Genomic DNA, 72,089 nt, shown 5'->3' on the forward strand with positions numbered 1-72,089 from the left:
TGAGTACTCTAGATGTATGTATAGATTATTCTCATAAAAATTTTGTAGAGATGAGAAAATAGGCATTTTGTTATGGGCGGGAAGGATACCTTTGGGGTTTGGGAAGGATACCTTTTGCAAGCATGCAAGACTCCAAAACTTGGCTTAAAAACAAAAAGAGAAATGTACTAATTTAGAAAGTAATGTTGAGAGTGGCCAGGAGGATAGCAAGGTGGGACAGCAAGATGGGGAGCAGTTCCTTGGGAGGACAGCATGAAGGGAAAGGCTGTTCCTCCATGGGGGCAGCATGAATGGAAAGGCTGTCCCCCAGAGGACATCAGTTCTGGGGTTTATATACTTTTTAGATGCTATGTCCTGGTGCCCTAGAGTATTAGTCCCTCAGGCATTTGGTGGGGTGAGGTGGTTATCTGACTGGGGTCTGCATGGAGGCATAAAGATTCATCTCTTTGTCCATCTTAAATCTAGAGGACAATTAAGGAGGATAAACATCTCAGGACCTTAGGTGGGGTCATTGGGTGTTTCTAGGTTAAGAGTTAGGAGGAGGCAAAGCAAGGGAGTTTCCCTGATAATAGTTTGCTGAGTTCCTGGGGGTACAGTGCCCATGTCAATTTGAGTTATTAGTAATTAATATTATTTTTTCTTTTGGTAGCAAAAGGCTTGAAATTCTTTTCTAAGCCAAATCTAAAAAGATGAAATTTGAGGACAAATGTAAATGTCTTACATAGGTTCAAAAAATTAACTTTATATGTGTGTGAGGAAAAATAGCTCCACCCCCTTCATGGCATCCACAATGGCCTAGCATTCCCTGACTAAAACCTATAGACCTTAAGTGTCTGGCATCAGCTTAAGCATCCCCTGTAAGTTCCCTAGTGTCAGTTTGAACATCAATGTACCTTGCTACAGAGGGAGGAGCTAGTTGACTTTAAAAAGGGGAAAGCAGGAAAGAAGGCTACCTCTGGCTTCCAGAAGGAAGATAGATGAGATGCACTAGGGTGCATATGCTGGTGAAGGTGTGGCATGCATACCCCAGCAGAACAGAGGGGGCTGCTTGTTCCCCCCTCCACTGTGCCTAAGGACATTTTTTGCTTGTCCCACCCCTCTACCCACAATGTGAGCACTTCTTTGCTCTCTGGGGTAATGCAGAACACACAGGCAGCTTGAGGGGGCAGTTTGGGCACATGATCTCTAAAAGGTTTGCCAAGGCTGCTCTAGGGGGTTACTGCAGTAGGAAGGTTTAGGCCTTAGTCAGCTAAATGAAGTCTCTTTATTAATCTTTACTTTGGAGCAATCTACCTCTAGCCTCTCTCTCTTTCATCTTTCTCACTTTCTCCTTTCTAATTAATAAAGCATTAAATCTATGGCCATACTCCCCATTTTTTAATCTTTACATAAGGTATAATAAAGGATAATTATGGCTAGGCAGAAATTTATGTGAAAAAGATCCAGGGCATGGTAAATCCAGAAAACATGACCCTGGGCTTTGTTAAGACAGGCCTAGAGTCTAGAAATAGTCCTGAACCCTAAGGTCAGCCCACACTTGAGATATAGTTCACTTCAGGGCGCCACATTTCAGAAAGGATACTGATAAATCAGAATGTTACAAGTATAGAATAATCAGTATGGCAGAGGGCCCAGAGATTGTCTTGTATAATAGGTTCAAGGAGCTGGAGATATGTAGCCTAGATAGTGAAAGATTTCTCACAGATATAACATCTTTCTTTAGAGAAATTATTCTAGTTCCACTTATCCCCTAGGGCAAAGCTTGGAGAGGTAGATTTTAACTTGATAGAAGACCTTTTTTCTTTTAAAAAAAAAAAGAGCTCTTTAAGGATAAATTAAGTTAACTTGGGTGGTATAGAGTTCCCCATCACTAGATAGCCACTTGGATATGTTCTAGAGGAAATTATTGTTTATTCAAGTATAGCTCTCTGCCAACTGTGAGATTCAGTGAATTCTAGGAATAAAGACTAGAAAGGCAGATTAGAATTACATTGCCAATGCCAGGCTCTGAAGTCTGAACTTTATGCTTTAGGCAGTAAGATGAAGATTTTAAAAATTTTAAGCAGGAAAGTAACAGTCAGACCTATGCAAAGGTGATTTTGGTAATGATGTGTAATATATATTGAAGATGAGCGAAACCTAGGGTAGAGACATTGTGTAGAAGGTTATTGTAATGTTTTAAAGTAAAAATATTTAGGTCCTGAATAGGAACTGTAATTAGATAGCAAAAACTGGATGTGAAAGATGTTTTAGAGGTTAACAAATGCTTGAATATAGGGGGTGAGGGATAGGAAAGAATCATGTATGGCTTGAAAGTTTTCTAGTCTTCTCACTCTCCTAGTCAACTTCTGGAAACATTCTATCTCTGTCCTAGGATCTCACAGGGTGAAATGCTTCAGGGGAAGTCAGCCCAGGTAGGATAGGAGATGGTCAAGAAAGAAATTCTGATACCAGGAAAACAATGCCAATGAGTAGAAAGAATGGAATGTGTCTAAAGCAATCAACACAGATAGAGAGGGAATTCACCAAACAACTTAGATTTTTAAAAGAAATTTACAAAAGATGGAAGAAAGTCCAATTAACAGAAGATGAGAAAAAAGCATGAAATAATCCTGTAAAATTAGTATCAGAAATAGAAAAGAACAGAATGAATTGAAACTGGTAAGGGAAACTTAAGACAACAAAAAGGGGGTTTTATTGTTTGCTTTAGCTATATTGGGAGAAAGTGGGGGGAGATGGTATTAGGGTGGATGGTATGTAATAACTGAGAACAGAGAGGAGCTGCATTTTAAAGTGTGCTCTTACAGGTGTCAACATGGAAATCTAGAAATCCCAGGTTTATTTAGTTTGAGTGTAGAAACCCCAGGTTTTGAGCTTGTCACAGGTGAGGTTTCCCCCTGAGGGAAGGTCCCTCTTCACCAGACAATGAACATCCTGGTAGTTTGGGTGGGAACAGTTAATTTCATCCAATATTAAGCATCCCTTTTGTCCCTACGGCTTCTCCCCCTAGATTAAGGTCCATTACCAAGGTGGCCCAGCCCTGGGCTGAGTCTTTCCCTTTTGTGTCCATTGTAGGGCATCAGCCCCTCACTGTTATTCCTGTCTGGAACTCCTCATTTTCCTTTCTTACCATTGTAAAGTCAATCAAACTGTCCCTCTAATCCTAAAGCCCCCATGTCATCGAGAGTGGTATATAGGTTCTCCAAGTTCTTTTGTTCCTCGGAGTCCATCCTGATTCAGTGGCACTCCCAGGGGTCAGTGACCAGGGCGTCCAGACTCTGTGCAGTCACGAGGAGCAGCTCTGTTGGCGTAGCGCTAACCCCTTTTCCCTTGATTAAAGAGTGATTTTGACTATTTAATAGTTCTGCGTTTTTTTTTTCTAGTTGATGTTATGGGCAGGAAGGATACCTTTGGGATTTGGGAAGGATACCTTTTGCAAGCGTGCAAGACTCCAAAACTTAGCTTAAAAACAAAAAAGAGATTTATTAATTTAGAAAGTAATGTTGAGAGTGGCCAGGAGGATAGCAAGGTGGGACAGCAAGATGGGGAGCAGTTCCTTGGGAGGACAGCATGAAGGGAAAGGCTGTTCCTCCATGGGGACAGCATTCTGGGGATTTTATACATTTTTTTCAAGAGAGTTAGTCACTCAGGCATGAGGTGGGGTGGTCATATTGGGGTCTGCCTGGGGACATAAAGATTCCTTAGTTTTAGGGGACAAACAGATGTCTGATAGGATTGAGGTGTGGCTTGAAGGTGCATCTTTCTGTCCATCTAGAGGATGATCAAAGGAAGATAGTCATCTCAGGACCCAAGAGGGGTCACTGGGTGTTTTAGGCTCAGAGTCAGGAAAAACAAGGGAGTTCCCCTGATAATAGTTCACCTGGGTTTCTGGGGTACAGTGCCCATGTCAGTTGATACAGGACTGATGAAACATAGGAAACAGCATGAACAAAGGCATAGAAGTGCAGGATTTGTTCAGAGGACAGACAGTAAATAATTCAATTTATTTCTCAAAATATGGAAGAGATCCTGGGCATGCCATTTAACTGCAATTGCCTAGCCCTTATTGCTATTCTGCCTTGGAACTGATACACAGTATTGATTCTAAAACAGAAGGGATGGGTTTAAAAATAAAAAAAAGAGCTGGTTCTGTGTTATAGGGGTCCTTGAATGCCAGGCAAAGGAGTTTGAGTTTTGCTTTGTAGTTAATAGGAAGTTACTGAAGACTTTTGAGTTAAAGAGTGACATGACCATATCTCTCCCAGTGGTCTGAATCCTAGTTTGGAATGGCTAAGCTTGCAGTATTTCAGGGGGGTAGAAATTAGACCCTGAGTTCCAGTACAGATAGTGAAATTAGAGGAGGCGATTCATATGAGACATCTTACAAAGGTGGAATGACCAAGATTTGTAAGTGATTGGAATATAAGATGAGGGTAATGTGGGGGCACGGGCTTCCTTAAGATGCCCCCAAACTCTAGAAATGTTCTAGGTCAAAGAGGACTTACGAAACTCCTTTCTACTTCCAAAAGAAGCACCCCACCCGCTTTGGACTTCCCCCTAGATCTTCAATTAACATAGATATACAGTTCCTGGGCTCTACTGGGATAAAACACTGGGTGATACCTAATCAATCATCCTTTGAAGTCGGTAGACCACCCCCTACACTCCTAACCTCAAAGAAATGACCTCATTCCTAACTTACCCCAGCCCCTTCTTCTTATCGTGTAACCCTTGCTGTGAAGGGAGCATAAAATCCCCTTACCCCATCTCCTCCGGGAGGTAGTGTCAACCTCTGCATGCTGTCTCCCAGCCAATTCAACCTAACTTTTAAATGAGTAAATTTCTCTTTTATTTTTTTTAAACCCTTACCTTCCGTCTTTGGCTCCAAGGCAGAAGAGTGGTAAGGGCTAGGCAATGGGGGTTAAGTGACTTGCCCAGGGTCACACAGCTGGGAAGTGTCTGAGGTCAAATTTGAACCTAGGGCCTCACGTCTCTAGGCCTGGCTCTCAATCCACTGAGCTACCCAGCTGCCCCCTCTTTTTAATTTGTAAGCTAAGTTTTGGAGTCTTGCATTCTTGCAAAGGGTACCTGTCCTGAACCCCAGGGGTTCACCTTGAGCCCCCCACAAGGGAGGGAAGCAACAAGTAGAAGAAGAATAGCTAGCATTCATAGAGCATTTTAAAGTTTGCAAAGTGCTCTACAGAGAGTATCTCTTTGACCCTGACTGAAATCCTGGGAGGGAGACGCTGTTATTTTTCTTATTTTACAGATGAGGAAACTGACACAGGCAGAAGTTAAGTGACTTGCCCAGGGTCACACAATTAGTGTCTGAGGCAGGATCTAAACTCATGTCTGCCTGACTCAAAGTTCAATGTTCTATCCACTGACCACCTAGCTTTCACAGAAAGTGAAAATAAGCAAAACCTTATTGCCTTTTTTTTAACCCTTACCTTATGTTTTAATATCAATTTTGAGTGGCAAAGGCTAGGCACTCAGGGTTAAATGACTTGCCCAAGGCCACTACAAATCTGAAAAGCAAAACAAAACCCAGAACCACCAACACAATCCAAAGAATATGCCTTTAATCAGGACAAGGAAGACAATACTCTTATGGCCGGCCACTCCACAGAGTCATACACACAACACAGAGCCAAGATCCGGGACTTTGGCAACACTGTGTCCTGAAAAAATACCAAGAATTTCCTTGGAACTAAAGAATTTGGGGTTATATTTATACCCTATGGAGCACAACCAAAGAGAAACAATTGACTGATTATATAGGGGCTTGGGAAAGAGGTTGTAGCCTGAGAATCTGGGAAGCAGCCTAAAAACAGTAAGAGAAACTACATGACAAAAAGGGTACCTAAGACTTGACTCCATCTACTACTCCATTAGTGTTCCAGGCTGGGAAAAGGAGCTCTCTGGGTGTTTCTTGAAGGCAAATTCCTATGATATAAGGATAAATTTGGGGTTTCATAAATCCAGATTGCCAATCCCACAGCTAGGCAGTGTCTAAGGCCAGATTTGAACCCTGGGCCTCTTGATTCCAGGCCTGACTCTCTAGCCACTGTGTGTCTTAACTGCCGGGGGGGTGGTGGTGGGGGGGTGGTGGTGGGGGTGGGGAGAGGGGGGCAGAAGTTAAGTGACTTGCCCAGGGTCACACAATTAGTGTCTGAGGCAGGATCTGAACTCATATCCCCCTTATCTTTAATAACATTTCATTTGAAGTGCAATGAAATGACCAGAGGAGGTCTGGAGTTCCTCAGAGAGGTTGGAGCTGGAGAGAGATTGCTGGCCAGCCACTTCAGTTCTGGGTCCTGTGATCCTCTTTACATGCTGCCAAATGTCATCAGACATCTTGAGTTTATTTCCATGCTGATAGCGAAGTTCACTGTGTAGTGGAAAGAGCATTGGATTTAAAGCCAGGAAGCCTAGGTTTTGCCCTGCTCCTCACTACCAGTGTGTCCCTGAGCACCCCATGGGATGGCTTTGAGTTTTAGTTTCCTTTTTATAAATTGTGAGGGTGAATCTGGCCTCAGACACTGCCTAGCTGAGTGACCCTGAGCAAGTCACTTCACCCCCATTGCCCAGCCCTTACCATTCTTCCCCCTTGGAACCAGTCCTTATTCTAAGACTGAAGGTAAGGGTTTAAAAAATGTGAGGGTGAGACTAGATTGTCATGGGCATTGTACCCCCCAAACTACAGAAGTGTTTCAGGCAAACTATAAGCAGGGGAATTCCTTTGCTCCCTTCTATTCCAACCCAAAACATCTGATAGCTCCTATAAGACCCTGAGCGGATTGTCCTCCTTGGATTGTCCTTTGGATGGACAGAGAGATACACCTGTCATGTCTCCTAAACTATGAGGGTCACCCCCTATGTGTTCAGGCAGACCCCCACCCCCAAGCCCGCCCATGCCTCAGGGCACACACTCTAAAGTCATGTCTCCACTGTTGTAAAGAGTATAAAGACCCCAGAAATTATGTCATCTGGGAGAACCGCTCTCCATCCGTGCTCTTCCCTCTAGGAGGCAGGCTTCCACCTAGGCTGTCCTCCTGGCCAGATTCAACAAGCCTCGGAGTCTTGTATCCTTGCAAAAGGTACCCTTCCCGAACCCCGGGGGTTCACCTCAAGCCCCCCACAACGTAAATGAATCTCTCAGGTCACTTCCAGTTCCCAGTTCTAGAATCCCGAATTGGCACTGGACAGGACGCTGGATTCCCACTTCTTGATGTTCAGGGAATGAATCAACAGATGGCGCTAATACATCATGTGCGATCTGACCTCCAGTCCACCTGACCCTCGTCCTGGGGAAAAGGGATCCTTAGAGGTGGTGATTATGTTTTCTAAACAAAAAAAATGGGACTCATGGTGTGAGCGTTTAAAAAATGCCCCTTATAAAATGTGCTTTCTCTTATGAAAAGCAGGACAGGGAATATGATCTTCATACTGAAGCCAGTTCATTTGAGCTTGTTGAAAACTCAATATGAGAGTCCCACCAGAGTTTATGTGTAATGTTGCAAAGGATGTCTTCACAAATGCCATTGAAGTCTTTTCTCATTGGATTGCTCCCTTTAATAGTTCAGATTTACCATCTCACTGAAACTTCTTTTTCGTGCCCCCCTCTCCGTTTCTCTTATCTCTTTACCGCTTTAGTGCAGGAAACCTTTTAGGTTGGAATAGAGAGCTTCCTCAGGAACAGGAAGGGGGTAGAGATGAAAAAGGCCCTTGTTTCAGAAGCATTTTTACCTTTATTTGATCACGGGGGGGGCACTGCGCTTCAGTTTCCTGACCCATTTTTTGATGAAAGCCAAGGATTAGCAATTCCAGACTCACCCCAACAGTTATGTATTCCATTCAACCCAACTTGCTCATCCGGGAAGCCAAATTCTTTGGTTCTCACATAGCTGACAAACTCTATTCCCTATCCCTACACTTTCTGTGGGGACTGGTAATCCTCTCTTTGGTCTAGGGGTGGGGTCCCAGCCGATTTATCCAGTTAGTCTCTTGGCTCAGCCCTCACCCACTAGGAGATGCTGACCTCATCCCTTCTGTGATCTATGTAAAGTTGATTCTAATCACGTGTGCATGGCATGATAGAATAAATCACACACAAGATTTGATCAGTGAAGAGAAAGGAATAAATCAAATATTTTGGGAGCCATGTGAGTCACCTTCCTGTGTCTCCTTCCAAATCTAGGTAGCCTAAGTTTAAGAAAATACACAGTTCAATGGGCAGCTGAGTGGCTCAGTGGATTGAGAGCCAGGCTTAGAGGCAGGAAGCCCTGAGTTCAAATGTAACCTCAGATACTTCCTAGCTGTGTGACCCTGGGCAAGTCACCTGACCCCTGCTTACCACTCTTCTGCCTTAGAACCAAAACACAGAAAGTAAAGGTTGAATAGAAAAGAAAAGAAAATACACAGTTTAGTTACTTAGACTGAAATCCCCATCTCCCACTGCTTCAGCAAGGATAAAACATTAACTATTGAATGGGGGAATGGATTATTTAGGTTCTAATCAATTCTCCAAGCCTTCTTGGTTAACAGTTAGAAGAAAACATTCACCTGGAACCATTAAATCATATTTATTTCTTTTTTGTTTTTAATCACTTTATCTCTTTTAAAGCTCAACTACTGGCCAAATCCCATCTCATTTCTATCCCAGAGTCATCTACTATTTATCATCCTCCATTAGTAGCGAAGTCTAGGAGCCCAAGACACAAATAATTTTCTTTTTCTTCTCATGATCTCATTGGAGATGAGTGAGGAGGGAGTGATAGTTGTATTAACTTGATCAATTTGATTATGATATTAAATTAAGAAAAACCTCTTTTTGTTTTTATTATTATTGCCAATTATTTACTGGGTAGTAGAAGTAACAAGCATTTATTAAACACTTAATATATACCAGGTACTGTATGAAGCAGTTTATAAATATTCTCATTATTTAATTGGTATCTATTGAGTTTGATTGTAAAATGATATTTTATTTATCCAAATATCACTTATCCAACAACACAAATGATCAGGAATATAGCCTAAAACTAGGAAGTGTCAACATGGAATCTAGGAACCCCAAACTTGTGGCCGTTAACCCCAGGTTTCAGGATTAGCTTGTAGGTTGGAGACCCCAAAGTTTGTACTTATTCCCTGTTCCTATGAGAATCCACCCTAAGGGGAATCTCAGACTTTTACAATCCACTTCAGATGAGAAATAAGCCCAGGCCAAAGCTGAGTGAGTGACTCTTCTAGTCTCCAGAAGCCTCTCCCAGTATATCACACCCTCCTTCTGAGGATCAAATTCAGGACCTTCAACTTTCAAGACTGACACGCTGCCTACTGTACCAAAGAGTCACTGGGCTTTGGCCTGGGCTTATTTCCCATCTGAAGTGGATTTTAAAAGTCTGAGATTCCCCTTAGGGTGGATTCTCATAGGAACAGGGAATAAGTACAAACTTTGGGGTCTCCAACCTACAAGCTAATCCTGAACCTGGGGTTCACCAGATCCCACTAAGTTACAAGTTTGGGGTTCTTAGATTCCATGTTGACAAAAGTAAGTTTTAAAAAATATCCTCTGAGCAGCCAAAATCAGTGGCAAGTAGTCTATGCACTAAAGTCCTTGCACTTTTACAATAGGAGACTTTCATAGTTTTTACTTAATGCCTATATATATGTAAATATTAGTTGTTGATGGTGATTCATAGGATCATAAATTGGTGCTGAAAGGGCCCTCAGAGGCTGTTTAGTCCATAAACTTCATTTTACAGATGAGAAAACCGAGATCTTTGGAGGTTAAATGATTTATCCAAGGTTCACACAGATAATAAGCATCTAAATGGAAGTTCCTTTTTTATCTTCTTTTTTTAAAATGTATTATTCATTTATTTTAACATCCTTTTTTTAAAAATTGAGATCCAAATTTTCTGTCTCTATCCCTGCCACCTATTGAAAAGACAAGCAAAATAATATCAATTATATATGCAAAATCATTCAAAAATTTTATGCAAAATATCACAAAAAAGGAAGAAAAATAAAGTGAGAAAATTATATTTCTGTTTGTATTCAGAATTCATGAGATCTCTTTCTGGAGGCAGATAGTATTTTTTTTTTCATCATGACTCCTTAAAAATTGTCTTAGATCACTGTATTCATCAGAATAGTCCAGCCTTTCACTGTTGATCATCATTACAACATTGCTAGTAATGAGCCCAATGGTCTTTTGGTTCTTCTCACTTCACTTCAAATCAGTTTATATAGATGTTGCCATGCTTTTTTATGAAACCATTCTGTCATTTCTTGTAGCACAATAGCATTTCATCAAAATGATATGCCACAATTTGTTCAGCCATTCCCCAATTGATAAGTATTCTCTCAATTTTTAATTCTTTGCCACCACAAAGAGAGTTGCTATAAATATTTTTGTACATATAGGTCCTTTTCTTTGATCACTTTAGGGTTTAGATCTTGTAGTGGATTTCTGGATCAAAGTTTTATGGCCCTTTGGGCATAGATCCAAATGGCTCTCCATAATGGTTGGATTAGTTCACAACTCTACCAACAATGTATTGGTTTCCCTATTTTATGACATCCCCTCCAGCATTTGTCATTTCTAATAGGCATAAGGTGGTACCTCAGAGTTGTTTTAATTTGAATTTTTCTAATATGTACTGATTTAAGAGCATTTTTATATGACTAAGGATAGTAAGGATAGTTTTTGTTTCTTCTGAATACAGCCTATTCATACCTTCTAACCATTTATCAATTCAGAAATGACTCTTATTTTTATAAAATTTATTCAGTTTCCAATATATTTGAGAAATGAGGTCTTTATTAGATAAATTTCTACTTGAAAAATTTTTTATTCGTTGTTTATGGCATCTCTTAGCAAAATGTAATTTCCTTGATTATGTCTTTTAATTAGGTCTATTTTTACTACTGCTTTGTCTAAGATCATGATTGCTACCCCTGCCTTCTTTTCTTCAGCTAAAGCCTAATAGGTTCTGCTCCAGCCTTTTATTTTAATTCTGTGTGTGTCTTTCTGTTTCATGTCTCTTGTAAACAACTTATCAATGAATCCTGGTTTTTAATCCATACTACTATCCCCTTCTATTTTATAGGTGAGCACATTCCAGTCACACTTAGTTTTGATTATTGTATATTTCCCTCTATTCTATTTTCTTCTATTTATTCTTCTTTCTTAATTTCTTTTCATGCCATCCCTTCTTAAAAATATGCTTTTCCTCTGACCCCTGTCTCTCTTTATCTGCCTTCCTCTTTGTAATTTCCTCTTTCCCATAACTCCTCCTCTTCTTCTATTTTTCCACTGAATAGGATAGATTTTTATACCCAACTGAGCTTGTATCTATATTCTCTTTGAACCATTTCTGATGAGAGTGAAATTTAAACATTGCCCAACCCGCCTTTTCCTCTTCACTATAAAAAGTCCTTCTTTTCACACCTCTTTTAGGTGGGAAAAATTTTCCCATTCCATCTTCTTTCTTCTCATGCATCCCTCTTTCTCACTCCTTCCTTTTTGTTAGAGAACATTCCAACATAAACAACTCAAAAGGTAATGGTTTTTTAAAAAGAAAGAAAATTCACTTACAAGAAGTAGGTTATTCCCAACATTTTAGGATAAATAAGGGTTTGCTCAACTGAAAACGATAAAATTCTTGGTCAAAATATCTGATAACTCTCAACACACACACACACACACACACACACTTCTGCCCTAAGTTATTTATTCTGCTGAAATGCTCTTCTTTCTTCTTCTCATCCATCATTCAGGGCTCAGCTCAGATCCCACCTCTGTGATAGATTTCCCTAACCTAGTCACTCTGTAGCTACTGTTCTGTTGAGAATGTCAATTCCTTGAGGGCACCTTGGTTTTTGTTTTTGTTTTTGTTTTTGTTTTGCCTTTTTATCTTTGTCACCTAGCACATTACATAGGCTGCACACATCAAACGCTTAATAATTGCTTTGCATTCAACTGAAGCATTTATTTTCTAGAGCACTCTTTTGACACTTCCTGTAACCTTGGGCATTACTTATCTTTTTAGGTTTACCATATACCCCTGTTTCCTCAGTAACTCTGTAAGTTCTCTGAGGTGTTCAGTCATTTTTTTCCCCACTTAAGTCCAACTCTTTGTGAACCTGTTTGGGGTTTTCTTGGCAAAGATACTGGATATTAGTTTGTCATTTCCTTCTCCAGCTCATTTTACAGATGAGTAAACTTGAGACAAATAGGGTTAAGTGACTTGACCAGGGTCACATAGTTAGTAAGTGTCTGAGGCCAGATTTGAACTCAGTTAGATGAGTCTTTCTGATGTCCAGGCCTGGCACTCTATCCATTGCATCACCTAGGTACCTTGATAGCAGGCATTATTTGTTTTTTCTTTGAATCTCCAGAACCTTGCACAGTACCTTGTAAATAGTAGTTAGTAAATACTTGTTGTTCATAGAATCATCAATTTAGAGCGGGAAGGGAGGCCATCTAGTCAAACTCCCTTGATTTACAGATAAGAAAAACAGATCCAGAGACATTACTTGTCTACACAGAAAGTAAGTAGCACAGCTGAGATTTGAACCCTGTTCCAAATTCCGTTCTCCTTCCACTAGACCATGTGGATAATGATGATGACAATTCAACCTACATTTCTGTTCTGTTAGCATCTCAGAGCCTCTTCTGAAACACTCAGTGTTAACATTAGAAAACCTTTTGCCTTCCTCGTACCTTCTGTTCTATATAATGAATGTGGACATTTGACTAATAATCACAGGTTTGGTAAAATGAAGGTTATCGGAGACCTTGAGAAGTTCAGTCTTCATCCTTCAGGCCTTTTGTTTCATTGAAAAGGCATACCACTTGGGAATGAGGAGTCATTGTCAGTTGGCTTAAGAAGGGTTTGCCAGCTTCCAACATTTCTGAAGATGTGTTAATGCCTTCAAGTCAGCCAGGTCAGTAAGTAGTGTGAACTGGTAGGGAGAGGGAGGGTAATCGTAGTACCCTTTATGCTAACTATCCCTTTCAAAGGGATACACAGGGCATTTTGGGCCCAGCTGCAGTGAATTCTGGCTAGGGAAGCTTGCTGAAAGAATGTGGCTGCCTCCCTTTGTTTTCAGTGTGTGCTCCAGATGGCTGCAAAGAAGCCAGCACTGGCTCCTCAAGCCCAATGGACCTGGCAGGACTAAGAGGCTGGGCTGCAAAATGGTCCTTCTGGGAACTGGTGGACAGAAGCACACTCTGGAAATGGGTCAAGGAGTGATCAGAGCCACACCAGACTTCAGCATCAGCTAATGCTCTGTGACTTCAGGGATATGATTAAATGACTTGAGAAATTTGTAATTGGCCAAGAAGCCTTCGCTAGGCCAAAGGAGCCCAAGCCAGGAACTCAAACCCAGATCAGGATGGCAGTAGCCAAGAAAACTATCACATGGCGTTCAGGAAAGGAGTGGATGTTCTTTTGCTCCGTTTCTCATGGAATAGTTTTCTTAATCAAAAACGCCTCCCACCTCCCACCTTGGCTCTTTCCCTTGGCAGTCATAGGAGAAGGTCAGGGAACACTGTAGCTTGCCCTGGAGAATGAGCCACAGGGTGCAGTATCTCTCTAGCACCATGCGCTAGCCTCTGATTTACTATTTTAAACTAAGCCCCTTTCCAAAATAAAAATCACTTGGACTGTTTGGCTGGAAGGGACATAGGCTGAAGTTATACCTAATTGTGATTGGGTGTCTGCAAAAGCTGTCCATCTTTAGAACAGCCTGGAAAAAAAAAACACACTGCTTGGTGAGGTCAGCCAAACCAGCTGGAGGGAGAACCAGGCTTGAGGAAGCCAAAGGTCCACTTGGCACTGATCAGTGGATCTTCAGACTGAGCTGTTGTATACATTTCCTAATACTGGGGGAAAAACATTTGATTCCTATTCTTAACGTTACTTGAAGGACCTAGAACATGCTCAATGGCCCGAGGATTTCAGCTTATCTTTCCTAATGGAAAATGTGATCCACAAGAACAACATTGATGGTTGTACTTTAAGTGTTGTTACACAGTAGAGGATCCTCTTCCAAATAAACTCTGGAAGAGCTCTGGGCCTTACAACCCACCCTGAACTTTACATGCTTTGGAAGGAAATCAATCAGGCCACTCTGGCCATCTGGCTTACATGATCCTACATGGGAATGCTTTTATGGCCAAACAGAAGAGAAGGAGCCAAATCAAAGTGAAAAATACTTCTTTATTCAAATCTGTCTTCTACTACACTGGCGTTTTAGCTTGAATAAAAGCAGAGTAGTGACTAAAGTTATCCCTCTTAACAAAAATGCATTCATGAAATCAAGATAGTCATCTTCCACAACTGCAGTAAAGGACCTATGATTATAGCTCACCACTCAATAGCTCAGCCTCGAATACATACAAATCACTCTAAATCTAGCAAAGAAATAAATAAGTTATTTACACTTCAAGTACAAAATCTTGTGGTTTATTCTTCTACCTTGTTACCATTTGTATGAACTTTGCTTGATCTCAGTCCCACTGATTAAGGGCGCAGTAGTATATTTTATGTCTATCATTTATTTAATCTGCCATTATCTTAGTGATGGCTATACCATGTTCGTGTCAATCATACTTGATGAAGGAGGCTCCATGTTTTTTCTTTCTAACCCTAGAGTTTTATCAAAGAGTTAATTTTTGTGGATTTTTTTTCTTATAGAGGCCTACAAAGGGACTTTACTTGAAATAGGCTTTCTGAACAAATTGCAGTTAGCACCGGGGCAAAAAGACAGCAACATTTGGAATACACAGCAAATTGTACAAGAGCATGTGTACTTAAATTAACTTGGTAACAGCTTGTGCTAAGTTTCCACAAGATATTTCATGCAAAGAGGAGCACCATAGGGTCTAGTTGTTGAGTGGTCGTTGTGGAGCCCTTCCAGGAAGTCTCAGGGAAATGCGACGCCTCTGTCCAGGCTGACTCTCCCTCTCCTGCCTCCTCCCAACCACTCTTCCTCTGAGGGAGCCTGCAGTGGCTCGAGCTGGGGGGCTTTGAAGATACTGGAAGGCACTCTGCCGCCCTACCTGCCTCTCTGCACAGTTGAATGTGAGAGCGACTCCCACATTGCTCTTCATGACTCTGGAGGAGCCATCAGATGTGCCATCGAAACACCTGCCTAGGGCTATCTCCTTGGCTGTCCGAGGGTCCTGGTCTGTGACAGTGTAGATGCCGTAGTTGTGCCCAAGTGGGTCTAGTGGTGCCAGCATGGTGTACTCACTGGTGTCATTGTTAACTGCCAAGGGGAGGTGGTTGACCAGGTATTCATGGAGCATGCTGTTCACACTGGCCCGGTGACAGCTGCCTTGGGGGATAATCTTGACCAACGTGCGATCTACCCGGTCCTGGTCATAAAGCATCCCGCTACATTTGAATTCTACACAGGCACTTGAGACATTGGGTTGGTCCCTGTCCCGGGTGCTCTTCACATCTCGAATGCCGTAGAGCTTCCCCACTGTCTGCCGATGTGTGCCACCCATGTTTCGTGACCTCACATTTACCTCCAGAGGCCCTACAATCTTAACTTTGATATAGCAGGCCCGGAACTCCATAGGCTTAGGCCACCATGTCAGGTAGTCTTCTGTCCAACTCATAGGGTCATCTTCATTGAAGGGGACAGTGTTGTAGTCATACCTATCTCCCTCTACCCTATAGAACCTGAAATGGGGTGCACTGTATGGGGCTTCTTCACACTCCCGGAGATTGTCAAAGGTATAGATGGGGCCATTGCTCTCCTCAGCTGTATTTGGTCTTGGTTTGGCCATGTTGATCTGGAAGGCAGTTTTCTTGACTTTGGGATCATCATGGTCTGTCCTTCTGTACTTGAGCTTGTTGAGATAGGGCTGAGGGACTCCAATGGCATTGGGGTTGAATTTGGGTGAAGACTCTACAGCTTCTAGCTCTTCTCCACCCAGGCTTGCCAATACATAAGCAGAATAGGCATCTGGGGACTGATCATCACAGAATGCAGGCAAACAGGCACCATTGGGACCTGTGATGACACTGTCAAAGCGGCCCCACGCTCTGGGATTGGAAGAGAAGCCACTTTTGGGCTCTAAATTAATTACAGAGACCACTACACCTTGGACCTGCTCACTGGGTAAGAACCTTTCACTCCGGTAAGCCCTCACTTTGATGTAGCACCTCCTACTCTCGGGAACATCAAGATTAAAAAGTCTCCTTTCACGGATCTCCATGTTTCCCACCAAGAAGGTCCTTTCCTCCCTTTTGTTTCTCTTCTTGTTTTCAAACTTGAAATCTCCTTCCTCCTCCCACAGTCCTGTGTCAGGGTTCAGGGACCATAATTTCATTGTAGGCACATGCTCCGGCATCTTGACTTGAGCGGAGTCAAGATGTACCTTCACTTTGCCTGCATTGAGCGATTCAGTGGCAGCTTCATCTGTGAAGTCTACAGAGAACATACCATATGTCCGGAGGGGGAACATGTCTCCTTCATTGTTGATGAAGTTCAAGTCACTTTGGGTGGCTGTGGCTGTGGAAATGTTCCGTGGGTCCAGGAACGTCACACTGGCCTTGACTTTGCCCCTGTAGGGTTCTCCATTCTGTCTGTAGAAACTGTTGGAAGGGAATTCTAGTTCTGCCATGGGATCCTCTCCATCTACCTCTCCTAGAGGGATGATGTTGGTCTCTGTGGACTCCAAAGTCACTGGTGCCTTCTTCCTTAGCATCTTAATCTCATGGAATACTGCACTGCCCTTCTTGTTGAATGGAAGGACTTTGGTGGTGTTCACAAACTTCTGTAGCCGGTCTACAAAAGTGAGTACTAGCCTCTCAGTGTCCTGGGGCACATGGAGGGTGAAGGTCCCCTTGTAGCCAGTCATGCTTACTCTGTTGTTCCCCATGTAAACGTGACCAAACCTCATAGGCTCTCCATTATCCGCTGCGCTGACCCGGCCCCTGATGATGCTCTTTGTCTCTGTGCATTTCTGGCAGCTGCATTCTGTGGCCACCTTGGTAGGAAGTGTATATCCACTACACTCAATCTCTCTCTCTTCCATCTTGGAAGTTCCACAACAGCTTTCTGTAGCATCTTTGCATCTGAGCCCATTGTCATGCTGCCCTGCACATGTCTTGATTGGGCACCTGCCCACATCATAGTAGAATGAGTTGGTGGCATTCTGGAAACAGTCATGAGGAAGCTGGATAAAATAGCTCTCAGGTGTTGGGTTGCAAGGAGACTCATTTGGTGCTATTAAGATAAATATTGTAAATGCCAGAAAAGGTTATTTCATATTCATACATCTATACAGTTCTGGGGCAGAAATTTCCATTGGCCATATCCCAACACCCAGGACAGAAACAGTGCCCAGCTGAAACACAGACTGGGAGTTGGGGTACGGGACCTCATCCTATTCTGCAGACAGAGTTGTAATCTGCAGGTTTAAGAGGAGGGTAGCTTGACAATGTCTCAGGAAAGTTTCTTTTTGATGCCCATAGTCAGAGTGAATATGACTTCAGTAAAAAAAAAACAACACCACAGACAGCCTTAATTTGACTATATTAGACAGGCATCATTAGAGAATCTTGGCACTTGAAAGAAAGGAGACTGATAATTATCAATTTGAGGTCAACACTGTTTTGTTTTATGAACTTGACAATGGGGAGCTTGAGTGACTCGCATTTAAAACTCACTCCCCCCAAAATAATAGGATGAATGACAGAATTGTTAAGAGGGAGGGATAAATTATACTATTGTAATTTTCCAGGGTGCAAAGGAACTGATAATGATCACAAATCCTGGAATCCCACAAATCCCTGGAAACCTACTCATCTGACAATGGAGATTTTCTGCTTTGGGGAGGTTATTCCATTTTTCTATATTCTTCATGTCCAGGAGGACTCAGTAGTGTCTTAAATGGTGTTTGTGGCAGCTGTTTCCTCTCTGCCTGTCTCCTGATACCCAGACTAGGAGAAGAGATCCCCATGATTTGGGGACAATATTGACTCTTTCAAGGACCTTAAGCTTATTTGATAAATAATAAATAAATAAATAAATAAGTCTTCCCTTAAACCATTGAAAGCTGCCATGTAAACCAAGTGAGTAACAAACTCATGATCCACTATTCTCTGATTTTATTATTGTTGTTATTATTGTTTTATTTAAACCCTCACTTTCTATCTTAGTAACAACTCTAAGACAGAATGGCAAGGGCTAGGCAAACAGAGTTAAGTGACTTGCCCAGGGTCATACAGCTAAGAAATGTTTAAGGCCACATTTGAACTCAGGGCCTGGTGCTCTATTCAGTGGGTCACCTAGGTTCCCCCTATTCTCTTATTTTAATATCTATTAAAACATCTGTTCTGTGAGAATGGGCACCAAATGCAATCCCTTCAAAATATCCTTGGAATTTGTTATATCCATTGCATTTCTTTCTGGATATATATGTATGTATATTTGTTAGATTACATATATTATGTTATATATATGTACACACACACACACACACACACACACACATATATATATATATATATATATATTCCCATCCTTTATCTTAGAATGTGCCACTACTGGTAATATTTGCTCTTTCTGTAAGTACTGCTACACTAGGTTATAATCACTGCTCTATCCAATCTTCACATTCTGTCTCTTACAATGGCATTGAATGATGCATTGTGAGAGAGCTTGGTTGTCCATCATTTTGTTGACTTCAAGGAACCAGGGATATGCTCCCAGCTTCTAGGTAGTGTTATAATAATATATATTCTTGTATATAATGGTTTTTTTTGGCAAGGTTTTATATATAGTAACTGTAAGGTAACTTTGAATTGTTAGCTTTAGGTTGTTTCTATAATGTATAGTTAGAATTGTGTTATATATGTAATTGTAAATATCTGTATGTAATGTATAACTTGCATTTTGCAAGATTGTTTGCTTGCTTTATTCTTTCTTTTTACTTCTCCCTGACCCTAGTAGAGAATATAGAATAATTAGATTAAAATATCCATTTGGGGAGAATATTTCTCCCAAAGGGATCTCAGGGGGAAATGTTGTAATAAGGAGTTATTTTAGTTTATTCTGTCTCATTAGGAGCAGAAGTGTTATGTTAAAGGAAAGTTTAGAAATATCACACTGTCTCCTTGAAGAAACTAGAGAAGATAGCTCTCGCCCTCTGTCACTTTAAGAAGCCAAGGTTAAAAGAAAGAGTCAGTTGGAGTTCTGAGGCCAGTCTCTCTCTGACTTCCTTGGAAGCTGGTTGCTGGGTCATTCATTCTCTCAAAGAAAGGAAGATCTTTTAGTGACTTTTAGACTGTTACTTTGAGACTTTGAGATAAACAGACTAAGTTGAGAAAGAGTGTGTTTTACGGAGAGCTTTTCTCCTAGAACCTGAGGGGGAGCTAGAGAGCCATTTGTGTCACCAGAGACAGGCAGTTGGGATTTGAGTTGAGGGAAAAGGAGTCAGAGGCCTTGACTTCTCTGACTACAGAAAGAGAAAAGCTGTGTCAGTTTTGCTGTGAACATTTTATATGTTACTTTAGGAGTTCATAGCATAATTTTAGTTAGCTAGAAATATTATTAAAGTTAGCTAAGAGTAGTTTAAGGAGGTCTATCTTGGCAGACAAGAAGAGGCTACAAAGATAGCAACTAGTTTTGGGGGGGTTTATTTAGACATTTAAAAATAAGGTTAAGAGATTCCTATCCTAATCCTAACTCCTAGTTTCTTACTTCCTATATTCCTCTCCCAACCTCTACTAGAAATAAATAAGTGTTGTATTAAGCTGTTTCCTGCCTTCTATTCACCACCTTCAAATAGGTTAATCCTGACAGCTCCAATTATACTTATAAGAGCTTGGCAAGGAAAAAAGGATTTGAATTAACCTACTAACCTGCTAATTTTAGAAGTCAGAAAAAGGAACCATGGTATTTGAGACTATGGCTCTAGTACTATAAGAGGTGGTGCCATCTTATTTTATCTCCAGCAACTGCCTGTGCCAAAAACTGTTGGTGAGATTACATTTCACCGTTTTAGACATACTCAAACTATTGTCAACATTTAATTACTATAGGGGTATCAATTGTGCCTCATACTTAGCCAAATTATAAAAAGAAAGAAGAAACAAATGATAGATAAACAGAAACTAGACTTATGATTTTGAAGATTTCATTACAAAACTCAATGAAGCCATCGCTAGGCAAAATGACATAATAGCTCAACTTGGCAAATCCACTGCTAATGTCAATAATACTGATTCTAATAACACTGCTAAAACAAAGAACAACAATGATATCCTTTTCCCTCCCCATGAAGTGCCAACATTTACTCTGGAGCATGAATTAATTAATATTAGGCAACATTGACCTTTCATACCCTCTGATATGGAAGGATTCAAGCATGATACTCTCTCTTTTGAGGAGGAACTGATTGCAGTTATTAAAAAGATGGAATCAATCTACAGGCAGTGCAATCCCACATGACTTCATTTTGGATATTTAATGAATGAACTTTTAACAAAAAGGAAGAAAGACAAGATAATTAAGTTAACTACCAAAGAGTGGGGGATGGTTCAGTGGCCTTAGTCGGATCCTAGATGGGACATGAATGATTCTTTGCAGTTTGATGGACTGGTCCAAGCTAGAAAATCAGTGTTAACAGCAATGAGACAGTGTTCCAACAGACCGGGAACATGGAACAAGTTTGAAAAGCTAAGACAGGAGATAGGAGAGAACCCGTCTAAGTTTATGAATAAATTGATTGAATTGGAGGAATGTTACATTGACTTTGATATAGTTTGCCAAGCTGTTATAACTAAATAATAGCTATTATGTTGAAACCCAAGCTGTTATAAGTATAATTGGAGCTGTCAGGATTAACCTATTTGAAGGTGGTGAATGGAAGGCAGGAAACAGCTCAATACAACACTTATTTATTTCTAGTGGAGGTTGGGAGAGGAATATAGGAAGTAGGAAACTAGGAGTTAGGAATAGGATAGGAATCTCTTAACCTTATTTTAAAATGTCTAAATAAAACCCCCCAAAACTAGTTGCTATCTTTGTAGCCTCTTCTTGTCTGCCAAGACAGACCTCCTTAAACTATTCTAAGCTAACTTTAATAATATTTCTAACTAAAACTATGCTGTGAACTCCTAAAGTAATATATAAAATCTTCACAGAGAAACTGTCCAGCTTCTCTCTCTCTGAAGTCAGAGAAGTCAAGACCTCTGACTCCTTCTTTTCCCTCAACTCAAATCCCAACTGCCTGTCTCTGGTGACACAAATGGCTCTCTAGCTCCCCCTCAGGTTCTGAGGAGAAAAGCTCTCCGTAAAACACTTTCTCAATTTAGTCTGTTTATCTCAAAGTCTCAAAGTAACAGTCTAAAAGTCACTAAAAGATCTTCCTTTCTTTGAGAGAATGACCCAGCAACCAGCTTCCAAGGAAGTCAGAGAGACTGGCCTCAGAACTCCAACTGACTCTTTCTTTTAACCTTGGCTTCTTAAAGTGACAGAGGGCGAGAGCTATCTTCTCTAGTTTCTTCAAGGAGACAGTGTGATATTTCTAAACTTTCCTTTAACATAACACTTCTGCTCCTAATGAGACAGAATAAACTAAAATAAAACTCCTTATAACAACAGTAGTCTGGTATAGTGGGCTCAGAATCTTTAGACCTGGGCTCAAGGTTCAAGTCTGCTTCTCATTAGCTGTATAACTTGGACAAGTCACTTAACCTCTCTGAACCTCCATTTTCCCAACCACAGAAATTCAGGCAGTATTAATTGCATTATTTGTTGTGAATATCAAAATGTGAAAATTATTTTTCAAATTTACAAACATGTGACTTTACTATTTTTATTCCCTTAATAATTCATTGAGAAGCACAGTAATATAGTAGATAGAAGTCTAGATTCAGACACAGGAAAACTTGAATTAAAGGCCTATTTCTGGCTCATGTTGAGCCTGAGACTCAGGGCAAGTCACTAATCCTCATAGTGCCTCAAGGAACTCTGTGAGACCAGAAAGTGTAGGGAGAGGTGTCCATAGGCATTGGGAGAAGAAATTCCTCTCACTACACCAATGAAGTTACAAGTCTAGTCCTAATACAACTAGTAATAATGCCATTATGGTCTTACCATACCTGATTCTTCTGCACCCATCTTGAACCTCCATTTATTGTCTTAAGACCACTTCTTTTGAAATTTAATAAGCTTTGTCTGGTTTCAGTCTTCCAGGATTTAGTGAATGACTCAACCTTTTCAGGGTCAAGATTGTGCAAAGTCCATCTTTTAAGACATAACATGAAGGACAGCTAGGTAGTACAGTGGACAGAGCACCAGGTCTGGAGTCAGGAGGATCTGGGTTCAAATATGATCTCATACTCTTCCTACCTGTGTGATCCTGGGCAGGTCACTTAACCCCAATTGTCCAGCCCTTAACACTCTTCTCTATTAGAATTGATACTAAAACAGAAGGTAAAGGTTTTAAAGAAAAAGCCATAATATGGATTATTTCATTCTAGGCGTATTTACTGACATTTGCCCTCACTGAATCTTATCTGCCTCCTTCTCTTGCCCACTCTCTAGCCCTACTAACAAGCCTTCCCTTCTATGAGCCTAATGAAACATATTTGTCCTCTCTGTTTGACATTTCACTGTGAAGAAAGCTAAAGCATCACTTTGGAATCCAAGCTTGATATAAAATATATGTGGAGATCCACTGCTAAGAGGGTGCTCAGGAAGTTCGGGAGTATCCTTGACCTTACCGATAACAGTCAGCTGGGCAATCTGTGACTTCACAGCTCCTGCGTCACTCTGGGCCTTGCAGAAATATTCCCCAGCTTGCTTCTTCTGCAAATTTTTCAATATCAAGTTGCTCTCGTACTTATATAGTGAAGGGTCCAGCAGAGTGTTGTTGTGGTACCTACAGGAAGAGGAGACACTGAGCTAGTCTAGGAAGGTGTTAATTTTCTTGGGGGAAAAAATCAGGATCAACCAGAAGGGCAGGCTTTTGAGCAGACTGTTACTTCTTACCAGAAATACTTCTCTGGGCTGGGTTTTCCTGTAGCCTTACAGCAGAAAGAGACACTTTGTCCGGTTTTCCTTGCCTTTGTCTCTGGATTCTTCACAATGTAAGGAGGCTCTGTGAGGGGAAATTAATCTTTATAGTTGTAAAATGAGTGTGTTTTTACTTTGACTTACACTCAACTAAACAAATTATAGAGTAATTGGTGAAGATCTCTTGGACTGTGCCTGGGCTACTGGAGCTTTTAGGCCCAAGGATTGTGTTCTATAGTTCCATCCTACTCCCCATTCCTCCTTGAGCCATTAATACAGAACTAGAGCAAAATTCATCTTTGCCACACTTCCTCCTCTAGGTCCCATGTCCTCCTTCTTGGTATTAAAGCATAGCTTTTGAGCCTTTTTTTTTTTTGGCTTGGGCTCTTTGGGCAGCCAAGTGAAGCCTATGGACCCATTCTCAGAATGTTTATAAAGGCATAAAACAAAATATTTTATGTTATTATAAATGAATATAATGATTATGATAGGAATTATGAAAATGATTATGAAAGAAATTAATTCTATTAAACAGTTATTCATGTACCCCAGATTAAGAACTCTTGTACTAGAGGTACTAGAGAATCTTGTAAGATTCCCAGTGGGATAGGGTAACTGTCTTGGGCAGGAACAGGATTGTCTCTTTTTCTTCTGGCACTTAAAGAAAGAAAATGAGATGGAAGGAGAATCCTGTGAGGACAAGAGCCTCTTGGGAATTCTCTGGGATCTCTCCACATGCTTTTTGCCTATCACAACTTCCCAGATTGGTCTGTCTTTGTACAGCCTCTAGGATCTCTAATTAAATTTTAAACCCACATCTTCCATTTTAGAATCAATTCTATGAATTGGTTTTAAGGAAGAAGAGTGGTAAGGGCTAGGGCTAGGCAATGGAGGTTAAATGACTTGGCCAGGATCATACAAGGTCACATAGTTAGGAAGTGTCTGAGGTCAAATTTGAACCCAGGACCTCTTGTCTCTAGGCCTGGCTTTCTATCCACCTCACCACCTTGCTGCCCTTAATCATATTTTAAAAAACATAAAATATGTAGAAAACCAATTATATTGAAAAACAGCCATCAAAAAAATTTTTTTAAACAATTACATGGATCCCAGGTATCCCAGGAATCCTTGCTCTAGACTAAATCCTCATCCATGAAGGGTCAGATGGGGTGTACCTGCTCTTGCAAACTCAGCACTAACAGTGGTCATCTTCTTGCTGGTCTTGGGCATCGTCAGAACAATGGGTGCAAACTTGGCTTTCGTGATTTTCAGAACGGTTTTGCCATCAGGACACAAGCCAGGGATTCGGAACCTCCCAGTACTATCAGTCTGAGTCAGTGGCTTAACTGTCTTGGTCAGCAAATGGACAGTGGCCCCTGGAGCAGGGCTACCCCCAGGCTGAGAAATGGCCCCATGGAGTACAAAATCCTCACACATGCAGGCATCACAGTCAGCATTCACCTGGCCCATGGTACACGACATGTCACAATCTGGAAGAGGAAAAAACCATTGACCATGGACTGCTGGCCCTCATCATCTCATGCCTGGATTACTGGAATTGTCTTCTGATGGGCCTTTGTGCCTCAAAAATCCACCCACTCCAATCTATCCTCCAGCCACTAAAGCGATTTTCCTAAAACATGTCAAACAACTCCCTCGACCCCTACTCAATGAACTGCTGACTTCCTATTGACTCTAGGAGCAAATATACAATTTATATATAATTTATATACAAAATATACAAATATACAAAAATGCTTCTATTGGCATTCAAAGCCCTTGATAAGCTAGCCCCCTTCTACCTTCCCAGACTTCTTACACCTTAGACCCTGGCCCCTGACTGCTCCATACTCCATCTTTGGTTGGGGCATTCTCTCTGGTTGTCCCCCTGCCTGGAATGGTCTCCCTCTACCACTCTGACTCATGACTTCCCTGGTCTCAACTAAAATGACACCTTCTATAGGAACCTTTCTCTAATGCCTCTCAATTCCAGCGCCTTCCCTCTTTTAATTATTACCCATTTATCTTGTTATGTATCGTTTGCTTTATATGTATATTTGTTTGCATGCTGTCTCATTAGATTGTAAGCTCTTTGAGGATAGGGACTATCTTTCTTTTTACTATAGTATCTCTAATACTTTGCATAGTGCCTGCTTTTTTTTTTTTTTAAACCCTTACCTTCTGCCTTAGAATCAATACTATATTGGTTCTGAGGCAGAAGGATGGTAGGCAATGGGGGTTAAGTTACTTACCCAGGGTCACACAGCTAGGAAGTGTCTGAGATCAAATTTGAACTCAGGACCTCTCAGCTCTAGGCCTGACTCTCAATCCACTGAACCACTCAGCTTCCCCCCAAAGTAATACATAGTAATCTATTTATTGATTGATTGTCCTTTTTACTTAGAGGGGAAGAAGAAATGAGGTGGAGCAGGAAAAGGTAGATAAAGAAAGGAAATGGAGTTGGGACAAGTGGAATGCCTATATTTCTTTACACCAGTCAATGCTCTTCCCCTCTTTTAAGCCTCGAGCGACAAGGGCTAGGCAATGGGGGTGACTTGCCCAGGATCACATAGCTAGGAAGTGTCTAAGAACAGATTTGAACCCAGGGTCTCCTGTCTCTAAGACTGCCCCTCAATCTCCTGAGCCACCTAGCTGCCATTACACAATATAGATTCTAAGAGAGAAGATAAGGGTTTAAAAAAAAAAAGTAATAGCCTACAGAGCCATCATCCATGGAAACAACTCCTGTGGAGAAAAGTCGAAACACTACTACCACCTTGACCATCTTTCCCCGGTAGAGACTGGAAGCCAAGAGCCTTGGGAAAGGTAACTCTTCTAGTCTAGTGCCCCATGGCATCCTCCTGAGGAGCAACCCATGTAGAGGTGCTGCCCAGTAACTCCTGCAGGTGTTACAGCCGTAGCTATTAAAGAACCAAGAAAGAAAGTCCTTGTCCCCGAAGTCCTTGACGTCGTCAAATGGTTCAGCATCAGAACTGATGTGATTTTATCAATGGAAATGATATTCAAGAAGAGGCATGGCCACCGGCTTTGCTACTGCACCCCAAGAACCATGGGACCTTTCAATTTGACTTAGAGCTGAAACCTTCCTTCCCAATGTGTTGTGTCCCCCATTAGAATGGGAGCTTCTTGAGAGGAGGGATTGTTTTATTCTTCTTTTTGTGCCTCCTGTGTTTAACACAGTCCTTTGTACACATTGTTGTTCAGTCATTTCAGTCACATCCAACTCTGTGACCCCATTTGAGGTTTTCTTGGCAGAGATACTGGAGTGATCTGCCATTTCCTTCTCCAACGCATTTTAAAAGATGAGGATATTGAGGCAAGCAGGGTCAAGTGACTTGCCCAGGGTCACACATCTAGGAAGTGGCTGGGGCCAGATTTGAACTTAGGAAAATGAGCCTTCCCTGATTCCAAGCTCAGCGTTCTATCCATTACACTACTTAGTTGTCTCCTTTGTATGCAGTAAGTGCTTAATAAAGGGTTTGTTCATTCATTTATTTAGAGCAGCTAACATTTATATAGTGCATTAAGGTTTGCAAAGCCCTTTGCATATATTATCCAGTTTGAGGCTCCCAACAGTGCTGTGAAACAAATGCCATTAACACCCCCATTTTATAGAGGAAACTGAGGATAGGGGTTAAGTGACTTGCCTAGGGTTCAGGGAGCTAGTAAGTATCTGAGGCAAGATTTGAGCCTTTCTGACAGTAAATCTAGTGATCTATGAAACTTCCTACCTGCAGATAATCCCAGATTGGGCTATTTATGTCAAGTAGTTAATAAGAATTTTTAGGCGCTTATTTTGTTCCAGGCATTGTGCTAAGTAGTGGGACACAGAAAAAGGAAAAAAAAAAGTCTAATTCTGCCCTCAAGGAGCTTACATTCCAAAGATGAAGACAACATGCAAACCACCATGTACTTACAAAATATATTTGGAAAGTAATCTCAGAGGAAGGCACTAGGAAAGGGGGACAGAAAGGGATAATGAGGAAAGCTCTTATGGAAACTGAGATTTAAGCCATTTCTTTTTAAACCTTTGCCTTCTGTTTCATCAATTCTAAGACAGAAGAGTGGTAAGGACGAGGCAATTAGGGTTAAGTGGCTTGCCCAGGGTCCCAGAGTTAAGAAGTTTCTAAGGTCAGATTTGAACCCAGGCCTACCACAGTGCCCCCATGCTACCTAGCTGTCCCTGTGAGCTGAGTCTTGAAAAAAGCAATCTCATGTTGCTTTCCCTTTCTCTGGATAAGAGGATTTTCTTTCCTAACCCTCTTCCCCTCCAGATCTTTTTCAGTTGGACCCCTCTGCTTTAGAACATCCCACCCATTTTCACCCTTTGCTCTGTTGGGGAGGAGGAGAGAAATGAGGCGGAAGAGAAGGGTTAGGGGAGCTTAGAACAATCGTTTATTCTTCTGCCTAGTATTGCTATTCATACCTGAGGTGTGTGACTGACAGAGCTAAGTAGAGAGATTTCCACCTAGGAGAGAGGGAGGAGATGGACAGGGGAAGGAAAAGAGTTTGATATTGGCACCTGAACAGGCCTGGCTCACACAGAGCCGGCCCTCCTCCGTGGCTTCACTGCAGAGCCAGGGCATCTCTACCATGCAACTCCGAGTTCGGGTTTGGACACCGGTGTGACCACAGGAGGCTGAGCAGTCACTCCACTGGGACCAAGGACTCCAGATTCTCTCAGTCTCTCTGCGTAGAGATCCTACAAGGGAGCCCCAGGCGGGATTAGTAGGGAGCTCTTCCCAGGCTCCCTCATATTCCATTTCCCTCCCTCATCTCCAAAGGTCATCTACCCAAAGTTCTTCGTTTTTGTTTTTTTGCTTTTGCTTTTGTTTGCTTTTTGTTAAATTTCATTTGTTCAATTACATGTAGAAACAACTTTTGACATTGTTTTTGACATTTTGTGGTTCAAATTCTCTTTCTTTCTCCTTTTTCCCTGTCTTGGAAGTGGTAAATAGTCTGATATAGATTATACCAGTGCTTTCATTCACTATGTATTTCCATATTCCCCACGTCATGACTGAAGACACATATCATATATACAATAAAAAATTCATGAAGGAAATAAAGTAAAAGATGGCATGCCTTGATCTACAATCAGATTCCAACAGTTCCTTCTTTGGCCATGAATAACATTCTTTTTTTTATCATGAATCCCCTGGGGTTACCTTGTTTTGTTGATAATAATTTATCCTTCAGAGTTGATCACCGTACAATATTTCTGTTGCTATATATATTGTTCTCCTGGTTCTGCTCACTTCACTTTGTATCAGTTCTTATAAGTTTTTTCAGGCTTTTCTGAACTAATCCTGTGCATTATTTCTCTTTAATATCTTAATTTTTTTCCCATAGTTACATGATTCATGTTGTCCCCTTTCCTTCTTCCCTCCCCCTCCTAGATTTGACAAGCAATTTCCCTGGGTTATGCATGAATTTTCACTCAAAGCCTATTTCCATAGTATACATTTTTGTAATAGAGTACTCTTTTCAAACCAAAACCCCAAATCACATGCCCATATAAGCAAGTGATAAATCATGTTTTCTTCTGCATTTCCAACAATTCTTTCTCTAGCTGTGGATAGTATTCTTTCTCATAAGTCTCTCAGAATTGTCCTAGATCAATGCGTTGCTATTAGTACAAAAGCTATTACTTTTGATCGTCCCGCAGTGTTTTAGTCACTGGTATAATGTTCTCCTGGTTCTGCTCATTTCACTCTGCTTCAGTTCATGGAGGGCTTTCCAGCTCTTATAGAAACCAAGCAGTTCAACATTCCTTATAGTGTAACAGTATTCTATTACCATCATATACCACAATTAATTTAGCCGTTCCTCAATCATGAGACAACCTCTCATTTTCCATTTTTTTGCCATCACAAAACTGCTCATTATTTCTTATGGTGCCATAGTTTTCTATTACAATCATATACTACATCTTGTTCAGCCATTCTCCAATTGATGGACTTGCCCCTCAATTTCCAATTCGTTCCCACTCCAAAAAGAGCTACTAATAATATTTTTGTACAAGTAGGTCCTTTCCCCCATCTTTGATGTCTTTGGGATACAGACACACGTGATATTGCTGGATCAAAGATTATGTATAGTTTTGTGACCCTTTGGGCATGGTTGCATATTGTCCTCCAGAATGGTTGTATCAGTTCATAGTTCAACCAACAGCCTTACAGCCTTTTAAATGCTATGGGCCACAGACCCCAAGTCAGCTATTTTTCATCATGCCACTTTTCCCCAAGAAACATAGTTCTCCAGGGGAGTTAGCCACAAGAGTTAACTAGCAAGAAAAAAAAAGACAGAGGGTCTTGTATTAGGTTGGAAGGCAGCAGGACGTTTGTAGTGATTTGTATAGAGTGCATGATGTGGTAGATGAAATTCTTTGCTCAGACACAAGCTAGGGTAGATGATCACTGAGATTTCTTCCAATATGGAGATTCTGTGAATCTGTAAGTTTATTCTCATGGACTATTTCTACACTTTCAAAGAATAAGGAATTATTTAGTGAAAATAACATCATTAAAAAAATAATACCAGGGGCAGTTAGGTGGCTCTGTTATTGAGAGTCAGGCCTTGAGATGGAAGGTCCTAGCTAAAATCTGGCCTCAGCCACTTCCTAGCTGTGTGACCTTGGACAAGTCACTTAACCCCTATTCCCTAGCCCTTACTACTCTTCTGCCTTGGAACCAATACACAGTACTGATTCTAAGACAGAAGGTAAGGGTTTTTAAAAAATAATACAGTAGGAAAATGGTCACACTAATGCATTGTTGGTCAAGCTGTAAAATAGTCCAAGCAATTTGGAACTATGCCCCTCAAAACCATTAAACTGTAGGCCTGTACCCCAAAGATATCAAAGAAAGAAGAAAGGACCCATATGTACCCCAAAAAAATTATGGCAACTCTTTTTGTAGAGACAAAGAAATGGAAACTAAAGGAGTATCTAACAATTGGGAAATGGCTAAGCAAATTATTATATATGAATATAAAGGAATATTATTGTGATCATGAGAAATAATGAAAGGGACAGTTTCAGAGAATCCTGGGACGATTTGTATGAACCGAGGCAGAGTGAAGTGAACAGAACCAGAAGTACAATTCATATGTTAACAGCATTATAAAGACAAACAGCTTTGATAGGCCTGAGAACTCTAGACAACTCAATGATCAACAGTGATTCCAGCGGCTGGATGATGGTAGGCTACCTCACTTCCTCACAGAGTTGTAATGGGCTGATTGCATGAAACATATTTGGGGGACACAGATAATGCAGGCATGGCTTTTGCTCACTTATGCATATTTTGTTATTATAGGAGGGAGGGAAAATTTATTTTCTCAATTGAGAAAATAAAAAAATCCAGACCTTCCCCAGAAGACCACATGAAGACTATAATAATCTATTCTCCCCAACCCAACTTTGGCTATCTAATCTGGGTAATTTGGATTAAAGATTTCTGAAACAAGAATTGGCATAAAATGCACAGAGAGGGGAAAGGCTGACAAGAGGGGCAGCACAGGATACAGTGGACTATGTGTTCCTTACCCTAAATGATCTAAGGGGCAAACTTCTTCCTTCATTCAATAACCAAGAAAAAGTAGGATCCAGGGGGGAAAAGGTCCCCAGTGAACTAATGACCAAGAGTTCAAGCTGGTCATCAACAAAATGACCAATTTTGAGCAGCACTGTTGATCATGGGAGCTAGAGTGTTAGGTTAGACACCTGGGTGTCAGAGCCTTTCTGGGTTCCCCTATCTAAAACTGAGAGAATGAATCATAGTTCTGAGTAATGAGAGACCACAGAGTAAAATGTACTTTCCAGAAAAAAAACAACAACTACCCTACAGGATGCACTTCTAGATTTAATCTGCATTATTAGCTTCTTTCCATCATTTTCTTACATCTAGACAGTCAACAGAACAATAAACTAAGTCCTGATTTGTAACATTTGCAGATTTCTTTTTAAACCCTTACCTCTTCTATCTTTTTACCCCCCAAATCTTTACCTTCTGTCTTAGTTTCAGTTCTAAGACAAGAATGACAAAGGCTAGGCAATCAGGGTTAAGCGACTTGCCCAGGATCATACAGCTAGGAAGTGTCTGAGGCCAGATTTGAACCCAGGTCTTCCTAACTCCAGACCTACCATTCTATCCACTGAGATGCCTATCTGCTCCTTCATTTACAGATTTCTGAGGCATAAATGCTCACACAGAACATTTGCCGTTTGCTAGTTCAAGCAAGGTGAGATTTTGAAGAATTCTAGAAAGCCATTGACTTGCAACAACTCTAAACTTTTCACAAGCTGCTTCTCCTACCTCATCCTTCTTCAGCATCACTTGATATTCAAGGAATAAGGGCATGATAAAGACAAATCTGCACTCTAGAACAAAGCTTTTGGATCATAAGATTTGGAACTGGATCATGGGATCATAGCTTTATTTATTTCTTTTAAACCCTTACCTTCCATCTTAGAATCAATACTGTGTGTATTGGTTCCAAGGCAGAAGATCAGTAAGGGCTAGGCAGTGGGGGTTAAGTGACTTGCCCAGGGACACATGGCTAAAATCTATCTGAAGCCAGATTTGAACCCCTAATCTCCAATCCCCAGGCCTGGCACTATATCCATTGTGCTACCTAGCTGCCCTGAGGTCATCTCTTTAAAACTGGAAAGGACCTTAGAGATGGCCTAATATAACACCCTCATTTGACAGAAGTGGAAACTGAGGCTTAATAAGGTTCATTGACTTGTCCAAGATCACATAGGAAAACAAATAGTGGAGTTCGTCTTTAAGGCTCCATCCTCTGACTCTGAGTCCAAGGCTTTTTCTTCTATACCTTGCTGCTTCTGGATGAAGGACCCTTTTCAAATGATAGTGCCGTCACTAACTATTATTGAAGGGTCAAGGAGGAGCACAGGGGACCAGTGTCTCATGTTTTTGCTATCACTGTTTCAAAGAGATGATCTCGTTTCTCCATCCCATGATAGGGGTGTGGGGGGTGGAAGGCAAGGGAAGGTACATCCCTTACTCACCTGGGGGGCAGAAGAATCTGACAGTGTAGTTGGAGCAGTTCTTCCCTGGCAGCTGCTCTTTGTTAATGCACCAGAAGCCTTCATGAGGGCTGCTGTGAACCCGCTGGCCAGTTTGGGCCACCGTTGTCCACTCAGTAGTCCGAGCCTCAAGGCGCAGAGGCCTTGAGCACACTCGATCCCCGTAGTAAAAGCGGATGGCATCCAGGCGTTCATAGTCACCCTGTCCACCAGGGTGGTCAATGTTGAACCACGTTGTCCATTCTCCAGGACCTGAGTGACCAAGAGACAGAGTGGGTTACAGCGAGGGGTCACTGGAGCCTCTGGGAGTATCCTGGCCTGTTAGGGGTGGGAAATGAGAAGAGGAAACAATATGACCCTGAGCCCCTAGAAACGGCTTGGTGTCCTGGTGGCATTAGAATTCACCTCTCCTGATATTAGGAAATCACCCAGTATTGCCAAGAGGAAATAAGAGGATTGATTGCTTTTGCTGCTAGATTAATTTTCCTAAACCATGACTCTTATAGAATCAACCACCAGCACAAAACCTTTTAATAGTTCCTGAATAAAATCCAAGCTCCTGAACAGACCATCCAAGTCACTCCATGACCTATTCCTGACTTACCCTTTGAGCCTTACCTCCTTCTCCATATACCCTCCTTACCAGTTAACTTTCCCTAAATACCCCTGAATTTGTCCCACCCCTATGGATTTGCTTATACTATGCTTCCTATGTAGGGTGCTGCCTTTGCCTGGAACCTCTCCTGCTTATCTCTCTCTGCCCGATTTCTAACAAGTGTAACTCAAAGACTACCTCCTTCTTGGAGCCTTCCATGATTCACACCATCTAGAAATGATCCTTCCTTTCTCTGATCTCCCATTGCAATTTATAGTTCATTTATGGCACTTCCTCGTCTCATTTCTCCTACTAGCCTAGAAACTTTATGTGCCTCATACTTTTTGTCATCCCACAGGACCAGGCAGAAGTACCTCATAAATATTTGTTGGTTTTCTAGAGAAAGTACTTTGAAAAATGCAAAAAATACAATAATAATGAATATCTTTATTATTTCCCCTGAAGTAAATTCACTCCAGTGCAGATATATCCTGACTTTTCTGATTTTCTGGTCATCTCTACCTTTCTACTTATAGGAAGCGTTAGAGGCTCTTAGTTTATGAAACCATCTTCAACCCTGCCCCTCCCATTTTCATCTCCCCTCTCCCAGACTCCCACTGCCCAGAGGCTGAGTGCCCAGAGAGGTCAGTGACTCACTGTCTTCAGGGTCAGCAGGCTTGGCCAAAGTGTGGAGGTTCCTCTTTCCTGGCTGCACTCGTCGGACGGACTGGGAAAGTACCATCTGCCTCATCCCAGGACCTGCAGCAGATGCTAGATTGGGGGTTAGGGGTGGGAAGATAAAACTTCTGTGGGAGGAGAACCTGAACTCTGAACCTGGCAGCTGGGTGACAATAAGGGGGTCAGGTGGTCTTCCTTCCCAGATCCTCCTGGCCTTTTGAATGGGGGAGCCCAACATATCACCCTAAGTGAAACTGTGAAGTCTGTAAAGCAAAAAGCCTTTGGTAGCTCCATCCTTTCCTTTTTGTATCGTATCCCTCTCTTATTCCACTAACCACTGTCAAATACCAAATATCGTGTATGGGGAAAGCAATCAAATAAACTCACTCATACTAAAGTAATTTTTTAAAAACTCTTACCTTTTGTCTTGGAATCAATAGTATATATTGGTTCCAAGGCAGAAGAGTGGTAAGGGCTAGACAATTGGGGGTGAAGTGACTTGCCCAGAGTCACCCAGCTAGACCAGATTTGAACCCAGGACCTCCCATCTCTAGGAGGCCTAGCTCTCTAGCTACAAAGCCACCTAGTTGAGCCCTCATATTAGTGACTACCAGTGGCTTCAAATCCTAGAGGGATTTGCATTTTAAAATAAGTCTGATCTTTAGATTCTTCAGAACTTACAGGGACCTGAGTTCATCTAATCCATCCTTCTTTTGGTACTTGAAGACACTAAGACTCAAAGAGATGTATTCTGCCTATAATTGTATTGCAAATTAGTAGCAGAACTAGGATTAGAACTCAGATCTTCTGGCCTGTCCCCATCTAATGCTTTTTTTTTACTATAAAAGAAAACTCTATTAATAGACCCTTAAGTCCCAGATATACATGGCAAACTGCCTTTGAGACACTCTTACGTGCACCTCTAGGGACATGACCAGGTTTTCCTTTTATACCAGTAAAAGTGCCCAAGAGCCCAGGGCAGAGAGATGGGACTTTCTACTAGCTCTTGCAAAGGCCCCAGCCCCTTACCAGATCATATCTATTCTTCCTTCCCATCTTTCCACCTGCCTTAGAGCCCCTGACAACACACAGTAGCACAGGGAGACAGTGAGATTACAACACTGACCTGAGTCAGGGCACTTGGATTCTAGTCTTAGTTGTGTGACCTTGGGCAAGCTATTTTACCATTCTGGGCTCTCTTTCCCATATATAAGATACATGGCAGGGGAGACAAATTAGGTCTTTAATTCCTCTCCTCACTCTGAAAATCTATGATTCTGTAACTAACAAACTGTTATGGGACTTACATTTTCTCTCTCTCCCTCTCCTCTCTCTCTCTCTCTCTCTCTCTCTCTCTCTCTCTCTCTCTCTCTCTCTCTCTCTCTCTCTCTCTCTCTCTCTCTCTCTCTCCTCCCCCCTTCTCTCTCTCTCTCTATAAATATATATGCCCCCCAGGACAGAGGACTGATGCTCCTATGAGGCTTTCCTTAGTCATTAAAGCCCTTATTTCATCACGACCTTTCCAAAGAATCATTGGAGAACGATTAGGATGATAATAGATATTGATAGAGTGTTTTAAATTTTGCAAAGTTCTTTACCTACATTGTCTCATTTGATCCTCCCAATTAGCTTATGAGAAAAGGGCTTTTCTTGTCCCCATTTTACATTAGAAGATGCTAAGGATCAGAAAGTTGAAGTCTTCCCCCACCTTTACCCAATTAGAAAGTGTCTGAGGGATCAAAGTCTCTAATCGAAGAGAAAGGAATTGGGGAATGTATCTCTGAATAACATTATCATCCCCACCAAAATTTGGCCTGAACCAGGTTCTGACCCTTCAGCTTAATGCTTTTCTTGAAAGCCCGGCTTCATACAAAGGCCAAACCACCGAGGATTAAAAATAGTCCTCCAGAGGGCTATTTTTCAGTGGGACCTGCTTTTAGTGGTTCAGCTCAAGTTCCAAAGGGAACATTAGCTGTTGAAGCCCATCTTCCCTTGCCCTCATTGCTGAACTTGATCTTTACCTTCCCCAACCCAAGTCATATGTTTATAATCATGGGAAACATAGAATTTAGAGCTGTGATATACTTTAGAGATGAAATGGACTTTGAGACATCATCTAGTCCAACCACCTTATATCATGGATGAAAAAGGTGCAATAGAAGGCAAATGACTTGCCCAGGGTCACATGGATAAAAAGTAACAGAACTGGGATTTAAAGCCAGATACCTTTCTTATAAATCCACCCTGCCCCCCATATCACCTTCCCAAATCAGAATAGGGGTCGGGGTGAGAGTGGGAAAGACAGAAAGCCTCAGAAGCATAGTAATAGCAGCTTTGAAAACCAATTAACTCTCATGTTCAGAACCCAAATTAGAAATTTTTTTTATGTTGCCTAATTGAAGCACAGGAGTTCTTTTTAATCAAACTAATTTGATTTTCTACCAGATTGCTGAATGGTTAATCATCTTTTCAAGCTGCCAGCTGTCAGGATGGAAAATATCAAGGAAGAAACTGAAGGGGTTGGGGAAGGAGTGCTGACGTTTGTCCCAGCACCTGTGTGCTGAAAGCTTGTGGGGAATGGCAATATGGGAGCGGGTATTTACACGACCTATTCTTGTCACCCACCTGAATACTACTGTTTGGAAAAGGAAACCCCTGAGGCCCTAGTAGTACTGGGGTATTATCGGAGAAGCCCAGCTAGAAGGGATCCTTCTCCCTTCCTTTCCCTGGCCTGGGAGCAGGGGAGACTAAAAGGCACTTTCTCGTTGAGGGTCTGGCTCTTAAAGCTCTACGTTAGAGGGCCTGCGTGGATTGGGCACGGGACAAGGAGCTTCGTGGGTTTCTTCCTATAAAGATGCATGTATGTTACCTACATGAAATCAAGCATCAAAATCCAAATTAAACTGAAAAGATTTAAATGAAGATGGAAAGTGGGCTCAAATCCAAACTTTTTGAGTCCTCTGCGACTCCTTGGCTAGGGGAAAGGGCTGAGAGCAGAGATTAAGGTGGGGCCCACAGTTTGGTTCTGGGTCAGGTTTTAGGTAAAGTCTAGCCTTCGTACCTCAGATGGGAAACTTACACAATGACCAACCAGAACTCCAGAGGACTTAGGATGAAATCTTCTACCCACTCCTGACAGAAGGCTGATGGGCTAACAATACAGAAGTCAACATATATATTTTTGGCCTTGTGCCAATGCAGACTTTGTTTCTTTGTTACTGAGGTTTTCTCTTTTCTTTTCTTTAGACATGGGGATGGAGGACTGGACAGAGGAAGGTAGGAGGAAGAGAAAAAAGTTTTTTTATTCCTTGTGAGATACTCATGAAAGAATGCATACTTAACCTTTACCCAATGCAAAGGTAACCTCCAGGATCAGGAGGGAGAAGCCCCAGGCCTTCACTACTGCCATAGCTCCCTCTGGCCCCTGGATGGGGAGGGTGGCAAGTTGAGAAAGAGCAGCTTCGGACTGGCCAGTCCTTCTTCTAAAGATAGCCTTCCTAAAAATTTCTCCAGATTCAACAACCTGTAAAGAAAGTTGGTTTGATGAGATTCTTTAGTTCTCTGATTATTTACTGTGTAAGGGAGAAAAGTGTCTCATGCTGGGAGGGCTGAGACATTGCAGCTGCAATGAGACATCTTCCTTATTGGGTCTAGGCCCCACTGGGACCATTGCCCTACCTCCCCCATCCTCCTACAGACCAAAGCAGACAGATATCCCCTACCCCCTCCACACACACACACACACACACACACACACACACACACACACACACACACACACACACAACTTTTCTCCAATGAAGCATGTGACCCTTTCCTTCTCAGCTCTCAGCCCCCCACATTCCGGCACCTGGAAGCAAGAGGATCAGTCATAATTATTCTCACTCCCAGTGCCAATAACACTCAGCAAACGAACGAGGGCTTCTCTCCAAAGGTAGACTCTGTCTTGAATTATCATCAGAGCCCGTCTCCTCCCTTGCCCCAGTTCCTGCAAGACTCGGGTGTCAGGCATTTATCAAACTGGTCTCTCTGCAGAGATCCTCCACCTCCTCCTCAGCACACACACCTTCCGTCCCCGGAGGGCCCTAAGGTCTTCAGAATATGCTTCTTGACCCCAACCCTACCCCGTGCTCCCTCTCCCACACAATGAAGAGGCTGTGGAATCTGTGGCCACAACATGGGTTCCACTCATGGTCTTGTCCTTTTAACTTTCGCCCCCGGCCACTCCAGGGGGACAGACTGGGAGAGCTGGGTGGGGGAGGGAAGACGATCAGGAGGGAAGGCAAATGAATCAGAAACAGACCCCTCAACAAATTTATTTCCAGATGTACATGGGTTACAGCTGGAAGAAATTTCACTCGTTTTGTTTGGGAAGCCCAAGCTGGAGGCCAAGCCGGGAGGCAAGAAATGAGGGTGAGATAATAAGGAGCTGAGAGGACTGAGCGTGAAAGCAGAGTTGCTTCCCAAATGTCCTAGGCCTAAGCCAAGGCCTTATGCCTCATGCCTCATTAGGGGATCTCTAGCTATTATTTTTTAAGACTGCTTCAAGAAAGGGTAAGGGGAGATGTGGACCAGCCTTTATCAGAACATGTGTATCTCTTTCCAATGGCTTTGGCCAGCCTTGAATCTAGCGGGTTTCTAGAAAATTGGGGCAGAGGGAGAGAGATTCAAAATCCTTAGCTTCAACCTCCAAAGTCCAGCTCAACTCAAAGGGTGGAGAAACAGCTGGGGGGTGGGGGATGGGGTACAGATTCCAGATGGGGAAGAGAAGGCCGGATGGGAGGGGTGGGGTGACAGCCACCCATGGGGAACAATCAAACCACACCCTTGGTTCTAGAAACCTATTTCATAGAAATTTGGATCCGGTAGGGACCTCGGAAACCCAATAAACCTAGTCTCACCTTCACAACTTACAAATGAGGTATGGAGGCCTCGAGAGAGGAGGGGACATTCGCCTAAAGCCGCAGCCCGTTTGGGTGTTTTGTTTTCAGACCAAAGTAGGATCTGACAGAGGGAAGCAAAGAGGCCCAGCTATTTGTCAGACTTAAATCTGAGCGGACTCTCTGCAGAGACCAGGGCAGCCTCAGGTACCTTGTGGAAAAAACATTTCCCTTCTGGCAGCTCCATGAGCTTTCCTAACCACATCCCCTGACATGAAGCCTTTCCTGCCTCCACGTGTAACCAAAGCCAGTGGAGAAAGCGGCTCCAGGGAACTTCACAAAGAGAACATGAGATTCTTCCAAAGGCATCAAGGCTCCAGGCAGGACCAGGACTGAAAGAGAACCCTTGGTCTGGAGAAGGGAGGAAAAGCGAGAGAGAAACAAGGAGATAAAAGGATGGCTCAAGGTAGGAGAGCACACTTTTCTGCTCGAAACAGAGACTAGTCCATTGGCAAATTCCAAACAGGCTTGCTCAGGTAGGGTCCCAGGAGAGGAGGAAACCTATTTAGAGCTGCCGGTCCTGAGCTCCACAGATAGGAAGGGTGGTTGAGGGTGGGGAGCAGGTTCAGTGCCCTGAAGATGGGGATGGGAGTGGGGAGAGCCATTGCTTACCAGAGTCCTGAGCTCAGCTCCTCAGCTAGGGGGACTGTGTCTTCTCCACTCAGGCCAGCCGGACCGCTCCGCTTATATAGCACAGCTGGTGGCTCAGCTCGTGGCACAGAGCCACGGGAAGCGGCAGCCGAAACCAGATCTGAGCCTGAGGAAATCTCAGCACCCACTCCCCTCCCCACAGCAGCCTATAGAAGCGATGATTTGACATACAGACCCTCCCTCAGGAAACACTTTGCAAATGGGGAGGCACAAATAAAGAGTTTTTAGAATCATCGAATTTGGGAGCCAGAAAGGATAGCACCCTGGAGGCTGAACGGGGGCTCAGTGGAACATGAACAGTTCAGAGGAAGGGGATGTGGAAAATTCTATGTATTTGTTATTTTCAAAGCAGGTCAGGGCATTTTTTTTTCTGTCAAGCCGTGGCTGTCACCCTGTGCCTTCACTCCCAGAAATGGAGAAGTAATTTGTTTTAAAGCTGAGTTCTGCGTGCTCGGGACTCTCCTTCACAGATGTGACCGACTCCAGGGACTCCAGAGCTTTTTCCTTGCCCTCAGAGAGAGTCTACCGGGAGAGTAGGTGGCTACCTTTTGGGCCTGGGATAGGGAGGTGTAGGGCAGAAGTCTTGCTTTCTGAACTTGAGACACTGATGGGAAACAGGTCTTATTTATGCCTGCAATCGTACGCTTGCTCCCTTCAGAATACATATCCTGCTCTACCCTGTGCCATTTGGAAACCTGCTCATGCCCTCTGTGCCCCTTAAGAGCTCAGTCCTAACCCTTATCACATGGTACACTTGGGCACTCGCCCCAGCTTCTTATGAGGCCCCTAGTAAATCTGTGTCAGGGCTCATGTCTGTGAGCGTGTCTGTGCATGTGTATATGCACGTATACACATGTGCAGCCAGTGGACTAAGCAGCTGCTGACGTGGCTGAAAAAAAATGGTGGCATGGAATTGGAATGGAATATTATTGAACCGTAAGAAATGCCAAAGATGAAAAATTTGGAAAAACTTGGGAAGATTTCTATCAACGGATGCAAACAGAATGGGAGGGGGGCAACAATTTACCTGATGACAACAAAAATGTCAAAGAAAATAGCATTCAAAGACTTTAGAATGCTGTTTAATAGAATGACCAATCATAAGACCTGGAAGACTGATGGTAGGTGAAGCATGAGGCAGAGAGGCAATGGGTCCTAACCAAAAATAAGGTATACTGCTGACTTATACAAAAATATATTGTGCCTTGTACAATAAGGAATATATTGCCAGATTCAGATTTTGAAAACTTTTATTGATGTTAGAGATAGAAAAGGGGCAGAGGAAAGGGAGGCTTTCTTCCTAAAGAAGAGGTAAAGCTTCTTATGCAAGATGCAACTGACAGAATCAGAACATTTTGAATCTTCTATTCAACCATCTCCCTCCCCAATTATTTAACAGATGAGGAACTGAGACCTAGAGAACTTAAGGGACTTACCCAAGGTCACCCAGAGATTAAAAGTTAGAGACAAGATTTGAATTCAGGCCTTCTGACACCAAAGCCATCAGAGCCCATGCCAGAGTTGAGGGTTAATTGAGGAGCAAGCAGAAAGGTCAGTCTTGATAACCAACCAAAATGTAAATGTTACTATAGATTATGAGAGAAGACCCCAAGAAAGAAAGCAAAAGGCATCATCAAGGTGCCCAACAAGTCAACTCTACCTGTGTTCTTTTATGGTGCTTCTGTCTTGCCCCTGGACCCTGGAAGTTCCTAGATGCCTTCACCTGATTTTCCATACCTGGCAATGTATAAGGTACATGCCCCCATGAGAGAATATGTGAACATGCATGCATTCTTACAGAGTATGTGTCCACTTGAAAGGATATATGGACAAGGCAGCTGGGCAGCTGGGTTGCTCAGTGGATAGTGATCCAGGGGCGTGGGTTCAAATCTGAGTAAGTGACCCTGGGCAGGTAACTTAACCCCAACTGAGTAACCCTTTACCAGTCTTCTGCCTTGGAATTGGTATTTAGTATTAATTCTAAGACAGACAGTAAAAGTTTATGAAAAAAGAGTATATGGACAGTCATATCTAAATTTATAATTAGAAGATGAGGTTCCAGTTCTGTACTTCATTTTTCTGGGCATCAGATTCCTCATCTATGAAATGAGAGGATTGGATTAAATGGTCTCCAAGTTTCTCCTCAGTTCTAACATTCTGTGATTCTGTAAGATGAAATCTGAATAAAGCTCTGTAGAGAAAAACCCCAAGAATATGGTGGGAGAAATATGAGAAATATTTCTGTATTAGTCTTCTTAAGAGTCACATTACCACCATGGTCTATGGCTGTGATGGCAAACCTATGGCATACATGCCAAAGATGGCACACAGAGACCTCTCTGTGGGCACACGTGCCATCGCCCTCCAGAGTTAGTTACTAGAAAGGCAGAGGAACTAGGGCAGAGCTGCTCCCTTCCCTGTCTCCACTGGGCCTCCCTGCTCTCCTGCCCAGAAGTCCAATGGAAGTGCTTCCTCCCTCCCCTGAGCAGAGTGCTTGGACTATTCCCATCCTATTCTCCTATCCCTGTCTGGGGTAAGAGAAGGGCATGGCACTTGGTCTCTGAGGGAGGCACAGCACTCTGTCTCTAAAAGGTTTGCCATCACTGGTCTATGTCAAGAGTCAGCAAACTATGGCCCAGGGCCAAATCTAGCCCTATGCCTATTTTTTTACATTGGAGGAGCTAAGAATGTTTTTTACATTTTAAAATATAAAGATTTTTTTAGTTTGGGGACCATACAAAAATAGGCAGCAGGCTGAATTTGCCTCAGGCCATAGTTTGTTCATTGGGCCCTTAGGAACCCTTAAAGGGGCAGCTAGGTGACTTAGATGATAGAGAGCCAGATCTGAAGATGGGAGGAACTGGGTTCAGATACTTCTTAGTTATGTGACCTTGGACAAGTCACTTAATTCCAATTGCCAAGGCCTTACCACTCTTCTTCCTTGGAACCAACACTTAGTATCAAGTCCAAGAAAGAAGGTAAGGGTTAAAAGAAAAATAAAGAGCTAAAATAAACCTGGATTTGGCCCAAAAGCTATAGCTTCTATTGTAGCTGATGCCTAATCTGAGGACCACACTTTCCAAACTCAAACCACAACAAAGGATATTCCTTTTGCAAAGTTTTCTTTAAAATACTCTTCTTGTGGGCAGTTGAGTGGCTCGGTGGATTGAGAGCTAGCCCTAGAGACAGGAGGTCCTTGGTTCAAATCTGGCCTCAGACACTTCCCAGCTGTGTGACCGTGGGCAAGTCACTTAACCCCCATTGCCTAACCCTTACCATTCTTCTGCCTTGGAACCAATACACAGTATTGTAATACACAGGTAAGGGTTTTTTAAAAATACACCCTTCTTGAAATTTTGGCTGATCTGGAAAGTGAGATGTATGATTACCATATTCAGCTCCAGAACTTAACTAGCCATTTTTGGTTTTGCTAGGTATAGTTCTCCCTAGGCACCTTAGTGAGCAGTGATATAGGGCTCCATTCATTGGAGTGTTCCCAGTTCAACTGTGTCCCACTCAGTTCTAACCCCAGCCATAATCCACTAACCCCAGACCCTGGCAGACCCGCAGCCCAGCCCCACATCAGGTTTGTATCAAAGTGTCAACTAAGCCAAAAGCCATGACTGTGGATCTTGTCAAGCATCTGTCACAAGTTCTTTGTCCCATGCTGGAGGGAATCGAGGGAAGTGGCTTGGGGAGAGGGGCTCAGAGGCATCCTGTGTGACTCCAAATGAGGGGGCTGGAGCTCTAAAACTCCCAGCTCGGACAGTCTAGGATTCTCTGATTCCATGTCTCTCAGGGACATTGCCAGGGGTGCAGAGGGGAAAGAACGACAGAGTGCTCCAAAGAGTGTGGTGTCCAAGAGAGATCAGAGGCAACAGTGTTCTCCCACCGAGATTGTGGTGGGAGACCAAAGGATGGGGTCAGAGACTGAGCCAGTGTCAGCAGTCAGTCAATACATGACCTTTTCTTCCATCCCACATGGCCAACTGCCTCCCTGGCTGTTGGAGAGATAAGCAGAAGTCAGGAGGGGGGACGGTTGGGGAAGTGGTAATGGATGGTTTAGGTGGACTTGGGAGAGAGAGGGAATGACCTAACAGCCTTGGCGATGCCAGCATAAGGCTTCACCCCTTCCTATGTCTCAGTTTCCCTTCTCTTCGAAACTGTCTCTCTCCCATAGCTGTTGCCACAGAGGAATTGTCATGATTCTTCTGGGTCAGGGTGCCAAATGTCCCCAGACCCAACCTTCCATGGGAATTATGGGACCACTTTCATGCATCCTGGTTATTTCCCTTGAAAGGTGAGGTGGCTTCTGTTTCTTCCTCTTGTTCACATATACCTTCCCTTCTCTGTTCCAATACACATTTGTTGGATTGAGTCTGTCTGAAGTGGGCTCTAAAGGCTGGACTTGCCATAGCTAAAGATACTTTGGACCCTGGATATCTGAGAGGGGATTTAGCCAATGGTTGTCTTTGACCATTGGGAACTATCCAATGACATCCAACAACCATCCAGTGCATTCTAGCGCTCCTCTCGCTTCAAACTGCTGCCTAGAAATCTCAGTATTCATCAGTCATTCTCTACTTGACTAGCCTATCCGCCTCCTCTTCCCTTGGGTAAGATCTTCATACAGGGGATGAGGGATTTTCAGTTCAGCCTCCTGTGGCTTAAATTCCACTTCCAGTTAATTCTCTTTCTGCCATAAGGCTGGAGGAGGTTGGAACTTCTAGATCTTGGATGGCATTCAGCTTTGGCCTGTTTGGAAATGGGACAGAGCCCTTTCAGAATTTAGAACTGGAAGGGGATGTAGAAAACATCTGAATTAAACCTTTTTTTATTTTTGTAGATGAAGAAACTGAGACACAGAGAGCTTAAGCAACTCGTCCAAAGTCATATAATTCATAAGTGTATGAAATATAGGGTAGCTAGGTGACTTAGAGGATTAAGAGCCAGGCTGAGAGATGGGAGGTCCTGGGTTCAAATTTGGCCTCAGACATTTCCCAGCTATGTAATCCTGGGCAAGTCCCTTAACCCCCATTACCACTCTTCTACCTTGGAACCAATACACAGTATCAATTCTTTTTTTTTTAAAGCCTTCCGTCTTGGAATCAATACTGGGAATAAATTCCTTTCTCTGGCTCTAAGGGCTCCTTCAGCTGTCCTGGTTTGGCAAGGGAGGAAAGGGGACCCTTAGAGATTATTTCAGGCTGATCCTCCAGGAATCAGAACGATTCTCAGCGACAGCTGATTGTCAATGCTGACTGAGAGTTTGATGACTGGAAACCTTGGCTGTTGCCTCTTTATGTAATATTCAGGGTCCCTGGCCAAGGGTCTAGGAGCTGAAGGAGAGAAGGGCCAGAGGACTTAAGCAAAGGATAAAGGAGAATAGGGATATGCCTTGGAACCTAATGGAGGAACTGCATATTTCTGCCTCCAAACCTTTGCTTTCACTCTTTCCACCTAACATCCTTTCTTGCTGGCAATTCAAGTCCTTCAAGGCTCACCTCAGAGCCTGTTTTCCTTGGGAAACCTTCCCTAAGCTCTCTGGCTAACAGGGCTCTCTCCCTGTTCTGATCCCAGATCTCCTGACTCTCAGATCATCGAGAGATAAGTACTTACTATCTCTGACTCCCATTTGGCACCAAATGCCTAATGCCCTTTATTATTTTTCATTTATGTTTCTTGTCGCTAAGAAGGCAAAACTTCCTGGTCTCCTAAAGCCATAAAAAGTCTCATTCACATTCAGGGCTAGCCTCCCAGTGTTGGTGGATGCCCCAAGACCTTATGTGACCATTCTCTGTCCTGCTGAACAGATGCATTTCCATAAAAAGATGAGGGAGCTGAAACTAAGTACAATAGTAGTGTACAAATACTAGCTTGCATTTATATAGTGTTTTAACATTTTCAAAGCATTTTACAAATATCAATTCATTTCATTATATTATTTCATTTTAGCCTCACAATCACTCTGGGATGTAGATGATATTAGTATCCCCCTTTTACAGATGAAAAAACAGAGGCTGAGGTTAGGTGACTTGATTAGGGTCACACACCTAATAGTATCTATCCAAGGCAGGAATGACTCATTTCATCCTAACATCAAAGCTGAACAGGGGGCCCTCAACAGGCCTACCCCTACCAGAGGTCATTAAATCCATCCTCTTCATTTTATGAAGAAATTGAGTCATAGAGTGGTAATGTGATTTGTGTGGAGTCACGCCACCTGCAAAGATCTGAGGTGAGCTTTGAACCCAGATCCTTCGGACTCCATGATCACTAACTCTACCCTTGCCTACATCATTGTTCCCTAGCACAGCACTTTACATATGAAGCAATTAAAAAGTATTTGTTTAATTAAATTAAATATCTACCAGGCAAGAGAACCCCTTCCCCATTCCAGCCTCCAGAGATGTAGGATTTCCTCTTTGTAGAGATCTCCAGAGAGAGTATGAGTCTGTCCTCTGGACAGAAACACAATGAAGAATTTTTGTGCCTGGGACAAGTATTATAAATGATAGACTCGGGAGTGGGAGATGGCAGACTCAGGGCCATCAGCAGGCCACCATTATCAGGGAGATGTTCATGGAGGTGTGCATAGGCAAGAGAATAGGAGGGTGCAATGGGGAGGAAGTCAGCTCACCCCATCAGTTAATGGCTCCATCACAACATTGGCAAAAGCCCTTTTTCTGGGGGCAAAGAATTGGAAATTGAGGAGACATCCACCAATTGGGGAGCAGCTAAACGCTCACTGAACAGTGGTACGTGACTGTGATGGAATACTTGTACTATAAGAAATGATGAGTAGGACAATTTTACTTATTTTTAAAATATATATATATATTTTTTTTTCCATCCCCATGGTTCCATGATTTGTGCTGTCTCCTTCCCCTTTTCCCTCCCCACTCCTGGAGTTGATACGCAATTCCACTGGGAACAGGACAATTTTAGAAAAACCTACAAAGAAATGCAAAGTGATGTAAGTAGAACCAGGAGAAGAACATTGTATACTACTGTATACTACAACAATATTGTGCAGTGATCAATAATGAATGACTCAGCTACTTTCAGCAAAACAATGATCCAAGATGGATCCATTGAATCCAAGATACAATACAAAGATCCAAGTCCAAAGGATTTGTGATGTTATCTAGGGGAAACTAGGTGTCTCAGTGGATAGAGGACCAGATCTGAAGGAGGGAGGTCTTGGGTTCAGATCTGGCCTCAGATACTTCCTAGTGACCCTGGGCAAGTCACTTAATCCCCAATTGCCCAGCCTTTGCTGCTCTTCTGGCTAAGAATTGATTCTTAGTTGCAATTCTAAGAAACAAGGTAAGGGGGAAGGAAGGGAGGAAGGAAGGAAGGAAGGAAGGAAGGAAGGAAGGAAGGAAGGAAGGAAGGATAAAGAAACTGATGGAATCTAAATGTAGATCAAAGCATATTATTTTTCACTTTATTTTTTTTTTGTATCTGTGGTTTTTGTTTTGTTTTTAGTCTTCTTCCCCAACGTGATCAGTGGGGCAATGTTTTGCATGATCACATGAATATAACCTAGGTCAAATTGCTCACCTTCTGGGAAGGGAGAGGGGAAAGAAGGAAGGAAAGAACTTAGAACTCAGAATTTTAGAAAATGAATGCTAAAAAATATTTTATATGCATTTGGGGAAAATGAAATATTATATTTTTTAAAATGTAATATCATGGAAAGAGCACCCACCAGACTGCCATGCAATCTCTTTGCCATGCAGTTTCTTGATTGGTTGATCCTGAAATTAAAGTAGGGATCAGTGAGCTCAGGTAGGAAAAAATGGAAAAATATATCTGGAAAACAGGCTAGATAAGCCAGACCCGGAAGCAAATGAAGAGTTTCCCAGCGCTCAATAGACCAGAGAACACAAACTGACAGGGGACAGACTCGAGAGAATGATATAGACAAAAACTACAGTAATGTCAGTGAAAGGAATGGTAAAAGGCAGCTGGGCTTAGTAATGATCAATCTTGCTTCCCAAGGACAAATGAGGAAACATATTTCCCCCCTCAAGAGAGAGGTAAAGTGGGATGGATGTGGAATGTTATGTAAGCCATAGTTGATGAACTGATTGGTTTGATTTAACTGTTTTTCTTTGCTACAAAAGTAAGACTCTTTGAGGTAGGGAAGGAGAATTGAGGAATGATTGCAGTGAATAAACCAAAATCTATCAACAAAATATTTCATTATTTTAAAATAAAAGAAGTAAGGAGGCAACTAGTTGCCTAGAGACAGGAGGTCCGTGGTTCAAATGTGGCCTCAGACACTTCCTAGCTGTGTGACCCTGGGCAAGTCACTTAACCCCCATTGCCTAACCTTTACCATGCTTCTGCTGTAGAGCCAATACATAGTATTGATTCTAAGACAGAAGTTAAGGATTTAAAAAAAATAAATAAATAAATATAAAATAAAACAAAATAAAGGAAATAGCACAAACATACATAAAGCCCCACTGAAGCTTTGGGGATGGCTATATCTGTATAGCAAAGTGCCAGGAATATGGAAGGGATAATGGGTTTGAAGCAGGAGGAGGTAGGGGTTCCATTGGCATGTCCCTGAGCCTTTCCCTCATTCATTTACCTACTGAAAGAACAAAAAATGCCTAGGTTTCAAAAACTGGGGAAATCCAAACCCTAGAACTGTTTACAAGTTATTAGGTAAATAACCATTACTCCTAGTAGGGAGACTTGGCTAAAACTGAAAGAAACAAGATGGGGCAACTCTTTAAAAAAATAAGACTTTTTTTTCTGGTCCCAGTCAAGGATTTCTGCTCTTTTCTGAAGGAATTATAGAAAGAAAAAGCTTGTAAAAAATAGCTTATGAGCTTCATGATATAAAAGCATGTCAGCTCTCAATCTTTTTTAAAAAAATCTTTATCTTCTGTTTATTTTAAATTAGAATCAATACTGTCTATTGGTTCCAAGGCAGAAGAGCAGTAAGGACTAGGCAATGTGGTAACCTACAGAGTCACACAACTAGGAAGTGTCTGAGGTCACATTTGAACCCAGGTCCTTCCATTTCTAGGCCTGGCTTTCAATTCATTGAGCCACCTAGCTGGTCCCCTTTACCTTCTGGCTTAAAATCAATACTAAGTATGATTCTAAGGCAGAAGAATGGGAAGGACTAGGTAATTAGGCTTAAATGACTTGCCTAGGATCATACAGCTAGAAGTATCTGTCTAATTCTTCTTCTAAGAAAGAGATAGCAAAAGATTTCAGATGAGCAAAAAGATGGAGGTGGCAAATGGAGTCCAACCAAATTGTGGCTAGCCAAGCAGTGTCCAGTGGAGGCTACATGTCTGGCTGAGAATCATACTTCTAAGCAGCATTGAGCAAAGCAAAAAGGAGCCTGAATCTGAAAAAGCTGAGAGTGCCCTGTGGCTCAGCATCCTTCCAAGCAGTGCCGTCCTGCCATGTATGTGTCCTGTCCAAGTGCATTCCCTGAAGACAAGCTTCTCCATGCATATTTATTTGTTCCTTTTTTGTGTGACCCTCAATTCCCTATATATGTTTACCTTTTCCAGTGATGCTGCATGTATTTATGGGAGGGTATATCCCATATTTGTAAGAGAAATGCTTTGCTGCTGATTTTCCAAAGTCATTATATTAAGCTTCTTTACTTTGAACTTACTGTTTCCTTGGGCTGTCCATTAAAGATAAACCCAGGGACAGGTAGGTGGCTTAATGGACAGAGAGCCAGGCTTACAGATGGAAGGTCCTGTGTTTGAATCTGGCCTCAGATCCCCGTTTTCACTTGACTCCCATTGCTTAGCCTTTACCACTCTTCTCTCTTGGAACCAATACTTAGTACTGATCCTAAGATGGAAAGTAACAGTTTAAAAAAAAAAGATAAACCCATCAGTGGAGGCTTGTGAGCTATTGTTTAGGGAATATACATCTTCCTAGTACCAGAATATTCAAATATTTAAATGGACTTGTAATTTCATTGATTCAAGGCTTCCCTTCAGCAGTGTGTATTGAGATTCATTCCTGTTTGCCCATCTTGAGCAACTACCATCTATGCCTTCCCAAAAGTTCACTATGGGGACACCAACCCACCTACTAGAGGCCTTCCTCCCTTTTTGCTGACCTCACGAAGATGCTAGCAGGGCCTTTAAGAAGCCCACTTCTCATTCCTTGTTCTTTCCTGATAACTAACCCATCTTCTCTTTTGGTGCTTCCATTCTTTGATGGCATCCTTTGCTCCTGCCCTTCTTTAGAACTGCTCATTGGCTGCACATTGCAGCCTGCTCACTCCCACCATGCATCTTTCCATTGTCCCCCTGGTGATGCTCATCTTTAGTTTTTTTGGAGCCAGTGATGGTCCAGATTTCACCACCAATAAGTAAATATTTATGTTGAAAAGATGGCTCTTTGCCGTTGGGAGAAGCTTGAGGGGCCGAGCAAATGGTTTGCAATTTCTCCAAGGCAATCCAGCCCACTCTCTTTTTCCTCCTCCTGTGCTCATAGTCCATCTGCACTCTCTGTTTCATATATACATGCCTTTGGACAAGTGTTCTTTCATTTGCATTTTGAAATCTGGACAATAGACATTCTTTATCCTTTTAGTCTTTTCCTATGTGGGTGGACAAGCCAAACTCCTTTGAGTGATTACAAGTCTCTTCCAGGAGACTCTGCAATGTCTTGGAGCTTGATATAATCAACACAATGTCATCGAAAAACAGGAGCATCTGGAGTGTCTCAGCATCAACTGTTAGGTTAAGAATCCTTCTTTAACCTAAACTTTATGCTGGACCTCCTCCATCATAGTGGCAAACACTCTGGCTTATATAGCTAGCATTTGTATAGCCCTTTAAGGTTTGCAAAGCACTTTAAGGTTTGCAAAGCCCTTTAAGGTTTGCAAAGCACTGTTATGGATGTGGAAACAAGCTGAGACTCTAAGTGTCTTGGCCAACATCATGCAACTGATAAGTATCTGAGGCTAAATTTGAATTCAGGTCTTCATTACTCCAAATCTAGTGCTCTAGTCCTTGCACTATATATCTTCCTTTTTATTCTTCATTTATCATTATTTTATTTATTATTTTACTGTTTATTATTACAAGTCATTGAAGAGTTATTTCTGTCATTACATCTTCTAAGAAATCTTCAATGATCTTGATGTATCAATGGGAGGCACCTACTTTAAAAGAACCTACAAGACTGAATTTTGTATTTTGTCTTACTGAGTGGAATGCTTTTTCATAATGAACAAACAATAAATATTCTCTACATCTCTCAGTGAACTATAAGATGATAAAGATGTGGTCCATCATTGAATATATATTTTTAAAGCCTTCTTGTTCATTCCTAATGCCTTTATGAAGGATGTCTTCTATTAGTACACAGATGACCCACATAAAGATTTTGTAGTGTTAGGAGAACTACCTTTTATATAAACTTCTAATTACTTTTAGTATTTTGTCTATGCCCTTTGCCTTGGAAAACAAAACCTGGACCACAGATATCAAATTTGTGAGTGCCAGCAACACCTGAGTGCTGCCAAACCAGGTTAAAATGTAATGGGAAAGTGTATTGAGAGACAGACCCAGAGATGGGAGGTCCTGGGTTCAAATGTTACCTCAGACACTTCCTAGTTGTGTAATCCTGGGCAAGCCACTTATCTCCCTATTTCATAGCCCTTTCCAGTCCTCTGCCTTGGAACCAATACATGGTATTGATTCTAAGATGGAAGGTAAGAGTTTATTTATTTTATAAATTTAGTTATTTAGAATATTTTCCCATGGTTATATGATTCCTGATTTTTCCCACCTCTCTTCCCTCCCCCTCCCAGAGCAAACAAGCATTTCCACTGAGTTATATGTGTATCATTGTTCAAAACCTATTTCCATATTATTCATATTTGCAGTAGAGTGATCTTTTAAAGTCAAAACCCCAATCATATTCCCAGTGAACCACATGTCCAATCATATATTTTTCTTCTGCATTTCTGCTCCCACAGTTCTTTCTCTCAATGCTGATAGCTTTCTTTCTCATAAGTCTCTCAGGAGTGTCCTGGATCTTTGCATTGTTACAACATTGCATTGTTGCAATTTGATCGTTCCACAATGTTTCACTTTCTGTGTACAATGTTCTCCTGGTTCTGCTCCTTTTGCTCTGCATCAATTCCTGGAGGTCATTCCAGTCCCCATGGAATTCCTCCATCCAGTTCATTATTCCTTTGGGCACAATATTATTCCATCACCAACAGAAACCCCAATTTGTTCAGTCATTCCCCAGTTGAGGGTCACCCCCTCATTTTCTAATTTTTTACCATTGTAAAAAATACAACTATAAATATTTTTGTACAAACATTTTTCCTTATTATCTTTTTGGGATACAAACCCAGCAGTGCTATGGCTGGATCAAAGGGCAGACAGTCTTTTAGCTCCCTTTGGGCATAGTTCCAAATTGCCTTCCAGAATGGTTGGATCAATTCACAACTCCACCAGCAGTGCATATTTGGGAAACTAAACTTTTGTCAGAGAGTTTTATTATAAAAATTTCCCCCAGTTTGTTGCTTTCCTTCTAATTTTGGTTGTTGGTTGTGTTTGTACAAAACCTTTTTAGTATAATCAAAATCATTCATTTTGCATTTTGTAATATTCTCTATCTCTTGCTTGGTCTTAAATTAGGAAGAGTTTAAAAGAAATGTAATGGGCAAATATTTAACAAAATAAATAAAAATACAGTACAGCATAGATAATGTTAATTAGTGATTTTTTTAAGTCCATATTCAGCCTGCAGGGATCTGCTTCTATTTCATTTTGACTCTTCTATCCTAGACAACCTGTTCTTGGAGTATGAATTATGATGTAGACAAGGAAAGACAGACAGGAAAGAGGCAATAAATGCTAAGTTAGAGCAACATTCTCAGTGGTAAAATAAGGGAAGAACATAACTAAGTGGCTCAGTGATAGAGTGCTAAGGCCGAAGCCAAGAAGACTTGAGTTCAAATTCATTCTCAGATATTTACTTGCTATGTGAGCCTGGATGAGTCCTTGGTTTTTATTTCTCTTAGTTTCCTCAACTGTAAAATGGGGATAATAATGATACTTATCTCCCAAGGTTATTGTAAGGGTCAAATGAGATAATATTTGTAAAGTGCCTGATATTATTACTATTACTATTATTATTATTATTATTACTACTACTACTACTACTACTCTAGGAAGCCAAGGCAAATCAGGATTCAGGAAGTCAGGAGACTTGGTCTTCTAAGATTTGGGGGTCTATAGAAAGTAAAGAAAACTAGAAGGTCTGAAGCAAATGCAAAGGCACACACACATATATACATAATCACTTGAACCCATCAATGAGTAATATTTTTTTAAAGTACTTTGCACAGTGCCAAGCACATATTAAACATACTCCAAATATTTATCCCTTTCCCTTTTTTTTAAATAATAAACTCCCCTTTGAGTTTATTAAACTCACCGTAGTGTGCTGATGATTGTGGTCTTCCCATTTTCATCCTAGAGTCAGTAGATGCTGGTTTGAATTCTGTCTCTGGTACTTAGTTGTCTGATCCTGGGAAAGTTACTTAAAGCTTCTTAGCCTCCATTTTCTTCTTTGTACAATGGGCGTAATCACTCTTGCACTCTTGATAGAGATGGGCAGGTGGGCAATGATAGAAGTGGGATCTTCATGTTCTGAAATCTTGTACTTTTCACCAGTTAGCACTAGTGAAGCACAAATTGCAAAATTTGCATTATTGATCATTTAGCCATTCTGTATTGTTATTAATCGCTCATTCTGCTTTTGTACTGTTCTGTTCTGAATTTACCTTAGTTTGTACTGTTGTGCATTATTAATTAACTATGCTGTTCTTGTATTGCTCTGTATTTACATTAAGTTCTGCACTGATTTGGATTATTAATCAGTGTTAGTGGCCTCTCACTGTTCTGCGCCCTCCCTGGGTAGCCCACCTAGATAAGGGTGTTCCAGGAGGGTAGCAAAACCTCTCCAACCCTGACAGATGATGGCAGGTGGGACAGTGGAGGGAACATATGACATGAGCCCTGAAGATTCTGGCAGTCTAGGGGGACCCCCCAAACCAGTGCATGTCCCTTATTCTCTTTTTGGTGTCCCCAAGTTCACACATGGAGTGTCAGACCCCGAAACCACATCTCTACCTGGATATGTGCCCTCCTCCTCTCTGTCCATTTTCCAGGGTTTTCATCCTGGAACACCCTGAAACTCTCTGGGAAAAAGTGGTAATTTCCCTGGACAGGGAGGTGATAACCCCCAGACCCTCAATAAGCATGCAAACCCTGATCTACCCCTTAGGTGACTCTATCAGCCCTTGGGCCATTTCATCAGCCTAGGTCCATTTCACTGCCTTAAATTTCTTCTTCTTTTAATAAATACTTTCATGCCTCTGGACAGAACAGAGTTTCAAATCTCCAATTCTTTTTTTTTTTTAAATATATTTTATTTGATCATTTCCAAGCATTATTCGTTAAAGACATAGATCATTTTCTTTTCCTCCCCCCCCCACCCCCCATAGCCGACGCGTAAGTCCACTGGGCATTAGATGTTTTCTTGATTTGAACCCATTGCTTTGTTGATAGTATTTGCATTAGAGTGTTCATTTAGAGTCTATCCTCTGTCATGTCCCCTCAACCTCTGTATTCAGGCAGTTGCTTTTTCTCGGTGTTTCCACTCCCATAGTTTATCCTTTGCTTATGAATGGTGTTTTTTTCTCCTGGATCCCTGCAAGTTGTTCAGGGACATTACACCGCCACTAATGGAGAAGTCCATTACGTTCGATTATACCACAGTGTATTAGTCTCTGTGTACAATGTTCTCCTGGTTCTGCTCCTCTCGCTTTGCATCACTTCCTGGAGGTTGTTCCAGTCTCCATGGAATTCCTCCTCTTTATTATTCCTTTTAGCACAATAGTATTCCATCATCAACATATACCACAGTTTGTTCAGCCATTCCCCAATTGATGGGCATCCCCTCGTTTTCCAGTTTTGGGCCACCACAAAGAGCGCAGCTATGAATATTTTTGTACAAGTCTTTGTGTCCATTATCTCTTTGGGGTACAAACCCAGCAGTGCTATGGCTGGGTCAAAGGGTAGATATTCTTTTGTCGCCCTTTGGGCATAGTTCCAAATTGCCCTCCAGAATGGTTGGATCAGTTCACAACTCCACCAGCAATGAATTAATGTCCCTACTTTGCCACATCCCCTCCAGCATTCATTACTTTCCTTTGCTGTCATGTTAGCCAATCTGCTAGGTGTGAGGTGATACCTCAGAGTTGTTTTGATTTGCATCTCTCTGATTATAAGAGATGTAGAGCACTTCTTCATGTGCTTGTTAATAGTTTTGATTTCTTTATCTGAGAACTGCCTATCCATTTCCCTTGCCCATTTATCAATTGGAGAATGGCTTGATCAAATCTCCAATTCTTTAGGCAACACCCTACTACAAACTTTGGTGTGTCTTCCCCACAATACTCTCTTACCTGATTGCTGTATGACGAAAATGCTTCAGAAAACATAAAGTAAATGTGAGTTTTTTTATCCACTGTCCCCAAGTGATAAAAATTTTTGACCATGGCAACTCTCAAAGACCAGCCACTACAACATGAAGGGGTTGTGATCTGTATTTCTGGAGGGAATCTTCCCACCAGTGACATTTTTGTAGACTTTTTGTAGTACGCTTACCAGAGTTCTCACTGTAGTACACTTATCTATTCATCCGGAGACCAAGCAGATAGAGTACCACGTTTGGAATGAGGAAGATTTGGGTTCAAATCCTGCCTCAGACATAGCCTACCTGTGTGATCCTGGGCAAGTCACTTAAATTCTGTTTTCCCATCTGTAAAATGGGGTTGATAATAGATGTAGCACTTCTCATGAGAATTAAAGGTGCTTTGAGAATTCATGGAAATGCTGGTCATCAAAATTATGGCACAAAATGTTCACCATTTTTTGGGTGGCTCTATTCCTCACATCCAAGTTTCATGTCCTTTTTTCCAGGCATAGTTTCTCCTGGGGGAGCCCCAGGTGGCTCAGGGTGTGAGGCTGTTTTTGCTGGAGCCAGGGAATTGGCAATGAGGTGAGGTTGGGTTCTGCAGTAACGTGGGGCCTGGGGTGGTGCCCAGAGCAGCTGCCCTCCATAACAGTCCTGCTCCCAAACATGCGTGGGCATTTTATGGGTTAGAGCTGTGGAAAGCTGTGAGTGTAAGAAGCATCCCTTGTTCCAGGGATGGCCTTCTACCCATACCATGACCAGGCAGAGGGGCTGGGCTGGAGCAAGGCAGCCAGTGTCCCCTTCACCGGGTCAGAACAAGGAGTCCTAAAGGGCAAGTCTAGGGAGGAGCCGTTGTAAACTCAGGTTCTAGGGGATTCCTCATGGGCCTCAGGGACTCCACCAACTAATCACACAACTAGTAAGTCTCATGGTGCTTTTGTTGCTCAGTTATTTCAGTATCTGACTCTTTGTGATCTCATTTGGGGCTTTCTTGGCCAAGTTTTTGGAGTGGTTTGCCATTTCCTTCTCCAACTCATTTTACAGATCAGGAAACTGAGGCAAATAGAGTTAGGTGATATGCCTAGGGTCACACAGCTAATAATTGCCCAAGGCCAGGTTTTAAAGCCACATGAAATGACTTCAAATCCAAGTCTTCTGATTCCAAATGACTTTAGTGCCCCTTCCCCTGTGCCATATTGCTAGATCAAGAGAATATTGTAGATATAGTTAACAAGATTTTATCAAAAGGCTTTGAAAGCCAGTGAAATTGCTTGTCAATTCTTGGAGTAGGGAGGGAAAAGGAGAGGGAGACAAGAAGAATTATATAACCATGGAAAAAAATTTTAATAAAATAAAATGTAAAATAAATACTTTTTTAAAAAGACTTTGTAAAGTCTTTCCTGCTATTCTTATGGAAAAGATGGGGAGATATGGGCTAGAAGATAATATCATAATACCATTAAATGGATTTGGAACTAATAGAATGACTAGATTCAAAGAAAGGTCGTTAATAGTTCAATGTCAACTTGGATGGAGGAGGCCATTGAAGAGTGTACTTGGCCCATCATCATCTGATATTTTTATCACTGACTTGGATTCTCTGATGTTTAGCAAGAGCAGCCTTCTGGGTGAAAGCCTTTCCACACTGATTACCTTTATAATGTTTCTCTGCTGTGTGGATTTTCAGGTGCTTATGAAGACTGGAGCAATGTCGGAAAGACTTTCCACATTGATTACATTGCTAAGGTTTCTCTCCAAGGCATTGACTTGGATAAAGGCATATTGTGTGTGAGTGTGTGTATCTATATAATTATCAGAGATAGATAGAGATATAGACACACATATACATATATATATGTTCTATGAGATATTCTTTAACCAGATTTGATAAACATGCCATATCTATATATATGTATATATGTATAAGGTAAAGATCTAAAAAAATTAAAAGAATATCTCAGAATAAAAATAGAATGTAATGGGAATGAACAAGCTCCTCGATCTGCTGAACTGGGGCGCCTCTTGTGGAGTGGGGCTCGTGTCCTGGTCTCTCTGTGGGGCATGGACTTTTTTTTTTTAAACCCTTACCTTCCATCTTGGAGTCAATACTGTGTATGGGTTCCAAGGCAGAGGAATGGTAAGGGCTGGGCAATGGGGCTTAAGTGACTTGCTCAGGGTCACCCAGCTGGGAAGTGACTGAGGTCAGATTTGAACCCAGGACCTCCCGTCTCTAGGCCTGGCTCTCAATCCACTGAGCCACCCAGCTGTCCCCTGGCATGTACTTCTTGAGAGGATGCAACAATTCTTGACAGGTTACCACTGGCAGGGGTTGCGCTGAAGATAATTGACCACAGAGACAAGAGTAGCCACCCACTCCCAGACAAAGAAGAACCACCCTGGCTGCTGTCTCATTCTCTGTTGGGTGGGGGGAGGGTGGATGTGGGTTCATATCGGGGTAGATGGTGATTGCAGAAACAACACTGCTTCTCCAAGGATTAGTCCCAGGACTTCCTGGAAGGCATTGAAAGAACAAAGAACGTCCAAGCTAGCCAGGAGTTCTGAACCCAGCGCGTGAGTCAGAGAGGGCAGGTATGAGGTGAATGAAAAACAGCTGAAATGCATGCTCATAAAGTAGTCTTCACCATCCAGGAAAGGAGAATGAATTGGGAGGTATTTCATGGGTTATGATAGTTTTATCTTTTTCCCTATTTTCTAAAGTGCACCTTTATGTTCTTGTTATTTATGTCTTATTTGTTTTTGTTATTATTCTTATTTATGAAGAAGGCAGAGGACAGTCCACCCACTGGGGTGGCTCCCCCAGATTTTTTTGAACCCTTACCTTCTGTCTTAGAATCAATGCTAAGTATAGGCTCCAAGGCAGAGCTAGGCAATGGGGTGAAGTAACCTGGCCAGGGCCACCCAGCGAGAAGTGTCTGAGGCCAGATTTAAGCCCAGGCCCTCCTGTCTCTAGGCCTGGCTCTCTATCCACTGAGCCACCCAGCTGCCCCTGCTCCCCGAGATAGAAAGAACATGGTGGGTCCATTCTCTTAAGACAAAAGCTCCCAAGTGTCCAGCAATGTGTTTACCTTTCATTAGTTAGCCAGAGGACACAAATTAGCTCAAAGCAGAGATATTGACTGAAATCATCTGGAAAGGAAAGTAGTAACCAAACATCTTTCTTATAATCCTGTGCTATGCTCTCCCTGTATCCGCGGGTGGAATGGACACACATACAAGTTGTGACTAGAAGCATGTGCGTAGAGAACACGGGTAGCCGAGGCACACACGTGCCAGAAAGGGCACTTCGTGCCTCCAGGACTGGCGGGCTTCTGAGTCCCGGATGGCTGTGCTACTCCCACTGCCTTGGACTCACAAGTCCCTCTGGTCACTGCCCTACTGGACGCTTCCAGATATTGCCCTCATGGGGACATGAAGAGGAAGGGATGAGCATTATTAAACACCAACTAAGGGCCTCGCTCTGTACTGCAGGCTTTACAATTATTGTCTCATTTGCTCCTCACAACAACTCTGGGAAGCAGGTGTTGTTATTATCTCCATTTTACATTTGAGGAAACTGAGGGTGACAGAGGTGAAGAGTGACCCAACTAATTGGGTCACTAATTGGGTCAATTACCTAACTAATAAGTGTCTGAGGCTGGATTTGAACTCAGGGCAGCTAAGCGGCATAGCAGATAGGGTGCCTAAAAGCCTAAAATCAGGCAGATTCATCTTCCTGAGTTCAAATCTAGCCTCAGACACTTTCTATTTGAACCTGAGCAAGTCACTGAACCCTATTAGCCTCAGTTCCTTCATCTGTAAAATGAGCTAGAGAAGGAAATGGCAAACCTCTTTAGTATCTCTGCCAAGAAAACCCCAAAATAGGGGCATCTAGATAGCACACTGGATAGAGCTCCAGGTCTGGAGTTAGGAGTATCTGAGTTCAAATATGTCCTCAAACGCTTCCTAGCTTTGTGACCCTGGCAAGGAAGTCACTTACCTGGATCGCCTAGCCCTCATTGCCCTTCTGTCTTAGAACTAATATTAAGTCAGAAGGTAAAGTTTAAAAAGAAAAAAAGAAAACCCCAAATGAAGTCACAGAGTCAGACACAACTGAAACAAATGAACAACAACGTCCTAACTCCAGACCTAGAGGTCCACTGTGCCACCCAGCTCCCTACCTAGTGAACACGGCGCAGGAGCCACGAGGACCATCTTCTGCTCAAGAAACTGGATGCATCCAAGAACCTTTTCCCTGGAAGATCCAGTGGTTGAAACTCTTGGGCTCTGGAACTCTGGAAATTGGAGATAGAAGGCAGCCCTCTAAGCTAGTGCTGCCCTTTCTCTGCTAGAAGCATAGTTTCTGAAATCATACATAATTTCCCCCTACCCCATTCCAAAGGCTAGGGTCCAAAAAACAGTATCCTTCAGTGCCCCTTTCACACTGTATACAAGTGCTCCTCTCCTTAAGAGCAGAGTTCTTCCTCTACATCTGACTCTCTTCTCAACTCAATTCTGTCTCTCCTATTTGCCTGTGTAATTTGTTTAACCAGTGTTATTTTTACATAGTTGCTTGTATTTTGTCTCTCCCGTTAGACTGTGAGCTTCTTGAGGGTAGGAACTGTCTTTTGTCTGTCTTGTGTCTTTATAGTGTCAGGATTTAGCACAGTACCTGGAGGTGATTAGGGAGTCCATTATCTGTGCTCAGCTACAGTCCTGACCTTTTCATTTGGTCCTGAATTCTTCCCTTTTCCATAAGCTGATGGTAAACTATTTCCTGTTCCCCTAACTTGTTTTTGGTATCATAAAAGGTATCACAAAATGGTATTATTTCTAGATCATGTGTCAGTTTTCACTTTATCTTGGTATATGGTATGAGATGTTGGTCTGTGCCTAGTTTCTGCCATACTGTTTCCTAGTTTACCCAAATGTTTTTGTCAATTGTGAATTCCCTCCCCCAGCCCCGCCCCCAAAGCTTGGATCTTTGGATTTATCATACACTAGATTACTATGGTCATTTATTATTGTGTTGGTTACCTGATCTATTCTATTGATCCACTGCTCTCTTTCTTAGCCAGTACCAGATTGTTTTTATGAGTGCTACTTTACAGTTTGAGACCTGGTATAGCTATGCCACCTTCCTTCACATTTTTTCATTAATTCCTTTGATATTCTTGACCTTTTGTTCTTTCATATGAATTTTGTTATTGCTTTTTCTAGCTCTGTGAAATAATTTTTTGGTAATTTGATTGGTATGGCACTGAATAGGTAAGAATCATTTTTATCATATTGGCTTAAACTACCCCTGAGCAATTAATGCTTTTCTAATTGTTTAGGTCTGACTTTATTTGTGTGAAAAATGTTTTATAATTGTGTTCATATAGTACCTGGGCTTGTTTTGGTAGGAAAACCCCTAGGTATTTGATATTGTCTACAGTTATTTTAAATAGAATTTCTTTTTCTAGCTCTTGCTATTGGAATTTGTTGGTGGTAAATAAAAATGCTGATGATTTATGTTTTTAGTTTTTATGCTACAACCTTGCTAAAATTGTTAATTATTTTAATTAGTTTTTTGGTGCATTCTCTGGGCTTCTCTGTACATAATATCATACCATCTACAAAGATTTGTTTCCTCATTGCCTTTTCTAATCCCTGACCTTTTCACATCCAAACAGGTCTCCATGATGAAAGAGGTACCTCCTTACATCTCAGGGTCTCTGCAAGTGGGGGCCGTTCTAAATCTGAAAAGACTATTATTTCATAAAATGAATTGTGGGACTTAATTGATCCGAGTCCCCTGATACCCTACTATGGATTTATGAGAGGTGAGAGGATATGAACTATGTCAGAGGAATGAGACCAGTCATTGATGAAATCCTAGATCCTTAAAGTAGTATTGAAATATAGTTGAAGGGAATGTGAACTTTACATGTAAAGAAACAAATACACATTTGTAAGGACACAAGATTTGTGTGCCTCTCTGATGATATCTATATGCCTGTTGTGTGGTATTAGAAGAGAAGGTGACTATTTTTCACACTGAAAAATATAAAGAAACCCAAATAAAGATAGACTGAAGCACAGACGCCTCATACATCCACCCACAGTTATGCACATTTATACACATGTATAATCATGACTACTATCACTCAAATGTACCTAGAATCATAAAGACACATGCACACAGAGGATGACTGTCTGGGTACTCATGTATCCCCCCAAAAGAAACAAAGAAAGCCAAGAAAATGAAGCAAAAACATTGTGACCACCAGGGAAGGGAGCTCATTTTTCCACTTAAGGGTCAATATTTCATGACCTTTCCATGTCACAGGAAAAACTCATCAAAAGTCTAAAGACAATTTTGCTAATGAAACCATACTTGGAATGTTCTAATGGGCGGTTGCCTTGGTTGTCCCTAATATCCACAGCATCCTACGCATGTAAAAAAAGCAGGACATCAAAGGAAGGGCCCAGAAGTTCCCTTCTAATTCTTGGCCTTGGCTTTTGGCGCCAACATGGTTTTCACATTTTCCAATCCAGGCTGTTATACAACATCTCACCTCAAAAATGTTTTCTCCCCGTCGCCAAAGGAGAAGTTGTTCCAGCAAAACAAGCACACAGACCTCAGTGGCCTATACTGGACCACGGGGAATGAAGGTGTCATGCTCCTGTCCATTCGGAGAAGAAGAGATGGCAAAGACGCCCACATAGTAGCCCACAGATGCTTGGAGATCCCTCCATAATTTCATAGACTAGATTGGCTTTAAATGCAAACAGAGTAGGAAGTTGCCTACTTAATGTAGTTTGAAGGGAAGCAGCAAGGCTCCTTCCTTCCCAAAAGTAGGATACCCCCACTGATATTTGAAATACCACCATTAGAATTTTATTCCTTTGGTTTCAGCATTGTCCTTTCCAAGCTACTATTAAAATGCAGACCCCAATAAGAAAAGCAGTTTCTTGAGTCTCCAACACCATAGTATGAATAAACGTATCAGATTTGTTTTCTCAGTAACAGAAGAAACCAGAGTGGTATAAGGACACAGAGTCAGGGGAAAGGGCTATAAAGGGGGAAATGAGATACAGAATGGGAAAGTAGGGGAAAGAAAGACGAATCTGGAAGACTCAATTTTGTTGAGAGCAACTCCTACCCATATATCCAGACAATCAGCTTCTCCAAGCTTGTGAACAAAGCCTTTGTCTGGGAACTAGGACCCTTGTTGCCAGGACCTGGGTCTCTTCCCAAGATCTACACCCCAAGGCCCCCAGCCTTGTAGCTGACCTCACCCCCCTGACCCTGGGCAAACTAACCACAAAGTCCAGAGAGCAAAGTTATGAGGGTCAGCAGCTCCCTAATATTTCTCCCTCCTCTGGGACCTAGAGTGGAAAAGAACCAGGAATCAGATGTCAGGGAAAGCATTTTGACCTGTGCTAAGGGCAGACTGGAGACTGGGGAATAGAGAAGTTATGTTAAGGGGCCGAGAGGAGAAAGCCAACATCTGGTTTCCTCGTCCCGTGGAGAGGATTTGCAGAAAGTTCTGTATTACAAAGGAAAGAAAATAGTTACAAGGCCAAATTCTGTCTTCAGGACTAGAATCCAGGAGACAGATATAGCCTGGTTCCTTGAAGCTTCATTTTCTGTCAACTGGAAAAAGAATAGCAAACATTTGTATAGAAACATATATTAGTTGGGTATGGTGGTACATGACTACAATATGTCGGTATTGCTGGGGAAGCAAAGGCTGGTGGTTCATTTGAGCTCTGGGGTTCTGAGTTGGAGTAGAGCTAAAGCCATTTGAGTATCCTAACTGAATCCTACACCCAAGATCATGGACCCCAGAATGTAGAAAACTACCAGACAGTGTAAGAGTTGCCTAAAGAGGTAAAAAAAACCAACACTGGTCAAAGTTCTTGGGCTATTCAGTAATGGAATTAGACTGATAAATGTCTACCGCCCTTCTAGGGAGGTCAAGCTACTGATTCAAGTCCATGATTTCACTTGATTATTCCAGCTACCTTGTGACATATAGTATAATATAATGAAAGAGTGTTGGATAGGAGTTAAAGGGGCCCAAGTGTGAACCTCTGGTCTACCACTTATTGCCTTTGTGACTCTAGGCATCACTTATTTCACTATGCCTCAGTTTTCTGACATAAAATGAAGGGTATTGGACTAAGATGTACTAGAAGGGAAATGTACTTAGATACTCTAAGGCCCATTCTAGCTCTAGAGCTATGGGTTTGTTTTTTGTTTGTTTGTTTCATTTTTTCCTCAATTACAGGGAAAAAATAATTTTTCTCCTTCTATTTAAAGTTTGAGCCAAATTCTCACCCCCACCTTTCTCCCTTCTACTCCCTTCCCTCTCCCTTCTCTGAGACAGCAAATATTCTGATATAGATTTTGCATGTGTAATAGTGTAACACATCTTTTCATATTAGTCATTTTATGAACTAGAAATAAAAAGAAAAGTGAAGAAATAAAGTGAAATATAATGTTTTGGTTTACAGTTTCAAACTGTATCAGTTCTTTTTTCTGAAGGCAGGTTGTATTTTCATCATGCATCCTTGAGGAGTCAGAGCTATATTCTTGTGAGGCTGTAAGTAGGTAATGCAATTATTTCTTTTTTCTCTTATATACTTAGTACCATCAACAACAAAAAATTTTAACAAATGCAAAAAAATGTACAAAACCACAAACCCTATATTGTTTACAATTTATTTTAAAATGTGAATTATAAGTGTGAACTAGTTAATATCTTCTCCTTTTGAGTTCCTTTTGGATTTGTTTTACTTTGATACTTTTTTCTCTTGACTATATGGCTCTTTTTTAAAAATGTAATTTCTTATCTTTTATCTCTTCAGATATTTCCCTTATTTTCTTTATATTTTCAATATTATTATTTCTAATAGTATATTATAATCCATTATATTCAAATAGCACAGTCTATTCAGCTATTTCCCCCAATCATTGCATTTGTGTGATTTCCAATTATTTTATCATTACAAACAAAGTTTCTTTGAATAATTTCATATATAAGCAGCTTTTTGCCCTCTCAATAATACTCTCAGGGCCTCATCCTAATAATGGAATTTCTAAGTAAATAAGCATTAACAGTTTTATAGCTCTTAATGTATATTTATATCTTGTTTTCTAAAAAAAAATTCACAACTATTCTAGCAATGTAATATTAGGGCTGTTTCTCCATGTTCCTGTCAACATTTAATTTTATCAACTTAATCAGTCTAGTTCTCAAATAACATACATTATCAGGACTATATTTAGCTAGACTTGTCCTTAGGCAGCAAACATGGTCTGTTGCCAAGACCATGATTTTTCCAAAACCAAGTCTTTTTTCCTTGGTTATACTCACTTGAACTTTTGCTCCCATGCTACAATCCCTCAGGAATGCAGGATTACCTTCACAGTATGAGTATTAAAGTATGTTTTTTGCAGAATATTTATGCTCTCTAAACCATTGTTGTCCTATCAGAAATCATGTTTAGATTATAGGTATGCTCAGTCTTAGACATACTGCTAGCCATAAGCAAGGTAGTGCAATTATGATTATTCCTATTTTATAGATGTTAACTGAGATTCAGAGAAGTTAGATGACTTGTCCACAGGGACAAAATCTCTTATACAATCCCTTGCAGACAAGTTGGAGAGATATGGGCAATAGTGCAGGCTGATAGATTTAGATTGTCTAAAACAATAGATTAATAGGCAGAATAAGAAGCACATTATTGGATATGGCTAATTTCTACCAGAAAAAAATTGGTTCAAAATAGTATAGATTTATATGAGCATGATACATTTTGTATGAAGAGTTCCTTGTAGGAAGTCAAGGTTTTTGGTGCAAGGGAAGTTAAAGGAAAGAACATTTATAAATTCAGGCTGTGGAAAAAGTTAATCTAGTATCATAATAAATTACCTAAAAATATAGTAAGTATTAACCTTTTTATTTTGCTTGACAATGCTTAAACACCACCTTACTTTCTGTTTTAGTAATAACTCTAAGATAGAAGAGCATGGGCTAGGCAAATGGAGTTAAGTAACTTACCCAGGGTCACACATAGCTTGAAAGTGTCTGAGGTCATATTTGAACCCAGGTCTTCCTTTCTCCAGGCCTGGAGCTACCCACTGGGCAACCTAGCTGTCCCAAATATGTTTTTGTCTGAGAAAAGGATTCTTTCCTTTCTTCTTTCCTTGAATGCGAGAACCAATAGTTGTATTTTTCACTGGTTAAACTACTTTGAAAGTATTGTGTGGAGTTCTGGGTACTGAATTGCAAGAAAGATATTGATAATCTTGGAAGCATCCCAGAAGAGACAATCAGGATGTTGAAGGATTTCTTGTCCATTCACATAAAGATAGAAGGAAAGGACTGGGGATGTTTTGCATGAAGAAGAGAAGACTTACATGGTTATGTCAAGAATTTAAAGGTCTCAGGGACAGCTGGGTAGTTCAGTGGTTAGAGAGCCAGGCCTAGATTCAGGAGAAGTTGGGTTCAAATCTAGCCTCAAACACTTCCTAGCTCTGTGACCCTGGGCAAGGCACTTAACCCCAGTGCCTAGCCCATTACGGCCTTGGAACCTAAATTTAGTATCAATTCTAAGAGATTATAGGGTTAAAAAAAAGTCATGAAGAGACAGATTTAGGCTTAATTAAGAAGAAGAACCTTTCAATTAAAACTCTTGAGAAGGGCATTTGGATTCATCAGAAGGTAATGAGTTCCGAGCCAGAAAAAACCGGATGACCATTTGCCAGGTGTGTGATCATAGACTTAGAGCTGGAAACACTTTTAATTCTGTTCATCACAATGACCAACAACAATTCCAGATGACTGATGAGGGATAATGCTCCATGCCTCCTTACAGAGAGGTGATGATGGCCCAATATGCAGAAGAAGACACGCATTTTTGGACCTGGCCAATATAGGAATTTGTTTTGCTTGATTCTATTTATTGCTAGGATGGGGTGAGGGGAGGTGGGAAGGAGAAAATAATATTTTTTTCTATTTTTAAACCCTAACTTTCTGTCTTAGAACCGAATACTAAGTATCAGTTCCAAGGCAGAAGAGCAGTAAGGGTGAGATAATTGGGCTTAAGTGACTTGCCCAGGGTCACAGAGCTAGGAAGTGACAGATTTGAGCCCAAGGACTCCCATCTTCAGGCCTGGCTCTCTATCCACCGAAGCATTTAGCCACTCCCTACCCAAATACTTTCTTTAAAAAAAAAAAAGTCTCAAAGAATTTTGCCCAGCCCCCTCTTTTACTACATCAGGAACCTTGGTTGGGAGAAACTGACTTGTCTGAGGTCACAGGGTGTAGTATGACCAGATGATAGCCATAGTTAAACTATAGTCTTCTGATTCCAGATTTAATTGTTTTTCAACCATACCAAGATGTTTGCTGTCCAGGGAATTTCTGTTCAGGTAAGGGCAGAGGTGTGCTAGAGCCAGTTTTAACTAGTAATTGTTCCATTTTCAGCAAAGTCTACAAATCAGGGCTTGGTTTATTGGTTTTTTTTTTATTGTCAAAGTTTAAGAAAGTGAAGGGGAAAATGATAATAACACAATCAGTCAAGAAGCATTTATTAAGTGTCTTCTATATACCTGATCCCGTGCTAAGGGCTGGAGATACAGAGAAAGGCAAAAGACAGCTCCTGCCCTTATGGAGATCCCAATCTAATGGAAAGACAACATACAAACAACTGTGTTAAAACAAGCTACATACAGGAGAAATAAAGAAGTAATCAAAGATGGCAGAGTATATGCATGGAGCAAGCTGAACTCTCCCATTATTTTTCTCTACACAACTTTATAATAGCACCTACAATCAAATTTTGGAATGGCAGAGCCAACCAAAGTTAAGATGGAGACGTTTTTCCTGCCTTAGACAACTTAGGAGGTCAGCAGGAGAGATCTGTAACGTTATGGCGGGAGCAGGCCTGGAACATGGACCTTGGAGGAGGCTGTAGCAGCAGCAGCACCAGCTTGGGTTGGAGAACGAGTTGTGGCATATGATTGGGATGGAGTACTATAGTGCTATGAGAAAGGATGAAGGGAGTGGTTTCAGGAGAAAAAAACAACCCTTGTGAACTGCTGCGGAGTGAAGTGAGAAGAACTGAGAGATCATTGTATACAGGATCAAGCATGGAAGACATGGCTACTCCAAACAATAAAATGATTTAAGACAGTTCCAAAGGAGTCGTGATAAAAAATGCTGTCCCCCTCTAGAGAGAGAAATCTGGTGAAAATTAAAGCGTCGTTTTCTCACTTTCTTAACTTTTTTTCTCTCAATATGGCTAATTTGGAAATATGTTTTGCATGATTAAAAAATAGGAAATAATCAACAGGGGGAAGGCACTAGAATTAAAAGTATATCGTAGGGCAGCTAGGTGGCTCAGTGGATGAGAGCCAGGCTTGGTTTGAAATCTGGTCTCAGATACTCCCTACCTGTGTGACCCTGGGCAAGTCACTTAACCCCCATTGATACTTAGTATTTATTCTAAGATGGAAGGTAAGGGTTGTTTTTTAAGTATTTTGGGCATATTATCTTTCTGGAAAGTCAATTGTTAAACATTTATCAGCAAACCCCTGGGGGCAAGTTGGACTAGCTAGCCCCTGAGGGTCATTCCAACTCTGAGATTATGTGTTTATATGAATATAGTTCCCATCTCATATATACATTCCTTCTATTCCTACTGTTGACACCATAGGTCAGCCCCTTATTATCCTTCACCTAGATGAGTGCAATTGTCTCCCTCTCTTCTCCTTCCCCCTCAATCCATTTTCTACATCTGTCTGCTAGAAAAATCCAATAGCAGCTCCCTATAATTTATGGAATTAAGTCTTATTTCTCCCTACAATCCTCCATATGCCCTATACTCTATAGAAAATGGCCTATGCTTCCTTATCACTGTGATTTTACTAATGCTATTTCCTGGAATGTCTCCTGAATCTCTGCTTGTTTACCTGGATTAGATTATAATCTCTTTGATCTTTTGTCTTTTTTTTTTTTGTTAATCCCCAGCATTTAGCACAGTGCCTGGCACATGTCAGGTATTTAGTAAATGTTTATTGATTGATTAATCCTTCAAGGCCCAGATCAAATCTGTTTCATCTTTCCCTCTTCAGGAAATAACCAAAAAATGTAATAGGTTTTAGCCTTTTTATGTTGCCAAACTCTGCTTTTTTGACAAAAGGATTCTTTCCTTTCTTTCTTCCTTCCTTGAATGAGGGAAGCAAAATTCTACTGTACTTTTTTTAAAAATAAAAAAAGGAGGGGGGGGGGCAGCTGGGTGGCTCAGTGGATTGAGAGCCAGGCCTAAAGACAGGAGGTCCTAGGTTCAAATATGACCTCAGACACTTCCCAGTTGTGTGACCCTGGGCAAGTCACTTAACCTCCATTGCCTAGCCCTTACCACTCTTCTGCCTTGGAGCCAATGATGAAAGGTAAGGGTTAAAAAAAAAATTCTGACCTTTTGTCTTAGTATCAATTACAGAAGAAAGGCAAGGGAAAGGCAATGAGGTTAAGGGATTTACCCAGGGTCACATATGTAGGATATATCTAAGGTCAGATTTGAACCTAAACTAGGTCCTCTTGACTCTCTATCCACTGTATTATCAGGCTGTCCTCTTCTACTGTATTTTTCACTTGTCTGACTACATTTGAAGTAATGTGTGGAATTCTGCTGAACCTCCCTGGCTTCCTTTAAGTCCCAACTAAAATTTCATCTTTTATAGGAAATCTTTCCCAACCCCTCTTAATTCTAGTGTCTTCCCTCTTTGAATTACTTCCTATTTATCCTGTGTATAGCTTGTTTGTACATAGTTGTTTTCTTGTTGTCTCCTTGATTAGATTTTAAACTGGGAGACTATCTTTTTGCCTCTTTTTGTACTCCTAGTGCTTAGCACAATATCTGGCGCTTAGGAGTTACTAATAAATGGTCATTGGCTGCCAGTGTTCTAACATTGTATGGCTCCTACCTCACTCCCCTAACCCTATGTATGTGTGTTTTCTGGAGTAAGAGTTGGAATGAGGAATACCTACAATGGGATGCTGGACCCAGCTCCAACCTCCTCCAGAGCCCATTGGTAAGTTTTCAACATGAGATCCCTGAAATTAACAAAGGCCAAAAATCAGAAGCTGATTTGTTTTGCTGATTGGCCAGACTTAAGAAGATGTTGGATGTTTCATGAATTTTCACTAGTGTAAGCAATATGTGTCTTCTTTCACAACGATGATGAACAAGGAAATATGGATTGTATAATAACCCATGTACAACTTTTATAATATCACCTGCCAACTTGTGGAGGGAGAAAGAGAACATAGATCGCAAAGTGTCAGAAAGTGCTTTTTGAAATTATATCAATATATAATCTAGATAAAAAATAAATTTTTTTAAATAGAGAAAATGTCAGTACTGCAGATTAAATTTCAAGGTGTCATGCTTTTTAGAGAGTTGGTTTTTAAGCATTTACCAGCACACCAGAAGAGCACCCTCCTTCCTGATTTTCCTAAAACATAGCACTAACTGTGTCCCTCCCCCACTCATTAAACTCCAGTGGCTCTCTGTTACTTCTGGGAGAAAGTATAAATATCTTCTATGAGTATTTTTAACAATCAATTAATCAATCAGCAAGAGTTTAAGTGCCTACCACATATTGGGTACTGTGTACTCTATCTATCTGTCTGTCAAACTTTGTCATCTGTGTATCAACCTCTCCATTTCTATCTCTATCTAGTATCTATCTAATTTTCCCTCTCTTTCTGTCCTTGTCTCTCTCTCTCTCTCTCTCTCTCTCTCTCTCTCTCTCTCTCTCTCTCTCTCTCTCTCTCTCTCTCTCTCACACACACACACACATACACACACACACACTTATACAGACACAGTTTTCCAATGTGAGATATTCACACAACTGACACCCTGGTAGGAGAAACTAGAATCCCAACAATCTCAGACTCTCAGAGGTCTTTGGAAAGAACCTTAGAGATCATTTAGTCCAGTCTGTACTTGCACAGGAATCTCCTTTAGCATCCAGCTTCCATTTGAAGCCTTCTGGTGAAGGGGAGCCCACTGCCTTCTTAGGCCACCTGTTCTACTTTTGAGTAGCCTGGTTTGTTCTGCATTTTTCCTTGTATCACTAACCTAAACTTTTCTCCCTGTAACTGAGAAAAAGTCATCTTCAACGCTCATATGATTTTAAAAAACTGAACCTGTCATTTCTTTGGTGTAAGGATTTCCCGTGAGTAAATCCCTTTACCAAAGAAATTATAGATCCAGTTTTTTAAAAATTATATATAATATGACCATACTACCAGCAGAGTGACATTTGCTCTGCAACTTAGAGCATCAGAGTGTTGCCCTTGAAATACAGAAAACTGTATTTGAAGGCAGCTGACGTGCCCCCCCCTCAATATTGTCTTCTCCATTCTAAATATTCCAGAGCCCATTCAATAGATCCCCACATGGACTGGTCTGGAAACTTCTCCCTTTTCTGGTTATCCTCCCTTGGGAACTATTATTTTCTTTGTGTGAGAGTGATTTCCATACCCCATGCTCTAGTTGTCTAACAGGGTTCTTGTCCCTAGCTCTTCTCCCCAGCCTTCCTAAGCCATAGGATGTTCCCTTCTACTTGTCTACTAAAACCCTCTTTGAGTGCCAAAGCCTGATGATTTCCCCTCTCCAATACTTCTCTCCTCTCACTGGTGCAGGTCCTCATCACCTCATGGCTGGACTATTGCAGTAGCCTGTGATGGATCTGCCTGCCTTAAGTTCCTCCCTGCCCTGATCCATCTTCCATTTGATCACTAAAGTGATTTTCCCAAAGGGCAGGTCTGCCCATGTCACTCCACTACTCAATAAGCTCCAGTGGCCTTGCTATCGCCTCCAGGATCAGATATAGAATCCTCTGTTTGGTTTTCAAAGCCCTTCATGAGCTGGTCCCCTCCTCTCTTTCTAGTCTTCTTATACCTTAATCCCTGACCATAGACTCTTCAATCTAGCGACACTGGACTTCTGGCTCTTCCTGGAATAAGACTCTCCATCTCTCAACTCCAGACATTTTCTCTACCTTTACCTCATGCCTGGAATGTTCTCTCTTTCAGCTTTGCCTACTGACTTCCCTGGATTCCTTTGAGCCCCAAATAAAATGTCATCTTTTATAGGAAGACTTTCCCAACTTTCCCACTTCTCTTTTCTTCTACCTTTTCTCTTTTAGTTAGTTCCTGTTTTTCCTTTATTTAGCTTGGTTGTGTTGACTTTTATTATCACTCTCCAGATTCAATCTTTTGACATGGCTTGTTGTTTTTTCCTTTGCAACATCTCTTTAAAAAATCCATTCTTTAAATCTGTACTCAGACACTTCCTAGCTGTGTGACCCTGGGCAAGTCACTTAACCCCAATTACCTACCATTACCACTCTTCTGCTTTGGAACTGACACTTGGTATTAATTCTAAGACAGAAGGTAAGGGTTAAAAAAACACCACACAGTCCTTCTCTCCACTGAAATTGCTACCACTCTAGTGCTGATCTCATTACTTTGGATTTGAACCATTTAGAAGGTACACTGGTTGTCTGCCTACCTAATCTGTGCTCTTTTCAGACACATATCACTCGTGTCTGTTTGCTTCTTATCTCCCCTGATAGACTGTGAGTTCCTTGAAGACCCCTTTCTGTTTCCCAAGTGCTTAGCACAATGCCTTAATGATGCTCACTAAATGATTACTGCCTGATTTGATGATTAGAAGAATCCTGTGAAGAAAGTACTATTATTACAGTTGGTGAAATTGAGGTAAATAGAGACAAAGTGACTAGTCTAGAGTCACACAGCTAGTAAATAGCTGAGGCTAGATTTGATCTCAGGTCTTCCCAATTGCAAACTGCCTCTAAAAAGGTTGGGAAAAACTACTGTGATGATGGCCTGATGAACTCATTAGGGAGGTATAGAAAGAGGGTCCAATTGAGATCATGTACCAGATTACAGAAGATCCAGTCAGCTTGGAGAACGTCCTAGGGGCCGATAGATGGGGATTGCCTGGGAACAGAAACCTCAGTGGAGGAGAGGAAATTGATTTAGTGAAAATTGAGGGCAAGAGCCTACAAGGGGGATGGGGAACAAGGAATACTCCAAGACCAACACCTCAACCAGTGAGTCTTGGGGTGCGGAACATGAGACCAGTGTCTGAAGAAGCATCGCCTGGGAGGCTGAAGAAGCATCGCCTGGGAGCAAGAACCAGAAGATGGTCAGAAGGGACGGGGAAAGAAGCAAGTTTGTTACTTATAAAGCAGTCATTCCGGGGAGTCCAGTGGAAGGCGTAGATAGCTCTAGAGTGGAACACTGGGGATTGGGGTTGAGGGGAATGGGAATAAAAGAATGGACACTGAGGTTCTAGCTATGTGATCTTGGACAAGTCACTTAACCCTGTTTGCCTTAGTTTTCTCATCTGAGATTAAACGAGCTGGAGACAGAAATGGCAAACTATTTTGGCAAGTGGCAAATGGCGAAAAATATCTTTGCCAAAAAAGGCCCAAAATGGGGTCATGGAGGGTTGGACATGACTGAAACGACTGAACAGCAACTGCAGG

General features: G+C 41.6%; 1 protein-coding gene across 2 annotated transcripts; it reads right to left on the reverse strand.

Moving 5' to 3' along the window:
* Window positions 1-14,214: 14,214 nt before the first annotated feature.
* On the reverse strand, window positions 14,215-39,061 carry CILP (cartilage intermediate layer protein). Of its 2 annotated transcripts, none has more exons than XM_016424028.2 (9): window positions 38,957-39,061; window positions 36,753-36,927; window positions 33,384-33,497; window positions 32,114-32,383; window positions 27,602-27,781; window positions 24,234-24,548; window positions 23,035-23,143; window positions 22,767-22,924; window positions 14,215-17,259 (listed from the first exon to the last, which is right to left on the reverse strand). In XM_016424028.2, the coding sequence occupies exons 2-9, from the start codon at window positions 36,811-36,813 to the stop codon at window positions 14,900-14,902; spliced, it is 3,567 nt and encodes a 1,188-aa protein (XP_016279514.2). In that variant the 5' UTR covers window positions 36,814-36,927; window positions 38,957-39,061; the 3' UTR covers window positions 14,215-14,899. The 2 variants fall into 2 exon arrangements, with proteins under 2 accessions (XP_016279514.2, XP_016279513.2); XM_016424027.2 differs by having other exon boundaries at window positions 36,747-36,927.
* Between the last annotated feature and the right edge of the window lie 33,028 nt (window positions 39,062-72,089).

This window comes from Monodelphis domestica, chromosome 1 (genome assembly GCF_027887165.1).
Source record: "Monodelphis domestica isolate mMonDom1 chromosome 1, mMonDom1.pri, whole genome shotgun sequence".
NCBI lineage: Eukaryota > Metazoa > Chordata > Mammalia > Didelphimorphia > Didelphidae > Monodelphis > Monodelphis domestica.

Excerpts from the sequence above, each read along its gene's own strand:
- CILP (XM_016424027.2), bottom strand. The coding sequence starts at position 36,813 with ATGGCAGTAGTGAAGGCCTGGGGCTTCTCCCTCCTGATCCTGGAGGTT. Across the intron at positions 24,549-27,601 it reads TGTGAGCCAGGCCTGTTCAG|ATTGTGACATGTCGTGTACC; the intron begins GTGCCAATATCA and ends TTCCTCTTCCAG. Across the intron at positions 22,925-23,034 it reads AGCCCAGAGAAGTATTTCTG|GTACCACAACAACACTCTGC; the intron begins GTAAGAAGTAAC and ends CTCTTCCTGTAG.